The sequence below is a fragment of the Chiloscyllium plagiosum genome, unplaced genomic scaffold (genome assembly GCF_037043375.1).
Source record: "Chiloscyllium plagiosum isolate Xiang-an unplaced genomic scaffold, Cpla_swu_hap1 HiC_scaffold_11, whole genome shotgun sequence".
NCBI lineage: Eukaryota > Metazoa > Chordata > Chondrichthyes > Orectolobiformes > Hemiscylliidae > Chiloscyllium > Chiloscyllium plagiosum.
This window is the reverse complement of record NW_028270149.1, coordinates 69,922,220-69,994,308: the sequence shown is the minus strand read 5'-3', so window position 1 is coordinate 69,994,308 and position 72,089 is coordinate 69,922,220.

Genomic DNA, 72,089 nt, shown 5'->3' with positions numbered 1-72,089 from the left:
ATATTCACTGACATGAGCATTCACTGAACTTCTTGGGACTATTGTACTCCAGTCCTCAGGCTGTGAAGTTTAGCATTCAGCTTGACAATTATCAGCTTCCACCACAAAGAGTATCCTCAAGAGACTCCTTACTCTCTTGAATCTCAAGTCACCCTTTCTCCCATCTCCTCCACCAAAATATTCAAGTGCGGCATCCAAAAAGATTTTGTACCAATGCTCACTTCTTCCTGGATGAGATGCTCTTCAACCATGACTCCTCCCACTCGCATCACCACAATTAATATATTTCCTCCAAGTTACAAATCATCCTGCCTTGAAATTGTATTGTTGTTCTTTCTCTGTTGCTGACTTGGAACTTCTTTTTTCTTCAATTAATTCTTGGTATGTGGGTGGTGCTGACTATTGATTGCACATCCCTAACTGTACTTAAAAAGGCAGTCATGAAATGTTTTCTGGAATCACTACAGGTAAGCTGGCAATACTATGAGGAAGGGAATTCTTGGATATTGCCCCAGTGAAAGCAAAAGAATGGTAATGCGTTTCCAAGTTATGATGGCATGTGATTTAGAACGGAACTTGCAGCTGGTAGTATTCCCATGGGTCCTTGCCTTTTAGGTGCTGGAGGCCACACGGTTGGAAGTTGCTGTTGAAGGTAGTTTGACAGATTGCTGCAGATGGTGCACAATGTTACCATATGAATCACAGTAGGAAAGAAGTTAATTTGATGGATGTGGTGCCAAAAAGAGGGTTACTTGACTGTGGGTGGTGTGGAATCTCTCTGAGTATTGTTAAAACTGCACTTGAATACAGAGCCGTAGAGTGTGGAGACTGTCCTATCACTCACACAAAAAACAGAAATCGCTGGAGAAACCTAACAGGTCTGGCAGCGTCTGTGGAGAAAAAGCAGAGTTCATGTTTGTTGTCCATTGACCCTTTTCAGAATGAGTTGTGAAGAAAGGTCACTGGACTCAAGATGTTACCTCAGTTTACATCTGTCCATGACCACACCTGTTAGACTGACCACTGCACAGTCCTTGTGGAGACTAAATCATATGTTTACATTGAGAATACCCCTCATCATGTTGTGTGGCACAGTCACCATTCTAAATGGGACAGACTTTGAACAGATCTAGCAACTCAAGGCTGGGCATTCAAGAAGTGCTGTGGACCATCAACAGCAGAAATATACTTCAGCACAATCTGTAACCTCATAGTTGGCATATCATTCACTCAATTATTACCAACAAGTCAGGTGATCATACCTGGTTCAGGTACAATAGTACAGTAAGTCATACCAGGAGCAGCACCAAGCATACCTAAAAGTGAGTTGTCACTCTGATGAAGCTACCTAACAGGATTACTTGCATGCCAACAGCATAAGCAGCAAGTGCTAGACAGAGCTGGGCGAGCCTATGACCAATGGATCAGATCGAAACTCTACAGTTCTGCCACTGCCGGTCGTGAATGGTGATGGACAATGAAACAACTCAGCGGAGGGGGAGAAGGCTCCACAAATATTCCCATATTCAATGATGGACGAACCCAGCACATCAGTGCAAAAGATAAGGCTGAAGCATTCACAAGAATCTTCAAAAATCAGGAGTGTGATGGAATACTCCCAACTTGCCTGAATCGTTCCAGCTGAAAATGTGTTGCTGGAAAAGCGCAGCAGGTCAGGCAGCATCCAGGGAACAGGAGAATCGACGTTTCAGGCATAAGCCCTTCTTCAGGATTCCTGAAGAAGGGCTTATGCCCGAAACGTCGATTCTCCTGTTCCCTGGATGCTGCCTGATCTGCTGCGCTTTTCCAGCAACACATTTTCAGCTCTGATCTCCAGCATCTGCAGACCTCACTTTCTCCTGAATGGTTCCAGCTCCAACAATATCAAGTAGATTCACACCATCCAGGACAAAGCAGTCCGCTTGCTTGGAACCACATTCATAAGCACACACATCCACCATGTCTGATGCTCAGTACCAGTAACAATATCCACAAGATGCAATGCAGAAAAACACCAAAGATCCTTAGATAGAACCTCCTAAACCCATAGCCATTTCCATCTGGAAAGACAAGAGCAGCAGATAAATGGGAATGCTATCACCAGCAAGATTCCCTTCAAGCCATTCACCATCCTGACTTGGAAATACATTGCCGTTCTTTGATTGTTGCTGGGTCTAAATCCTGGATTTCCTTCCAAAGGTTTGTACCTACAACACATGGACTACAGCAATTCAAGAATTCACCATCCTCTCAAGGGCAACTAGGGACATGCAATAAATGCAAACCAGATAGCCATGCCCATGTCCCAGTAGCGAATAAAAAAGAAAATAAGCCAACTGGCCTATAGTTATATGTCTTTATTTCATTCACTTTTTCTTAAATTAGAAGTTACATTAGCAGTCATCAGTGGACACTTTTGATAGCGGGATATGGATAAAGAACCTGCAAATAATTGGGCCTTGGACATTGTTATGACATGGGGTAACGACCCCTCCCCCTCCCCCTAGCTAATTTAAATCAGCAACACAGAAAAGACTCACCCCATGCTGTAAGCTGAAAATTCGAGAGGCAAAGAACTATCCCAAAGTCACTATTTAAAGAAAACATTAAGAGCTTTATTTTTTAAAATCAGAGAATAATTAACTACCAACTATTTACAACTCATTTACTGAAACCTATCTTTTATCTTCCCCTCTACATTACTAGTCTGATAAAAAAAAGTCCCAATTACGATTTACCAAAACGTTTCAAAACCAGTCAACTTGCCGAGTGTCCTCTGTATTTGCCTCTGTCTTCTTTTCTTCTTCTTGTGGATTCTGTTTCCCAGGTCATTGATGGATAAAGATACTTGTAAGAGAGCAGATATTTCCACAAGTAGTCTTTCTCTAGTTGTTAGTGCTTGGCGGTTTCTCTTTGCCGCTCTTTGCTGCTCTGGTTTACTGTTCCAAAATGTCTGATATTTATACCCCAAAGCATCCAATTGTTTCATTGGTTTTAGTATTGTCAAAATACTAAATTCAAACTTGATTGGAATTTGGTATCTTAGGGCATAATTTAAACTGATTGGCCAAATTTGAATTTGTTTTTGTATCCAGGCAACCCAGCTAATCTGGCTGTTTCACCAAATGTTACATTTTAAATTTTACAGTACTCTGTGTGCTTTTCTAAGTCCTTGATAGCTTTTCCACTCTCTTAAAGGTATAGTACACCTACATTTTCGTAACAGACATTATCCTAAGGAAATCCTTTAGCGAATTTCTAGGGCTGAGATGACTTCAACAATCACAGCCATCCTTTTGTGCTAGATATAAGTCTAAATACTGAAGTCTTTCTTTCTCTTTTTGAATTAACATCCTCTTTGTTTGGACATATTGGTGTTGTTCTCAATCAAATGAGGCCTTGATGTAAAGAACAGTCATTCTCACATCACTCTTGGAGTTCAGCTCGTTCGTCCATGTTTATCCCAAGGCAATTATGAGGTCTGAAGCAAAATAGTCCTGTTGGAACTCCAACAGAGCATTATTGATCAGGTTATAGTTGGCAAAGTGTTACTTTGTAGCACTGCCGCTGACCTCTTCCTTTTCATTGCTGATACTTCAGAAATCTCATTTTCATATTCTACATCCTGCACATCTCACAATCTCTTCAAATTTATTAGCAGCAGTTAGTGTAAGCATGTGCCTCTGACTTTCCAACCTTACCCAGACAATGTCCTAACCCTGGAGACTTCCTCCTTTCAGATATCCCAGAGATACAACCCACCAGGCATTACAGAAATATGGGAATGGGATAAACAATAACTTGGAAGTACAGAACACAAACACAACAAAATTATTCTTTCTGTCTTGCACCTCATCAAGAGTTGGATACAAAAGACGTAGTCTCTGGTTTCTTGCGTCCTAGTACTAATGAATGTAATACAAACAACTTTGAATTTGAAGTTTCTTTTTGCGACGAGAGTGATGAAGATGGCAGATAATTTTCACTTAAATGCACCATCATCTACTGATGAACTGACCTTGACTGAAACATTAGAAGTGCGATGTGTATGTTTTATGACATTAGACTCCAGCTAGAGTGGATTGAATAGTTGCCAGTTTGCTGGAGACACAGGTTGCTTATAGTTTCTACTCCAGAGGAGTCAGCTGCGTATCCTGCTGGGCCAGACTGGACAACAGGTCTGATGAGTCTTCACATCGAAATGCTTGTTGCACTGAAGAACCTGCCAGAAACCTCACATTCAAAATCAAAAAGCACTTGTGCTCATCCTTTCCAGCAAGTTAGTGGTGGCCAACTACATTAACACACTTGTAGATCCTAACTCTAAAGTAGCGTCTGATGGTCAGTGGTATCTGTTACATTGCGGACTTAGTTAGCCAACATCTGAGTGCTGAATTGTGGTAGTCCACAATGACATCTGCATTTGAGTTACCACAACAAACACAATGATAGCTATCAAACCACATGATTGTGTACTGATGACATAGCTGAAGACTCTGGTACACAATCCACAGTCACATGTCCACCAACATACAATGCAATTGTGACAGCAGACTACTGACATGTTAAAGCAATGCTTGCTGGACCTCCTTGGGAGAGCCCTGAAGTATTCAGCAGAGCACCAGTCAGGAGTTGTGTTAATCTGCTAATTGCTGCTGTTCCTCAGCATCATGCGGAGGCACTCATTGCTAGCAGCTGAGAAGCAGAAGGAAGAGGGTGAGGAGAAAGAGAAATGGATGTGAGAGGGATGAAGGAGGCAAATTAATAAGCTCCATGCTTGCTTGAGCTCTCTGTGAACAACTCAGCCAACTGCAACGCCACTTCCCATTTCTCCATTCACTACCCAACCCACAGATGCCCTTCCCTCTGGTACTGTCCATCACAATGTCCCATTGACTGCAACATAGAGATGAAAGCTGGCGCAAGATAAATATTCCAAATTAAATTCATAAATTGAATCAAACCATAATGAGTAGAAAAGTCAAATATTAACCCTTGCACTTTACCTCTGTGCCTTTTTTCCCTTTCCTTTGGCCAGCCCTGTGCTCCTACACAGTGCTGCATCAGTGCACTGAAGCATGACGTTTGGTGGGAGAGATTACAGAACATCTTGGATGATGATATCAAGTAGCTCTAAGCCTCAAACATGCTACTATGGACTGCACCATATTAGCAAGGGCTTTAGAAGTTTAGGTTACTTGACTGACAGGCAAAAGCAACAACACAGGTGGAGTAGTAGACTTGGGACGATGATTGCTATATTCTGAGAACAGAGAGCAGGATCACACTCCTTGCAGTCACTGCCACTCTCCAGTCAACGCTTCAATCCAGAATCCCCCGGAAACAAAATGGCAAGTTTTTCTGTGACCTAGAAAGCTCTTTCTTACATTGTAGCTAGCAGTCATGAAGGCAGCATTCTGATCTTCCAAATCAGCACTCAGATGTTGGCTAACTAATGTCCGCAATGTAACAGATACCACTGACCATCAGATGCTACTTTAGAGTTAGGATCTACAAGTGTGTTAATGTAGTTGGCCACCAATAACTTGCTGGAAAGGATGAGCACAAGTGCTTTTTGATTTTGAATGTGATGTTTCTGGCAGGTTCTTCAGTGCAACAAGCATTTCGATGTGAAGACTCATCAGACCTGTTGTCCAGTCTGGCCCAGCAGGATACGCAGCTGACTCCTCTGGAGTAGAAATTATAAGCAACCTGTGTCTCCAGCAAACTGGCAACTATTCCATCCACTCTAGCTGGAGCTCATTCGAGTCTAATGTCATAAAACATACACATCGCACTTCTAATGTTTCAGTCAAGGTCAGTTCATCAGTAGATGATGGTGCGTTTAAGTGAAAATTATCTGCCATCTTCATCACTCTTGTCGCAAAAAGAAACTTCAAATTCAAAGTTGTTTGTATTACATTCATTAGAACTAGGACACAAGACATCATGATTTTGCTGTGATACCAGGCATTTGCTGACTATATGATTTGAAGCCTATGGTCACAAACCAATTGGACATTAAGGAAGCTGACTATCTTTTGATTCTGTTACATGGGAGAAATGGCTTGCAGCAACTCTTGTGAAGCCACATATTGATTCTGCCGTTTTGTCTCTTGCAAGAGAGTTTGAACCATAATTAACTCTTCCATTGTGGAGATTCATTGGCCTCTCTTCTGCAATTGTTCATGGGAAGCTTTGCAATCTTGAAAATATCTCCACCTCCAGTCTGGAAGAATTTGGACACACAAATATTCATTGCCTTGGTCACATTTCTAGTTAGTGGCAACATACTATTTGCCAATTCTGGTTGCAGTTGGTGGCAGATTTTGGGAGGACCTCCTCATGTGCCATCTCACTGAGCATCACGAAGGGGAGTTGTTTTCCAACTACACTGGGTGCATATGGCCTCCTGCTGAAAGTCTTTCCCTCTCCCTCCTCCATCTTTGAAGAGATTGTCGTACCCTGTGTGACCTCGACTCCCATTATTGCTCTATTCCATGAAAAATGCTTACTTTTATACCCTTGTCTAGGAGTAAGTGGTGCTATAGAAAAGTGTAGAAACACTGACAGAATCACAACAACAATCTGATTAAATCAACCAGCAACTAACTTTAAAGTAGTTGATGATCTCACGAAATAGTGTGGTGATGGGGAGTGCAGATAAAGGATGAAGGTGACACAATTATACAGCACCAAAATGGTGACTCGTTAGACTCACGTATCTGTATTGTGGATCAATATTGGAGCTTCATAAAGGACACTTACTCCACTCACAAAAATGTCTAATGAGTTTAATTGCTTACCCATGTCTCTCTGTCTACCTTATTAACACTCAGAGACCCCTATCAGGTCAGCTATTAGCTTTCATTTTTCTAATAAGAAGAGGCACAGTCTGTTCACTTTTTCCTGATAGACATGACCTCCTAGTTCTGCAATCATCCTTGTGAATTATATTTGCACCTTCTACAGTACCAACTGTTAAGTTGTTATTCACGAAATTCACCCAGACGGATTTTACATTGTTCAGCATTCCTACTGCTTTGGCACAAGTTATTTGCTGAATTAGTTCACCACTTCTAAAAACACAGAGTTTGCCAATATTTTGTTAATAAATTCTGAATCATGTCCTCTATCTCTTCTATGGAATGACTGTTCAATCTATATCATTCTTTCCTTGTGAAAACATGACATTAATTCAGGCCACTTTCCTTTTAGACATAATTGTCTGTTGGAAGCTGCATTCATTAGCAAAAAGAAAAAGGATCACTGATAGTTTTAAAGGTGAGTGACAAAGATGACAGCAACACCATAATAGAGCCCTCAATGCAAAAAGTGCCCAAAAGTGTTTCATAACTAGGCTTAATTAAAACATGGATACTGAGACAAAGAAAGCATCATTAGAAGTGTAACCAGACAGGTGGATTTTATGAACAGTCTAATAAAGAGACACAGCTGGAGACACTTCTAAGGTTTAGTGGAGAAATTTCAGAGTATGATACCTTAGTGACTAAAGACGTGCAATGGAGAGCAGTGGAGGGGATATGCAAGAGGCCTGAAGAATTGATCATTTAAAAAAGATTATCATCCTAGAGAAGGTTTAAAGAACTATGGGGTGAAATCATAAAGGCATATGCAAGCATGAAAATCTTACGTTTGTGGAATTGGGAAGACAGGACAAGGCTAAATAGGGAAACAGGACTTGTTGTAAATTGTCAGATTCCCAAGAAATTACCCCTTCCCCATTTAGCCACTATGTTTTAGTTCCCAGCTGTTAGACACAGACGCTATTAAACAGTTGTTAGACTTGATACACATTATATATTTCTAACAGAAGGAGAACTATAATCAGTTATTATTTTGTCAAAGACGAATATTCACAGTGTTGTGTTTATTTGTTTTTTGAAGTTGAATAGTTTGTGTGTTCGTAAATGGTTAATTACATGGCTGAGTGTGAAGGTGTCAGTAAACATGTGATCATCTGGCCACCTTGGAATCCTCTTTCCCAGTCCTTTTCAGTATGTAGAAGATTTTGGTGAACAAGATGGATTTGAAGTTCAATACACAATTTGTAATAAACAGTATGAGAGCGTACAAGGGATAAAATGACATAGGTTACAGTGAGCTAGCTGCCTGAACAGCAAGGGTCAATGCTGGGCTATGTGATCCCTGAACTTCAAACTGTCTCCTCAGTGGATGGGATGTTGTATGATTCTGGAAAAGCACAGCAGGTCAGGCAGCATCCGAGGAACAGAATGCTACCTGACCTGCTGTGCTTTTCCGGCACCACACTTTTTGAGTCTGATCTCCAGCATCTGCAGTCCTCACTTTCTCTGTCAATTGTAGGATTCTGTTGTCCGTCAATTCAACTATTGACTTTGAAGAAGGCATCTACTACTACACTCACCCTTTACAGGGCAGTTTCCCTGAAATTGAACAACCAATAACATTTTGGATGGATTGACTTTAGGGAGGAGAATTGCGCTGAGAGATGACAGACATCGATGAAAATATCAAACATCAATGTCTAGTAATGAAAGATGCAGTCATTTTTTCTTGTAGTTGTTGTGACATTGTAAACTCTTCACTGTGCTCCTGTACTTCTGTCCATGTGACAATAAAGGATATTTGATTCTACTCTTTGGGTTGTGGACATCACTGACCAGGCCTACCCTTATTACTATTTTGCTATTACTTCCATTACCTAAGTAATGGATACAGGCAGTATTTGTAATGCTCAGAATTTAAGCTTCATCAGGTAAAGTGTTGAAGTTGCTTGCAAACCTTTTGTGGCAATAGTTGGAGTGAGGAGTAGAGTCCATAGAGGATGGAACAAAAGTCTAAAGCTTTGGCCTTTCTAATAACTAACTGGAAGAAATTACCGTTCATCAAGAACTTACATATCATCATAGATTCATGGAATTCCTACAGTGTAGATTTCAGCCATTCGGTCAATCAGGTCCACCCGACCCTGCGAAGAGCAACCTATCCATGCACATAACCCTCCACCCTATCCCTGTAAACAAACATTTCCCACGGCTAATCTACCTAACCTATATGTCCCGGGACAATATAGGCAATTTAGCATGGCCGATCCATCTAACCTGCACGTCTTTGGACCATGGGAGGAAACCAGAGCACATAAAGGAAATCCACACAGACATGGGGGGAATGTGCAAACTCCACAGAGTGAGTGCAATAAAACCTGGGTCCCTGGTGCTGTGAGGCATATACTGCGAAGTATTATAAACTATTGACACCACAGAAACAGGCGTCCAGGCCCAACATACTAGTGACTGTGACAAAAACAGAAATGACTGAACTGGGATGCAGAGTCCTTAAAAGTGGAGTGCTAGTGAAGAAGGCATTTGATATGCTTGCCTTTATTGGTCAATGCATTGATTGTAGGAGTTGGGAAGTCATGTTGCGATGCTTAGGACATTGATTAGACCACGTCTGGAATACTGCATTTAATTCCCCTTGCTATTGGAAGGATGTTGTTAAACTTGTAAGAATGCAGAAAAGATTTACAAATATGTTGCTGGGATTGGAGGGTCTGAGCCAAAGGGAGAGGCTGAAAAGGCTGGGGCTATTTTCCTTAGAACAAGATCATGAGGGAATGGATAACATGAATAGTCAAGATCTATTCCCCAGGGTAGGGAAGTCCAAACTGGACGGCATTTGTTTAAGGTGAGAGGGGAAAAATTGGAAGGGAGCTTACGGAGCAACGTTTTCATGCTGAGGGCGGTGCGTATATGGAATGAGCTGCCACAGGAAGTGGTAGATGCTGGTAAATTACAACATTTAAAGGTATCTGGATGGGTATATGATAGGAAGGATTTGGAGGGATATGGGCCAAGTGCTGGCGAATGGGACAAAGCTAATTTAGGATATCAGGTTGGCATGGATGAGTTGGACCAAAGAGTCTGTTTCCGTGCAGTACATCTTTATGACTTTATGACTGTATAACTGGAGAATCTCTGCAGGTCCAGCAGAGAATTGCAGTTAGACATACAAAGGAATGGATGATAATCTGTCAGGGATAAAGGAAAGCTGATGATGGGGACCAGGAGGAGGTGAAAATGGATTGGCTGTGCTGAAAGCAGCAAATGTCATGACAGGATCTGGAGCATGGCAGTTGACAAAGGGCGTGGAAGAAAGTATTCAGATTCTACAATTATTGAACTTGATATTGAGTCCTAAAGGCTGCAGGGCTCCCCAGCAGAAAATGAGGTGCTGTTCTTCCAGCTTGAGGTGAGCCTCACTGGAGCACCGTAGCAAGCCTGACACAGAAACATCATGATGGTGTGTTGAAGTGGGAACGGGAAGCGCATATCAGTTTCTCTGATCATGGTCTGTACAAAACTTAAGACTTCTACCAGGTCACCTTTCAGTCTTGCTTTGGTTGGGAAAAAAGCTGTATCAGTCTTTCCTGATTAGATATAACCTCTCAGTCATGGTGTAATTCTATTGAACTATATTTTTGTGACATTTCCACTGTCTCCCTCATACCAGAACAATATTGAACTCTAAAAGTGTACATGTTTGCTATAACTTTACCACTTTTCAGTTCTTTCTCTCAATAAATAAATCTGAGTGCTTATTTTTGTTTCTTTCTTTTATAACTTTAACTTCCTTATTACTGTTTTAGTATTTTTGAATCTGCACACCAGACCTCTCTCTGTTTTTGTTTACCATTTAGATATTATTTTCCATGGATCATGTGGCCCATTCTACTACCTCTCACTTCTGTTTATTGAAATTCATTTGTTAAGTGTGTCCATTCTGAAAAAGTTCATGAAAATCTTCCCAGTTTCATTGCAAATCCCCTATGTATTAAGTGCAACCCTAATTCAGTGTCATCTGCAGGGGTTGAAATTGAATGTATTTGCCAACTCATACATTTTTTTTGTGAATACTGAAAAACAGTGGTTCTTCTGAGGAGCCCTCTGAAACACCATTTGTACCGGTTACTAATCTGAGGAACTACCTTAAACTCCTATTCTGTTCCTGCCTAATGTTACTTGCAAATAGTCAGATTGGCATCATTTCACATATTTTACCAGCGAATGATTTAGTTTAGCACTCATAATAAATCATTACTTGGCACCTTGAATGAGATGTTGCTAAAAGTTGGCCATAACATTCAGTGGAAAAAGTGAGGACTGCAGATGCTGGAGATCAGAGCTGAAAATATGTTGCTGGAAAAGCGCAGCAGGTCAGGCAGCATCCAGTAAGCAGGAGAATCGACATTTCAGGCATGAGCTCTTCTTCAGGAATGAGGAAAGTGTGCCAAGCAGGCTAAGATAAAAGGTAGGAAGGAGGGACTTGGGGGAGGGGCGTTGGAAATGCGATAGCTGGATGGAGGTTAAGGTGAGGGTGATAAGGTGGGGGTGATAGGCCGGAGTGGGGTTGGGGGCGGAGAGGTCAGGAAGAAGATTGCAGGTTAGGAAGGTGTGCTGAGTTCCAGGGTTGGGACTGAGACAAGGTGGGGGGAGGGGAAATGAGGAAACTGGAGAAATCTGAGTTCATCCCTTGTGGTTGCAGGGTTCCTAGGCGGAAGATGAGGCGCTCTTCCTCCAGCTGTCGTGTTGCTATGGTCTGGCGATGGAGGAGTCCAAGGACCTGCATGTCCTTGGTAGAGTGGGAGGGGGAGTTGAAGTGTTGAGCCACGGGGTGGTTGGGTTGGTTGGTCCGGGTGTCCCAGAGGTGTTCTCTGAAATGTTCTGCAAGTAGGTGGCCTGTCTCCCCAATATAGAGGATGCCACATCGGGTGCAGCGGATGCAGTAAATGATGTGTGTGGAGGTGCAGGTGAATTTGTGGCGGATATGGAAGGATCCCTTGGGGCCTTGGAGGGAAGTAAGGGGGGAGGTGTGGGCGCAAGTTTTGCATTTCTTGCGGTTGCAGGGGAAGGTGCCGGGAGTGGAGGTTGGGTTGGTGGGGGGTGTGGACCTGACGAGGGAGTCACAGAAGGAGTGGTCTTTTCGGAACGCTGATAGGGGAGGGGAGGGAAATATATCCCTGGTGGTGGGGTCCGTTTGGAGGTGGCGGAAATGACGACGGATGATACGATGTATATGGAGGTTGGTGGGGTGGTAGGTGAGGACCAGTGGGGTTCTGTCCTGGTGGCGATTGGAGGGGCGGGGCTCAAGAGTGGAGGAGATGCGGTGGAGAGCATCATCGATCACGTCTGGGGGGAAATTGCGGTCTTTGAAGAAGGAGGCCATCTGGGTTGTTCGGTATTCAGTGTCCATGCACATGTTTTGCTCATGGTTCTTTAAGTGAATCAGGAGAAAGTGAAGACTGCAGATGCTGGAGATCAGAGTCGAAAAATGTAGTGCTGGAAAAGCAGGTCAGGCAGCATCCAAGGAGCAGGAGAGTCAACGTTTCGAGCATAAGGTCTTCATCTCAAAATGTCAACTCTCCCGCTCCTTGGATTTTGTTGACCGGCTGTGCTTTTCCAGCAACACACTTTTTGACCCTTAACTGAATCACATTAGAGTAATTCTCCCATATTTAACAGTAATCTCTTACAACAAAATATCAGAAGATAATATATCAGTTGGTTACAATGGTCATCAGCACAACAATTGACTTTGTTACTTTGAATACGTTCTACAAATTGAGAAAAAAAAACTTTTCACAATAGTTAACATTTTCCCTGAATGAAGCTAATACACATATAGTTTACCAAAGTATTTGCTCATTAATTAGTATTATAACTGTTGAAACTTTATTGCTGGAACAGCACAGCAGGTCAGGCAGCATCCAGGGAACAGGAGATTCGACGTTTCAGGCACAGGCCCTTCCTCAGGAGTGAGCAGAGAGTGTTCAGCAGGAGAAGATAAAAGGTAGGGAGGAGGGACTTGGAGGAGGGGCGTTGGAAATGTGATAGGTGGAAAGAGGTCAAGGTGAGGGTGATAGGTCGGAGTAGGATGGAGGCGGAGAGGTCAAGAAGAAGACTGCAGGTCAGGAAGGCGGTGCCGGGCTGGAGGGATCCGGCTGAGACAAGGTGGGGGGAGGGGGGATGAAGAAACTGGTGAAGTCCAAGTTCATCCCCTGCGGTTGGAGGGTTCCCAGTCGGAAGATAAGACGCTCCTCCTCCGACCGTCGCGTTGTTGTGGTTTGGCGGTGGATGAGTCCAATGACCTGCATATCCTCGGTGGAGTGGGAGGGGGAGTTGAAATGCTGTGCTACAGGTGGTTGGGTTGGTTCGTCCGGGTGGCCCAGAGGTGCTCTCTGAATCGCTCCGCAAGTAGGCGGCCTGTCTCCCCAATATAGAGGAGGCCACACCGGCTGCAGCGGATGCAGTAGATGATGTGGGTGGAGGTGCAGGTGAATCTGTGGCGGATATGGAAGTTTCCTTTGGGGCCTTGGAGAGAAGTGAGGGGGGAGGTGTGGGCGCAAGTGTTGCACCTCCTGCGGTTGCAAGGGAAGGTGCCGGGAGTGGAGGTTGGGTCGGTGGGGGGTGTGGATCTGACAAGGGAGTCGCGGAGGGAGTGGTCTCTACGGAAAGCTGATAGGGGAGGGGAGGGAAATATATCCTTGGTGCTGGGGTCTGTTTGGAGGTGGCGGAAGTGACGGCGGATGATGCGCTGTACATGGAGATTGGTGGGGTGGTAGGTGAGGACCAGTGGGGTTCTGTCCTGGTGGCGGTTGGAGGGGCGGGGCTCAAGGGCGGAGGAGCGGGAAGTGGAGGAGATGCGGTGGAGGGCACCGTCGACCACGTCGGGGGGGAAATTGCGGTCCTTGAAGAAGGAGGCCATCTGTGTTGTACGTATTTTGAACTGGTCCTCCTGGGAGCAGATGCGGCGGAGACGAAGGAATTGGGAGAATGGGATGGCGTTTTTACAGGGGGCAGGATGGGAGGAGGTGTAGTCCAGGTAGCTGTGGGAGTCGGTTGGTTTGTAGTATTATAACTGTACTCTCATGTTACCCAGTTCTTCCATCAAGTATTTCATTTAAGCCAGGAAATTAATGATAATATTAATGGTCAATGCTAATATTCCATAATATCTTTTATTATCTCATCAGTATTTAGAAAAAGTAAGCCTCGAGATCATTGTATTCATCAATAGATGTTTGCAAATTTGAGGATTTTAACCATTCAGGTGAGTGGGAGCAGCAACATAGGTCGTGGAAGTAAGTGGGTTTAAATTAGGAACAAAATGAGTCTATGCTTGCACCCACTGTAAACTTAAGTTCAGGATTGGTCTCATTGTTGGATTGAGTGGATTTTCTCCTTAAGCACTCCCTCAAGATTCAACATGGATGCTTTGTTTCCATCTAATTCAGAGTTCTGAGATGGCAGGTGAATTCAGTTTTATGATGTGAAGATCCTGTCATTTGGTACTTCAAGGGTTGGGTAGATATGTTGTTTAGAGCTTTCCCTCTGACAATTTCATTTTTACTGTGCACAGTCCCAAGAAAGTCTCTCATTGTGTTTGGTACCTTTCCTTCCATTGAAAATAGACCTTCTGATTTATGTCATGTCTGTCCTAGTGTGGCTATGTCATTTTCGAAGTGTGTTGTATTTCTGGGTTCTAATGGCAGTGCATTGCTGAGGTCTGTCACTCTGTTTGAGGTGGGGAGGGGTGGTGTTAAGCTCCTGACGTTCGCTTTGACAAGTGGAGATGCTTGTGCTTGATTTGTTGCTTCTTTCTGAGATGCTGTCACATGCCGCCAGCAAAATGGTACAATTTCAAGGTGATTGGAGGCAACACTAAGGTTGTAAGATATTAGCAAGTATTTGTTGTTACGAGTATTGTTTAGAAGTACCAAACATAGGGACTAATTGCTTTTTGGACTGCTTTGAAGTTTTAGAGCCCCTGAATGGAAGCCTTCTTGAAGCCAATGTTAAATTCAAAATAAAGACACATCATGGCTCTTCAGACTGTCCCATATATTCATATGGTATCAGCTGCAGTCTTCACATTGCACACAAAGGGACAAAAGTGAGTTTCCCAACTTTCATTATCAGAAATCAGTGGAATATCAGCTGTCAGAGTTGGGAGAAGTTGGAATTTCTCTTTCCGTCCATTGGAATTCAATTGAAGATAATTACTTGCACCACAAGATCAAAAATAAATTAGTTAACTCCAAACATATCTCCATTCCTGTAGACCCAATTACAAATAACACACTGTAGCACCATCAGTTGCCAGGGGTTGGATTTAAAGAAATTCCAGTCTCACTGTCTGCACCCCCCCCCCCCCCAAAACCCCCACTACAATGCTACAGTCTCAGGTGATCTTATCCCCATTTATTAGTTTAAGGTAGAATGTGCTGCCCAGATGGGAGAGAGAGCCTCATAGTGTGGCCTGATGCCAACCAAATGGCTGCCTGTGTTCTGATCCCAGCGGGGCCGCAGGGAGCAGTAGCCAATGCTATGACTGCTACTGCCCCAAACATGGAGAAGCAAAAGTGAAATGGGATGGGAGTGTGGTTTGCAACTGTCTTCCAGCCTGGCCTCAGAAAGTGAGGTCAGGGATTCGTGGGTCTGGTAAAAACAACAGTCAGAGCAGTGGTGTGAAGAGGATGACCTGGCAGGGAGCTTCTTTCGGGCTTAGAGAATCTATTAAGAAGACTCATCCAGTAACTCATAGGCTAAGGTCTGCCAGATTGAACAGATCGACCTGAATCTTTCCTCTCTGGTTGGGGCCTCAGAGTGAGGGCAATTCCTTGCTCGACAAACCCCACCCAGGAGAAAGCGCCTCATAAATATGGATCCTTGTTCCAGTCTCCAAATGTTGTGGGAGTTGGAGCAGCTGGTTCTGGCTGAGGGCTGAGGGATGCTGGATACTCACTGCTTCAGTACTTAGCTTAATTAAAACAAAATCTTTAACAAAAAACATCTATCCACCACTCAATTTTCTTATTCTTTCTTTCTTTCTTTCTCTTTCTTTCTCCCTTTCTCTCTTTCTTTCTACTCTCTTTTTCTTTCTTTTTTTCTTTCTCTATTTCTTTCTTTCATTATTTCACTCTTTCTTTCTCTCTTTATTTCTCCCTTTCCTTCTCACTTTATTTCTCTCTTTCTTTCTCTCTCACACACATTCGCGCTCACACACTCTCTCTTTCTCACACTCTCTTTTGATACTCTTTCTCTTATAATCGCTCTCACACTCTCTCCTTCTTACACTCTCTCTCTTTCTTCCACTCTCTCTTGTTTTCACCATCATTTTTCATCACAACTCATCCTTTATTTCAAACTATCCACTCCCAATGCCTCTTATAAACTCCAGGTCTACCAGTATTCACCTCTTTATCTTCTCATGCTATCTGTGCCAATCTCTTCTCTTCCCAACTTTCCGTTATTATCTCAACTGCCACCTCTGTTCTCAGCTTTGGCTCTATGTACAGAACAATCGAGATTATCTGAATGAGACGGGCAGGGAGTATTTTGTTCTGATAACTGATTGTTTGGATAACTGATCCTATGGGTGACAAAGTAAGCCATACTGATCTTACACTGTGCTGTACTGGAGAGTTTGCTTAAATCTATAATTTTGATGAGTCTGCTATTTAAGAGAACTAATCTTTGCATTCTGCAAATTGCGGGTTAAGTTAAGAAGGACTGAACCCTTACCATCACATAAATATGGAAATCCCGGCATTAAACAAGATCCTGAACAGCTTCTACAAATCACAAGAGCATTTGTCAGTTTCTGGGAACTCAGTGTCGCGACAGAAAGACAGAAGCACTGCCTCACGCATACGTTTACTTTCTCGGCCATTTTTTTCATGAACAGCCTGGTAAAGTGACGGGAATAAAGCACTTATGTTTGCAAATGGTTGTGCAACTAACCCTTATGTCAAAAAAAAATCTAGTCGCTGTTGCTTGAAGTGCTTGTGTTTCTTTGTTTATGTCAGCATTTTCACATGTTCCTCAGAACAGGTAATCTGAATTCACTTACCTCTTTGATGTAACATTTTTACAGGACCTTGAGATCTTGTTCAGTTAATTCAAAACTTGGATAATTGAGGTTCAGGTAACTGAGATTGATCTGTACTCCAATAACTGACCTGATATCGAGGTCGGATCAGTTTTCTCTTGTATGCCTTCTGTCCTGGCCGAAAATATTCTTCCAGTCCTCCCCCTCACTTGTCATGCTATTATACTCCACACTGAGAAATGGACTCATAATATAACTTGAAAGTTCCTGGAAGTTCCAGGTTTCCTGTCACATTATGCCCATCTCATTTGCAGAGAACATTCCTATTGTTTTAGACTATTATATTTTTTGACTCACTGTGAGCCCAGAAAGACCTAGTGCTCATTTCTGACTGTCTTGTTATTAATTCCGGATATGAAGACACTGAAAATGTCAGCCTAAAAATTACTTTTGTGAATATGAGTACATGAAAGGTTATGGCATTCTATTTTACTTCCTCTCACCAAAGGCCAATTCCAGTCGAAGTAAGGGGGTGTCTGTAATAGCTAAAATAGCACACACATGAGCATTAATGATAGTGAGAAGTATTTGCTGATATCACCAGTGGTAACCAATATTCTTAGGGAAGGACCGTGTATAACATTGTATTTAAAAATCCTGCCACACAAATAGAGCCAGATTCAGAAATCAGAATTGACTCTCTCCACCTCTGAGCTGAATTTATTTTAAAACATTAATTTGTTTTTATATGGCCTCTAGACTGTAATTGCTCCTCAACAAGTGCTGCAATAGCAATTCAGTCAGTTGCAATGCAAAGTGTACGAAAATCAAGCATTTAGCCATTCTAGTAAATTGTCTATGCAGAGGCAGTAATGCAGAGAGAGAGGGCAAGCTCCAGGCTAGCAATATCTCCTTTACATGAGGAACTATTAACATAAATCAACAGTGGAATCAAAAGGACCATTTTCCACACATACTGAGCAAGTCTTCCAGAATGAGTGAGAGATCAGATGGTTATGTGATTTATTTATTCAAAAAGAGCTTTCGTGGAAACGGGTTAGAATGGTGATCAGCAAGTAATTGTGATCCACTTGTAGTTTCAAAAGCTGCTCAGCAGCAGCATGTGTCTGGATATATTTTCCCTGGGAAAACATTGTTGCAGTTATGATATACATGTAAATTTAACCTCTTTGAATTATTCCTGCAGTATGAGATTCACCAGCAAGATTGGCATTAATTTCTAGTTTTTTTTCCAACCATTATTATTAACAATGCCAAATTAAAACAAGTTCCCATTGAGAAATTGGAGGTGGACTGTATTCTTGAACTGTTGATCACAGTTTGATACAGCAAAGCAGCTTGCGAGGCCGCTTCAGAAGGCAAATAAAAATCAGTGAGGTACTGAGGCGATAAAAGGCAAGATATAAATGCAGGCTTGTTTCAGACCAAATCTGGGCAAAAGAAGAATTGTGATAGAACTCAGGAAAATAATTTATAAGGTTAAAACAACAAATCTTAATGTATTTTCTACACCTGTGCAAACTGGAGCAGACGTTCATTGTTGTCACGGTTGCCTCTGGCTGTTTGAACTGTGTGTCGTGCAGTTGCTTAACAGCCTCATCTGGCAGGTAACCTGCTCACTGATTTCATTATACACACGTTAAAGTAGATTGCAAGGACTGGCTCTATATGTGCAAGGGGATAATGGCATCTGTGCTGTTGTCCTTTGGTTTAAAAGGACATTGCTGTCCCATTGGGAAGGTTGAAGCTCAGCAATAATTATGGAAATGATTTAAAGCAAGTTCAAGCTGTTGCTGTGGCAACAGGGACAGCTTAATGTATTCAAGATGTGAGGAGAATTCGTCTGTGTTGCGATCTGCAAAGGTCTGGTCAGAGAACATGCTTCTGCAGTGCCAATTGTTTTAATGTAGTGGGTGATATTTTACTTCAAAGCTGCAGTTGTTTAGCTGTTGCTCACTCCTGGTGTGGCCTGCACAGACTGTCATTATGTTGAGGATTTTTTGAGCCTGTAGCAGTTGTAGGCAAAGTAGTCAGACCATGAAGTCTGCCATTTTTGAATTTCCCCTGATTTGACTGCTGTTTTCTGTTGTGTGTGAGGCTTCCTTCAAGTTCAAAGTGATAGACTCTGGAAGGGTGCAGCCACCTTTCTGGTCTAACTTGAAGACTGTTATTCAGGGAACAATATGAAACTTATTACATCACTGCAACAATGTACAGATTAATGGTTATGACCTACATTGCTGCAGACATTGTTAGGAGATAAACCTCAGGCTTATGTGGTCCAAAAGCTCAAACTTTACACTGACTAGGTCCTCATCCAACATTGCAGCGGTGATGCTTTCTGTACTCAATCAAGTGTTATCACTTTCAGCCTTGTATAACATCTTCCCCAAATTCACTTTCCCTTAATCATTATTGTTCTGTATTTGTTTAGATATTTGCTTTTACCCTATCCATCTCCATCAAGTCTCTGATTTTACAAACACAAATGATCAGGAGATTTCACTATTGGGTTTGATGGGTAGAGAGTAGTGGAATATTTTCTTGACAAGTTGGGGTGTGTAATTCTTTCTTGAACTGGAGGATCATTAACCTCTTGTAGTTCTTTCACAGATGATTGCAGTGATGCGCATTGTTATAACACTGCACCGCATGTGGGCGGCACGGTGGCACAGTGGTTAGCACTGCTGCCTCACAGCGCCAGAGACCCGGGTTCAATTCCCAACTCAGGCGAGTGACTGTGTGGAGTTTGCACATTCTCCCTGTGTCTGCGTGGGTTTCCTCCGGGTGCTCTGGTTTCCTCCCACAGTCCAAAGATGTGCAGGTTAGGTGAATTGGCCATGCTAAATTTCCCGTAGTGCTAGGTAAAAAAGGGTACATGTAGGGGTATGGGAGGGTTGCGCTTCGGCGGTTCGGTGTGGACTTGTTGGGATGGAGGGCCAGTTTCCACACTGTAAGTAATCTAATCTCAGAAAGCCACTCTCCCTTTAAAACAGCAAGATGACGTCCCTACATCTGATGTGGTAGTATAAGGGGTCTCAATCTCACTCTCTGACTGTTTGCTTGCTACCTGTACAATTAACAGTCTGTTGGACAGTTATTTAGTCGGTCAGCCGGTTAACAATCTACGTAATGATAGTAATTTAAGCAGTCAAGTTAGGTTTCAATTATTTTACTATGGCTAATAACAGTTATGATGTTAGACTAGATGTTTTTATTTGATGGCACAAATCTAGTATGCATTTTTTTAACTCGATTCAGTTAATAAATTGGGCACTTTGGTAGTTTAATAACATTTTCACAAGTCATGAGAAACAGTGCATTTGAGTAATCTCCCAAGTGAGTAATGTAAATTCACAATCTGAATCCATTAGTGTGCAAGGTTAGTTAATAAACTTCATGATATCTGTCTCAATAAGAAGCCCCTTATTCCCTGTATTATATGGGTTACTTATAACTATTGGCATGGTCCCTGTTAGAGCAGTTTCCCTTTGGATTTCTTCTTTAATGATGTTTTCCATGGATTTGACTACTCTACCTCTTCAACTTGTGTCAGTGGAATTTGATTCTTATTCTGCAAATAAATCTGTGCTGAATTAAACAGATTCATTACTACTTGAACTTTTGACCTTTCTCTCCTTCTGTCTTAGTAAATGGATTATCGTTGAACTAGTTTGTTCCCCTTCCTCAACTGTAGATTCATTTTTGCTCGATATGATATCTTTTAAAGTTATTGGAGATTCTTCTTTGGAAGGTGGGGAGGTTAGACATTTTGCTTGACATTGGCTCTTTTAATCATTTCATCCCCTAATAACAGATTTGAATGTGCGATAGATAGTAGTTCACTGTGGTGTTGTGGAAACCTGACTTAATTCCATTACAAACGTTTCCATTGCTTGTCTGTCCCCTTATACCTACTCGAGTAGTGTAGACTGCTTAGCTGCTATCTCTTTGGTTCTAAATTATGTCAAACATTACTCCTTAGCATCTGAATCTCTTCACTTTTGATAGCAACAGAAAATCTTTCAGTCAAACCATGACAGCCACAGATCTCCCGCTCATTAATGAAATAAACTTTCTATTTTGTTTAGGTTGCTTTCTTTAGGAAAACACTTAACTAACTTTTTCTTGGCCTTTTGTTATTTAACCTTTTTCAGCTTTTGATTGGAATTGAAATCACTATGTGCCCTTCTGCTCAGGAACAAAAATTCTTGTGAAGTGCCTACAAGTTTTCATGTCCCTGATGTTGAGACTTGCTTGCAGCGTAACTTTAATATTAAGTTCAATCCCCCCTGGAACTGTAGGTGAAATTCTGTTGGCTTTAAGCAATGCTTTCTCAACTAAGGGTTATTGTCTGATCAACGTGGTGACACTTGTTCCTGTAAAAAACTTGAAATTCATGAATTGTCCATCAACATAAAGGCCTGCATGCCAAAACATTTGCTCTGGGTCACAGAATTCCCCTCGGAAAACCTCAGATTGATCTTCTACTGAAGACTGATCTTCAACATTGACATATTGTAAACAATGAGAGAGGAGGCAGCAAGTTCAAAAAAATGGCAAATAGCAGGAAGAGGCTTTACTATAAAGGCAGCACCAAGACAGGAGAAGGGGCAAAAAGCAATAAAAAAAAGTGGAGGGGTGACTCTGTTAATTAATGACCATCATAGCAGAGTAGAAAGGGATTATCAAGTTCAGGAAATAAGGACATAGAAATGGTTTAGGTAGAGATGAGAAATTATAAGGTGAAATAGTAACTTGGGAGAAGGAAGCATGCGATCTTTCACAGTACGAACATGGCACAATGGATTATTAAGTTAAAAACAACGGGATGAAATAAAACAGAAATCTGAAATAAACAGAGAATGCTGGAGAAACTCATCAAGTCTAGAAGTGAGTGAGAAACAGAGTTGATGTTCAAATCAAAAATGATTCTTCTCCCTAACTCAGAGCAAAAAGAAAATGATGGGAGCTTGTCAGAAATGTACAGCAATGATAATGGGGGAGTTTAATCTCCAGAAACATTGGAAATCTCCAATGGGCATAAGGATCCTCGATGCAAATTTCACAGAATGCTTTCAGGGTAGTTTCTTAGAACAGCAAGTTCTGGAGCTGACTACTGAACAGGTTGTACCATATCTAATATTGTGCAACAAAATAGGATCATTTGTGACCTCACAGTGAAGGTATACCTAGAGAACCAAAATCATAACAGTGAATGTAAAATGCAGTTTCAGAGAAAAAACCGTGTGGTCCAACATTTTAATGTTAAATAAAAGCAAATATGAAATCAGAGCTAGTGAATGTGAACTGGGAAATTAATATTTATGTCATAGAGATGTTTCAAGGGGAGTACACACCATTTGTGATTAACTAAAAATACAATAACAACTGTATCAACCTTCAAGAAATAAATGTATTGCATCATGCAAAGATAGGTGGTTGGACAGGATATAAAAGAAACAGCAAAACATGAAAGCTAGCTAGAAATGGAGAAACACATAGCAAGATTGAAAAAAAAACATGTTATCAATGTGAGCATTGGTCTTATAGAAAGTGAGTCTGAGCAAATAATAATAGAAAATGAGATGGCAGATGTATGGGATGGGTACTTTGCATCAGTTTTCATTATTGAGAATGCAAGCAACAGTCCAGAATTTTGAATACATCAGTAAATGGGAGGAATTCATTTTCAGAAAAAAAGAATCAATTATCAGGGAAATGATATTGAAACAATTTTGTGGAGCTGTGAGCTGACAAGTTCTTAGGTCCTGATGGGCTTCATCTCGGCTCTTAAAGGACATAGCTAGTAAGTTGATAGTGGATAGTTGATGTGTTAATTTCCGTTTTCCAAAACGTCCTCACTTCATGGAAGATTAGGCATAAGTAGGTCATTTTCCAGTTCACAAGATGAAACAAGTGGTGTGTCGCGGTGATCAATGGTGGGACCACTTGGATCCAAATGTCTTGGATGATGGGACCAAAGGGAAAGTTGCCAGATTTGCTGGTAACATAAGGAGAGATCAGAATGTATATTGTGAAGAGAAGGTAAACAGTCTATAATGGGATTTAGTTAACTTAGGCAAGTGGACAAAAATCTAGCCAATGGAGTGTCATTAGCAAATAGTAGTTTCTCCATTTTGGGAGAAGAGATGGTTGAAAAAAGGCATAATGTCTAAAAGGAGAGTTTGCAGAGATTTGAGATGTTGGGATCAGATACATGAATCGTGAAAGGTTAGTCTTCAGGTACAGCTAATAATTCGGAATGCTAATAGAATATTTTAAGTTATCTTGAGAGAAATCAAAAGGAGGGAGGTTATGCTTCAGTTATACAAGGCATCAGTAAGAGCAATTTTCCCAGCTTCCTACTTCTGGAATGTATGTGTGTGAATAAATGTGTATTCTCTTGTGGCCCCATTAGTTTCATTTTACCAGCCCTGCCTCATGTATTCACATATTATGGGGCAATACCATATTGAAGCTACACTTGTCTATGGAGAAGGTTCTCAGTACATCGTAACTTACATGATCTATATCCAAACTAGTCAGACGGGTTAATAGATGAGCCAAAATGCCTGTATTGACCATAGAATCCCTACAGTGAGTAAGCAGGCCATTCATCTCATCGAGTCTGCACTGACCCTCTGAAGAGCATCCATACAGATACATACCCCTGCCCTATCCCCATAACCCTGCATTTCCCATGGCTAATCCACCTAGCCTAATCATCTCTAGACTGTGTGCAACTTAGCATGGCCAATCCACCTGACCTGCACATCTTTGGAGCTTGGGAGGAAACCAGAGCACCTGAAGGAAACCCACGCAGACATGGGGAGAATGGGCAAACTCCACACGGACAGTCACCCAAGACTGGAATTGAACCCAGGTTCCTGGTGCTGTGAGGCAGTTGTGCTGACCACTGAGCCACCGTGCTACCCCAAAACCTGACATCATTGGGTGAGTAGTACAGATCAGATTCCCCAGTGAGTTGTTTTTTGCCCCACATCAGTATTCAGGACTGTTTGTTTTGGAAGTGGCTAGAGGGTGCAAGAGTTCAACGTGAGGTAAAGTAAAGCACCCATAATGCTTACCCCCCATCCCATGAGATCCAGTTTAATCTTGATGGCATGTACAACCCTGCTCTGGGCCGCTCTGACCCAATATCCCAACCTCTTTAAGTGGTCATCCTTGCTTCTTGATAACACCGAGTCATAAATGATGGATCCTTCATCTTTCCACAGCCTCTCATCCCCATCACCAGGCCTTACCTGTCTACTCAACATCTCTCTCCTGCCTTGACAGCCTCCCTTTCTGTGGTGCCCCACAGTGATGGCTGCTTCTTTACTCTGCTCCTGAGTTTTACTTCTTATTCCAGCATAACAATGGTATATCACTATGGTTGATGGCTCTTTCATTCACCTGCTCCCACCATCCCCACTTTCAGAGAGGCTTAGACACCTCCTTAACTACCCTTCCCCTTTGCTGTCTTCTCAATGTTGGTTTGTAGGGGAGGTTTATGGTAACTTATCCCTCCAATAAGGCCTGCATCCCAGTGTGAAATTTCCCCACATCAGTATGTTGAGTGACAAAAGGAGTTTTATTTATTCAGTCACAGCAAGTGGGTATCTATTGTGAGACCAGTGTTGTTTCCCATCTCTAACTACTCTTGAGAAAGTTAAAAATCACACAACACCAGTTTATAGCCCAACAGGTTTATATGGAAGCATAGCTTGTGGAGCGCAGCTCCTTCATCAGGTGGTTGTGGAGAATAAGATTGTAAGACACAGAATTTATAACAAAAGTTTGCAGTGTGATGTAACTGAAACTTGGTGATGTGTGATTTTTTACTTGGTACACCCCAGTCCAACACCAGTGTCTCCAAATCATGCACTTGAGAGTGTGGAGGTGAGCTGCCTTCTTGAACAGTTTCAGTCTTGAGGTATTGGTGCACCCAGTGTGCTGTTAGGAAGGGAGCTTGACGATTTTGACTCAGTGACAGTGAAGGAATGGTGATATATTTCCAAGTCAGGATGGTGAGTGACTTGGAGGGACCATGCAGATTCTGTGGTCCCCATGCATCTGCAGCTCTCCTCTTTCTAGGTGCTAGAAGTTGCTGGTTTGGAGAGTCCTGACTGAGGCCACTTGCAGAGTTATTGCAGTGTATCTTTTACATGATCCAGATGCTGCCACTAGGATGCTATCCTGAGGAACTCTTGCAGTGATGTCCCAGAACTGAGATGAATGACATCCAAAAAAAAACACTCAATTTTCTTTGTGTGCTAAATATGATTTCAATCAGTGGAGAGGTTTCCCTCTGATTCTCTTTGACTCCAGTTTTGCAAAGAGTCCTTGATTCCATCTTTGACCAACTGCTGCCTTGACATCAAAAAGCAATCACCTCCACCTCCAGTTGAGTTCAATTCTTTTATCCGTATTTGGACCAAGGCTGAGGGCCAGACACACTCAAACTAATCCTCACCGAGCAAGTTATAGTTGAGTAAATGGCTCTTGATAGCACTGTCAATGACACCTTTCATCACTTTGCTGCTGACTGAGAGCAGACCGATCAGCCAGTAACTTTTGAATTGGATTTGCCCTGCACTTCGACAATTTTACTTTGGAATCCATCTGGTAATTGTTCAAATTGTTACTGGAACAGATTGACTATGAGCATGGCTAGTTTTGGAGAACAGTCTTTAGTGGTATTGCTGGAATGTTGTTAGGGGCTTTTTCAATGCACAGAGCCCTCAGCAATTAAGTTGAAGATTGAAATCTGTGATGCTGGGCACCTCAGGATGAGGTTGAGATGACTGGCACTTGGCACTTCCAACTGAAGGTGGAGGCAAATGCTTCACTCTTGTTTTTGCACTGATATGCTGGGCTCCTTCATCATTGAGGATGGTGATATTTGTTGATCTGCCTCCTCCAGTGAGTTGCTTAATTGTCCATCACCATTCATGCATGAATGGATGTAGTAGGACTACAGAACTTTAACGTGATCTGTTGGTGTGAGATCACATAGCCTTGTTTTTCATATAATGCTTGACATGCACGTAGCTTCGAGTTATGGTTTCACCAAGTTAGCATCTTATATTGATGTATGCCCTGGTGTTGCTCATGACACCCTCCTAGCACCTTTCAATGAAATAGGATTGGTCTCCTAAATTTGGTAATGGTAGAGTGGGAGTTATGCCAGGCCATAAGGTAACAGATTGTGGTTGAATACCATTCTATTGCTGTTGTTGACTCCACATGGATATCCAGTGTTGAGTTACTAGATTTGCTTGCAATCTATCCTATTGAGCACATAGCAAACAACATTGAGCAAACAACAAGTAAGGCCTCCTCATTGTGAAAATAGGGCGTAGTCTCCAGAAGGACTGTGTGGTGTTCACTTCTACTGATGTCGTCATGGATGGACGCATCTATCACAGATAGATTGGTGAGGATGAAATCAAGTACGTTTTTCCCTCTTGTTGGTTTCCTCACAACCTGCAGACAAGTCATTTAAGTCTTCATCCTTTGGGCCCTTCTTCCTGCTTCATTCAGACACAGCGGAGTAGGCAGCATCCAGTCTCTAAGGCCTGGGCTCATTCAGTCCGTCCATTTTTTTTCTTTCTCTTTTTTTCAGTTTTCATATTTTTTTAAGTAGCTTCTGGAGAGAGGTCAGTCATGGAAGTGATGGCATTGGGGTCTGGAGTGGGACCGGCAATCGGCAGTGAGGTGTCTGTTGAGACTGGGCAGGACTTTGGCCTGTTGGTGGTGAGACACAGCATGAAGGAGTTCTGGATCAGTGGTGCTGGAAGAGCACAGCAATTCAGGCAGCATCCGACGAGCAGCAAAATCGACGTTTCGGGATGGTCAGATACGACAGATTAGCTTGCTTGACTATTTCAGTGGGCAGTTAAATGTTAACCATGTTGTTTAGGATCTGGAGTCGACTATATGCCAGACCAAGTGAGGATGGTCCATTTTCGTTCTGAAAGGGCATTAGTGAATCAGAGGCTGAAGTGTGGAGAGATAAGCTAGAGGAGGGTGGGGGTGGGGAGAAAGTAGCATAGAGTCACGACATGGTTGAAGAGCTTCAGGGCAGAGGAAATTACCTGGGAGTTGCAGTGGGAGAGGGACTCCCTGAGATTCTTGTAGAGAGAGGAGGAAAACTTCTTCAAGAGGAGACTGATCCCAGTGTGGGAACGAGGTTGAGCCCTTGTGGCCTTCATGGGGAAAGCCCCGCACGTAGTGTCTTAAGTCCCATGGCTAAAGAAGGACTGGAATGCTGAACTTTTAACTTCTTTATTTTTCTACTTTGTATTTAAGATGTTGCGGGGAATGGTGAGATTGTACACCTCTCACTCTACTCCTGTATCCCTGTACTTGAGTACACATGACAATAAATCTAATTCTAATCGAATTCTAATTCTAGTTGTGGTGCTATCGAGTCACCCTTAGTAATGGGTCTTGAAGTATCTTAATTAGAGTACATTCACTTGACACCTTCAGTGTATCCATTGAATAGTGTCAAACTGCAGGGGAACACATGAATTAGCCAGTGGCCAAAGGTAGGAGGGACGAGTGACTGGTAATCAGCAGGAGGTTTCCTTGTCCACGTTTGACCTGATAGCATGAGACATGGTGTGGCCTAAAGCCAACATTGAAGCATCTATCCTGATATTGGGTTAGGACGTCATTGTAGTGGTGGTGAGAATGGCTAGGACAGGTTGCCGCTCAATTCATCTGTGGGACAGTTCTCCTGAATTTGGCACCAGCCCCCACATGTTAGTAAATAGGACTTTGCAAGGTTGTTAGAGTTTTGTTGTCTCTCGTACCTTAGTTGATGCTGAGCGGTCCATCTGGTTTCATTCCTTCTATCAATCTTTGGGATGGTCAGATACGACAGATTAGCTTGCTTGACTATTTCAGTGGGCAGTGAAGTGTTAACCATGTTGTTTAGGATCTGGAGTCATCTATATGCCAGACCAAGTGAGGATGGTCCATTTTCGTTCTGAAAGGGCATTAGTGAATCAGATTGGATTTTACAACACTTGACAGTGATTTTATGGTGACTATTAGACTACCTTGTAATTCCAAATGTATGAATTGAATTCAAATTTCACTGTTTGAGAGAGTGACACATCCCACTGCCAGAAGCTACTTTCAAATAAATTCCACAGAGCCAGCTTAGAATGTCCACCATCAGAGATGAACGCAATTTAAACCCAAATCCTCCACAGTCTGAGCTTCCATTGCAGCACTCAGTTAATAGGTGGCTTTGGTATCCATTGTGTATCTACTGTCAGATGTTTAGAGGGGGATCTCCAAAACTTCAGATGGAGCTGACAACCCTCTTGTGTTCTACCCAAATCTCTATGACCAATTTGTGTAGGTCTCCTTTGTGTACCACAATATGAACAACAACCATTCCCATTGACATAACAATGACAATCAGTCTTTTATCTTACAAAGCTCCATTGAGTTCCTCATCTGAGTCTGAGTCCTCTGCATTTATGAGTATCTTTATCCTCTCAGGGAGCAAATACTGATATTATCCTTTCCTACTAGTCTGAGAATAGCTCATTATTATGTCCTGTGATATAGACCACCTCTCTGTTACCTTGTAAAGTTCATCAGTGCCAATTCTGAGTTTATGATTCAAAGTCCAAGATCAAAGGAGGCTTTTCTTTGCTCTCCCTCTGTTGCTTCTTGTGGACTTCAACCTCCAACAAACTTGTTGCTAATCTTAGGTAATGAAAAAACTTAAAGGCATAAAGGTAGGTTTGTGGTGAGTGAATGAGTATCATGATGCCACCTGTAGGATACAAATCAGAAAAGACCTTTGATTGAGCATATAATAGGTATGAAAAGGAACATATTGTCATCCCAGACGGGATTGATTAATTGAGGGCACATGGTTAACATCTTGATCAGATGGGGTAATGGGCTGAGGAGTGGCAGTTAGAGTTTAATTTAGATAAATACAAGGTGCTGCATTTTGGGAAAGCAAATCAGAGCAGGACTTATAGACTTAATGGTAAGGTCCCGGGGAGTGTTGCTGAACAAAGAGACCTTGGAGTGCAGGTTCATAGTTCTTTGAAAGTAGAGTCACAGGTAGATAGGATAGTGAAGAAGGCTTTGGCTATGCATTGCTTTATTGGTCAGGGCATTGAGTATAGGAGTTGGGAGGTCATGTTGCTGCTGTACAGGACATTGGTGAGGCCACTTTTGGAATATTGAGTGCAATTCTGGTCTCCTTCCGATCGGAAGATTGTTGTGAAACTTGAGATAGTTCAGAAAAGATTTACAAAGGTATTGCCAGGGTTGGAGGATTTGAGTTATAGGGAGAGGCTGAACAGGCTGGGGCAGTTTTTCCTGGACTGTCGGAGGCTGAGGGGTGATTTTATAGAGGTTTACAAAATCATGAGGGGAATGGATAGGATAAATAAACAAGGTCTTATCCTTGAAGTGGGGCAGTGCAGAACTAGAGGGCTAGGTTTTGGGTGAGAGAGGAAAGATATAAAAGGGACCTTTTTACACAGAGGGTGGTGCATGAATGAATGAATGCCAGAGGAACTGGTGGAGACTGGTGCAACTACAGCATTTAAAAGGCATCTAGATGGGTATATAAATAGGAAGGGTTTAGAGGGATATGGGCCAAGTGCTGGTAAATGGGACTAGATTATGTTAAGATACCTGGTCGGCATGGACAAGTTGGACTGAAAGGTCTGTTTCCGTGCTATGACCGTTTGACTCTATGTAAGCTTACAAGTGTGTGGCTGGTGGGATATGGTACATAAAGATGCATTCACTAATCTGCGACTATTCATATTTAGACATTAAACATACTTCAGCATAGCATCCAGAATTTCAGGGCCACTGTGCACTGCAAGGAGAAAAAACAGGGATTTAACCAGGAATTCCTGCATAATTTCATAGCAAGATACTTAATACCCTATTGTGAACTCTGTACTTCTTGTGGCTATAGAATCCTGCAATGTGCAGACAATCAGGAGCTGAATTGTTTATAAATGGAGCTGATTGGTTCTCATGTGAGTACATTGGAGCTCTGACCAAGTTTCAGAAAAAAAGAGAGAAGGAAAAGAAATGTATTCTACCCAGGAGAAACTGTCTGTTCTCTGCAGTAAAAACATTCTCAGATTAAGCATGAAGAAAATTAGTTAACTTTCCTGCAGCAGTTGCTGTGAACCATTACTTTTGAACTAATGAATAAAACATACAGTTACTCTGTACTTCTTACAAATCAGTGAAAGCTTCCAAAGAGAGATACCTGAACACTAAGTATCTTGCGAGCTAAACATGGATATTGAGAAACATAGACCATGGAACTGATTTTGCAGTTGTTTTTCTACCTTCTCCAATAATCTACTTTTCCGATTTGTTTGTATGTGTGTATCTAAGGGAGAAGGGATTACAGTTTTAATTAGTAGTGTTATCTACCAATTGTTTATATCTATATACTTGCAGCTATAATTTAATTATTAATAATAAAAAAAAATTCTATTGAACCCTGGTCTGAAAGTAGGTAAATTGGAATACTGTGTAGCTTTTTTTAGAAAGTGGTTTGACATTTGCTCCAACTCTGAGAATGACAGGACTCGATTGTATGGCACACAATCCAATGGGTTGGAACAATGTATCAGCATGACTTTACCTGATTGTTATTTATCATATTCTTTTGTTAGATGTTCTTCTGTTGTTTTGGATTCTCTGAATCAGTCTTTCTACTTCTAAGTTGGAACTTGCAGCTTAGCAAATGCTTCTTGAATTGAGAAATTCCAACTTACGTCTGTGAGATCCAACATTTTCATGCAGTTTCCATTGTAGTGTAATCAAACATACAATGACAGCTTCGAAAAGCTTTCTGTAATATATATCCCAAGAAGGAAATAATAAATAGATTTTGATTAGCAATCCTCTTACAATAATAGCTTGCATAAAACGCCACCTCCACAATGAACACGTAAAGTCAAGAACTGCTTTCAGGTCTTTCAAATTCCACTTCTATTCAAGTAGAAGGACTGCCATTTGTTTTAAAGCATCACAGAGATGCTGAAGCAGACTGCCTGCCCTCGAGCAACTAACAGCTATATAGAATTTGAAGGAAATTGGAGAGACTGCTGCCTGAAGCTACCGTGAATCACTCATATGTTTGCAAGTTTACATTATCATTGTGCAGTAGTTCAGGCAGAGATTTATAAAGTTTACTTGATCCCATGTTTTCATTACAGAACTGTCTCTGATAGAAACAGTGACTCGATATGCTGATAAAACTTCAATGCTCTGAGTCTACTTAATTTAAGTTGTGGGAGAAGCTCAGAAAGCCTAGTGCACATGTATGCATGCATTTAAAGTTGACAAAAGGGCAGCACGGTGGCACAGTGGTTAGCACTGCTGCCTCACAGCGCCTGAGACCCGGGTTCAATTCCCGACTCAGGCGACTGACTGTGTGGAGTTTGCACGTTCTCCCCGTGTCTGCGTGAGTTTCCTCCGGGTGCTCCGGTTTCCTCCCACAGTCCAAAGATGTGCAGGGTCAGGTGAATTGGCCATGCTAAATTGCCCGTAGTGTTAGGTAAGGGGTGAATGTAGGGGTATGGGTGGGTTTCGCTTCGGCGGGTCGGTGTGGACTTGTTGGGCCGAAGGGCCTGTTTCCACACTGTAATGTAATCTAATCTAAAAAACTGACAGGAGACCATTTATTGCATTGTGCCGGTATAAGCTCTCTCATCGAGTTATCCCAATTAGTCCTACTCCCCTGCTCTTGATCCCCAGTGGTCTGCAATTGTTTCCTTTTCAAGACTTTTTTCCCAATTCCTTTTGAAGGATACTATTCAATCTGTTTTATTATACTCTCAGACAGTTAAAGGTCACCATTGTTCCAGAAGGCTGCTCTCTCATTAGAGAGATCATTGATGGCTGTTTAACTTAAGGGTCACCATGCCAAGGCAAGAGGAAAGGTTGAGAGGGACAGTCTTTTATGGTAACCTCAGCCTGTGTGGGCACTGAACCCACACTGTTGTTATCACTTTGTCACAAACCAACTGTCCAGCCAACTGAGCCAACCGACACTTTTTTCAGGCAGTACCATAGGACCATAGGACATAGGAGCAGAAATTAAGTCATTTTGCCCATCAAGTCTGCTCTGCCATTCAATCATGGATGATAAGTTTCTGAACTTATTCTCCCTCTTTCTCCCTGTAACCCTTGACCCCCTTAATACTGAAGGACCCATCTATCAGTGTTAAATATACTGAATGTCCTGGCCTCCACAGCCTTCTGTGGCAATGAATTCCATAGATTCACCATAGATTCAATGAAAAGAAAGTTTAATTAAATCTGTGGCAACACAGATAAATGAGAAGACCACTATATTCCAGGCCCAGATGCAAGTGCCTAATATCAGTTAGTTTCATTATTCCAGCAGCTGCCCAGGGTTCAGCCATTCCTGCAATTAAATGGAGAATTGACAGGCCAGGAATTTCTACTTGTGGATGCAAGAGTTGATGAAAGGGATTAGCAAATGTCAGTGCTGAGGCAGATGTGATGATATTCAGCTTGCTGATGATCCTCAGTTGCTCTTTTCGAAAACAAAAGTTGCAATCCTGGCAAGTTTAAGTAGGTGCCTGCATGAGTTAATTTTTTTTCAACTTTTGAAATTGAAAAGATACAGTGGCGGTCTCGGTTGCAATTATTTGCTCCAGTTGGAATTGTTAGGTAGAGCAAGTTTTATCATTTTGAGATGTAAAACCCTTTCACCGGTTCTATCTGTCAGTGGTTCATTGGATATAGCTCTCTGCTGGATTTATTTCACTTCATTATTTGTGGAGGCTTGACCTCCCAGTTTCAGAGATCAGACAAACACATTTAATTAGTGCATTGGCTACATCAGCTTGAGCTTACTGAGACCCTGTGAGGAAGGCTTCTTTGAGCCTATTTTGTGAATGTGTGCATATGTACTGACCAGTTTGTGCCCACAAAACGGTGTAACATTGGTCAAGAGTGTGCAATATTTTTACAGATGAATGGATATTGGAAGCTAGCCAACTTAACCAAAGCTTGTTGCAAGCCTGCTTCTTGTATTTTGTTTTTCTTGTAAGATTATCTTTTCTTGATATCTGTGTGCTTTTCATCATTTTGCCTATGGAAGGCCCTGAACAGTGCACAAGGGAACCATCCATTAGCTGCCAGAGTTCGCCTGCTGTCTTTTTTTTATCTTTATCTGTCCCTGTCAATTTTGGTCATTGAAGTTTTCTTTGCCTGCTGTTTACTGCTCAATGACAGTTTGTAATTTTGTATTGGACTGCAATGGAGGGCTTTCCATGTGCACTTGACCAGGGAGAAGTTTTTTTCTCTGAAAGTGTGGTCACAGTCAATGTTTTATCTTTCGTCCAGATCTATCCTTGGGAAATCAATCTTTTTTTCCCCTTATTATTTGCAGAACCTCATTGTGTTGTAAGAATCAGGTTGGTGGTGAAGTATGCTTTGTAGTGCGTGACCAGGATCTCTTAATTTGAGGGAATTAAAGGGTGAGATGGAACAGGCATTGACAAATGAGCAAAGACAGACAGAGGCAAACATGCAAGAGAAGCAAAACACACACGCAAGATCATTAATTGATTGGTCGTCTATTTTGTTTTTCCTATAAAGCTTCTCTCACCTCTAAGCCCAAACACTATAATTAAAGATAGTAATAGGCTGTTTATTTGTTTAATAGCAGAGACACCATGAGCTATGCATTAAACTTGTGATTAAATTCTACAGGGATGTAAAATACTGTAGTACAGGAGACAAAATCTTTAGAAAAAGAGCAAACCTCTTGGTACAAAATTGCTAACTCTCCTCAGGCAGACTCAACATTTATCTTGGTGCAGAGCATGTTGGCAAATGGATTAACATTAGTCATTTATTGAAATTCTGCTTCAATTCTGCAGTAGTTCTGACACTTTAACATTTTGATCTTTACTGTATTGGATTGTGGATTTCAGGAAATAAAACATCGAGAATCGTATTTACTGTACAAGTTTTCTTTTGATGTGATGTTAACTGCAGTTCACAGTTTGCAAGTGGCATAATATGCAAGGCCTGTTCAGTAATTGAGACTTGATCATTGGAAATTACAAACATTAACTAAGCTTTCCCATTTTGAGGATTAGTTTCAAAACCAACAGTTGTCGATTTTGCCAATGCACCTACGTAGCTTTTAAGAGAACTGTGCCATTCAGCTCAACGGGTTCATTTTTCTAACATGTTAGTTGAAATCATTTCAATATTGTGATCCAGCAGGGGGAAGAGAGGAGCAAAGTAACAGAGTTCAGCTAAAATGGCTGGCTGCCTGTCACAAAGAAATGATGTAGGTGAATTTTGACACTCGTCGAATGTCTTTATTGAGAACCGATTACTATCTTCTTAATATAGTTCTCAGATTACTGCCATACTGCAGTTCTGGTCTGGGAGCAATGATTCTGCCAATGCATTTAAAAAAAAGCTGTAGAAATACTAATTCCAAAATCTCAAGTTTCATTACATAAGCATTCCACTCAGCATGATCTCCTCTATTAAATCACAGATGCAAAGTCATTCACCACTATAATTTTATTAAGGTTTTGATGAAAAAGTAGGATAATCTAAGCTCATTTTTATTCAGCCAGATATTCTACATTGCCTGCATATTGTTGAAGAGTTGGTCGAGCTGAACAGAATGATATATGACCTGCCGTACTTAGTGTGAAGTCAAGCCTGGATAGTTCTGTTACATTGAAGGAGACATTAACAATTGTATTTAAATTCTGTTTATAAATTAGTCAGGATTCATGTGCAAACATTGTGGAATATTTACCAGAATCTTTAGATAGTGTATTCTCTTGGCAGTAAAGTCAATGGAGGGGAAACAACAACCATTCAAGAATGGTGTATACAAAAAAACACTAATGACATCTCCTGGCCTTTCTGCCTGAGTTAAAAAAATTGTATCTAAAAAGCCATTCAACCTGTAAAGCAATAATGAACAGTGAAACAATATAAAAAGGGAACAAAGACATAATCATAGTAATCAGGACCTGATTTGTTGCACATGGCAACCAACGACAACAGAATGTCCAACCATTTAAAAATGGTGGTAGATGTAGTTTTCAGTGATTGTTCCAATTTGGAACAACATTCTCTTGATTTGATCTTCTCAATGATTTTCCTATGAGCAGTGAATTCAGTGACATTCTCAAATAAACCAAGGACTAAGAACTTGCTGAAAAAATAACCAGGAGTTTAATGTGCACTACATTACTGGTTTGTGAAAAAAAACAGCAATTTGCGATAATGAGAAGGTATGTGTGAACTATACATCATAAACTGCAACAGCTTTTTACACTGTTACCTTCATAAAATCAGGGGTTTGCCTTCAAACTCTGTTCATTAAGATATAGTTGGAACTGCAGCGTAATTATGTCTTAAATGCATTGCAGGGAATTAGGGCTGCTATTTCGTGGCATAAGGATCCTGGAACTCCTAACATAGCTGATATCTACACGATCTTGGAAGCCCAGAAAATGACCACTTTGAGCTGTAGCGTAACACTTTGAGAGAGACCTAGAGATTCTTGTTTTAATTTAACACTTATATTCTTTTCATACTTTTGTCCTCTCTCATTGGCTCTATTTATTTCTTATTATGTCTCTAACTGTAGGTTGCATAAGTTGCTAGTTTACGATTTGCCGTTTATTCTCAGCTGTTCATAAATATAAAATACAGGTTGTTCACCAGTGTTAAAGGGACTGTAAATAGTCAATGTCCTCATCCATTTGCATTCCATTTGTGTTGAGCCCAGGGCAATAAATGACCCTCTTCCACTACCTTGTCCCTTCTTAGTCTTATGAATTTACTCTTACCCATGTTTCACATTTCAGCAGAAGGCCTTCCCATCTACATTGGACGGAAGTGAACAAGTGTCAAGTGAAGATAGAAGAGCAGTTATGTAAGTTGCGCAATGCCCTGTCAGTGCAAACACAGTTAATATTGTTATGGACCAGACCAAAACGCTTCAAAATATAATAAGAAGGTAACCTATACCTAATGTTTTTCTTATTTTAAGGGTAAATGTGAGGTGTTGTGTTCCAGATGCAATTCAATTGGTCAAATTACTTGATATTAAGCAAAACAAATTTATTCAAATACTCCAGTTAAAGTACAGCAAAAGAAAGAAGAACTTGGAATAACTTAATTCTATGGGAAAACTTAACAGAATAATAGTAACTCCTACTAGTTAACTGTTCCAATATGGTAACATCCCATAAACATGGCTGTGGCAAAAAGGCAAATTCAGAAATTTGATTTATCTGACATGAAGTTTTCCAATCCAGGAAGAAAGAACATCAAAAGTCAACTTAAAGAGAAAACTCAGACAGAGACTATGTAGTAGCAGCAAGAGATCCACTGCCTTGCAACCCTGCTGAGTGCCCAATCACAACTACTGAAAGCTAACTAAAATTTCTGTGAGAGCTTAACCACATCCACTCAGGCTACATCTATTGTTCCAAATTCTTTTAAAAAAATACTTCACAAGTTGTTTATGTTCTCACAGACTGCTCTGTAACTGCCCCTAAATCTCTCTCTAAAAGAAATCTGGACAAAACACACCTCTTAAAGCCACAGTATCATCACACCTTCCCTCTTTTAAAAGAAATGAACCCATCTATATACAAAGATGGCTTCATTTCTAAAATCGTGTAGTCTTACGTGATTAGTACAGAATATATATACGTTAATTTAACTCTAAGGATGTAAGCATTCACTTGAATGTCAATGGAGTCTATTTCATTTAGTTTCATTTTCTGCCACCAAACGCTTCTGTCTTCATTCATCCCAGTTGAGACAAGGCATCAGCAATTACATTCTCCCATCCTGCCACATGTATAATTTTCTCATTGAATGGCTACAATAATTAGCTCCAACTAAACAGTCTAGAACTTTTCTCCTTAAATTTCTCCAGAAACCTTATGGGGTTAAGATCAATGTTTCCAATTGTCTCAGACACATTACTGGCAATATAAATATTGTAATGTCAATACCAAGCTCAAGGTTTCCTTCTCAATTTGGAAGGTTTCTGTTGATTATGCAATTTTCTGGAAAAATGCCCAATAGCTTTCTATTTCTCACCACGTTGTAAGAGTATAGCACCAGCAAGCACGATACTTGCATTGATAGCCAGTTTGAATGGCTTTGCGTAATTAGGTGTGACTGACACCGTGGTAGCTTTCGGCTTGTCAAATGCCTTCTGACATTCCTCCATCTACTGAAGTCTTCTGCATGTCTTCAATAAGTCAGTCAGTCAGTGGAGCAACCACATTGCTAAACTTTGGTATGAACTTCTGATAAAACCCACTCAATCCCAGGAATAGTAATACTGCCCTCCTCATCAAGGGTATGGGAAACTCCCCAATAACCTTTGTTCTCACATCTCATGGGGCCATCTGTTCATGTCCAATGACATGGCTCAAGAATGTGACTTAGGATTTTGTGAACTCACACTTAGCCAACTTTATCACCAAGACTGCCTTCAAAACTTGATTGAACGATTCTGATAGATGCTTCAAATGTTCCTTCCATGTGTGACTAAAAATCACCAGGTCATCAATGTAATCCATGATGTCTTTATTGCTTAGTCTCTGAAATGTGGCTGGTGCACTGCATACCAAATTGCATGACTTTAAACTGGTACAGTTCATTCATTGTCATAAAATTTGAAATTGTCTTCACTCATTTAGATAAAGGTCTGAAGACACACAACACTAGGTTATAGTCCAGCAGGTTTATTTGAAATCACAAGCTTTCAGAGTGCCGACTCCACCTGATGAAGGAACAGTGCACTGAAAGCTTATGGTTTCAAATAAACCTGCTGGACTATAACCTGGTGTTGTGTGACTTCTGACCTTGTCCACCCCAGTCCAACACCAGCACCTCCACATCATTTGGATAAAAGTATCTGCCAGTACCTTCTGAGTAAATCAAACTTAGAAATATAAGTTACTTGTCCCACCTTCACAATACAGTCTTCCAAATGCGGAATATGATAGGAATCAGACTTTGCAATTACATTAACTTTGTGATAGTCCACACATAATCATTGGGTTCAATGTGGTTTTGGTGACATTACTATGGGTGAGCTCAAATTTTTGTAACTAATTTTGAGAATGTTGTCTTTGACTGTGTTCAATCTCTTTTTGAACCTGCACCAGCTTTAGAGGATTAAGTCTAGAAGGTTATTACTCAATTGGAAGAGGATTTCTGATCTTTGCATCATGCTCAATTAGATTAGTACTTCACAACTTATTCTCACATATCTCTCCATGCGCTTGTAGTAATCTTTCATTTTTTTTTAGTTTCCTCTGGAAAGTAACTCAATAATTTATCCAAATTTTTGAGAATGTCCCCATTGTCTAATTTGAGGAATGTTCAGTTCAGAATCACCTGAACTTGGCTCTTCACTTTTGTATTGTAATAAGTAACACATTCTCCGTTTGGCTTTCCTTCCCTATCATAATACCTTTTGCACATCCTCACATGACACACTCTGAGATTTCTTTCCATCTGGTGTTCCTATCAAGTAATTCACCTCATTCAAATTTCCTTTCGATTTGATGAGTAAAGCTGAACTATTCAAAAGTTTACCTATAATTGGAAGTAACGCTAACACTTTACCTCCACTAGCAAAATTGCATTTTTTAAATTACTTGTCTGTTTCATCACATGCTGTGCTACTTTTAAATGCTGTCTAGCTAACTTGCCTGCTCTGTTTAATCTTTCCTTAAAATTTGACAAGTAGTCTAAATATATGGTTTCTGAACTCTGACGCACCAAATTTTCCTCAATTAATTCAGTGGTTCCCTCACTTCATGCCAAAAAACTAATTCAAATGGACTAAATTTGATGGATTCATTTGGTGCATTCCTCATTGCAAAAAATACAAGTGGAATTTGTTTATCCCAATCCTCTGGACAGTCTTGACTATAAGCCGCCAATTTGGTCTTTAAAGTTTGATGCTCCCTAATTCTGGATAGTACACAGTGGATTTAAATTGTTTTATCCCTAAGCTATCCACAACTTCCTTGAATAATTTTGATGTAAGATTTGACCCATGATGCCATCATGGATGGTACTGTGGCTCAGTGGTCAGCACTGCTGCCCCACAGCACCAGGGACCCGGGTTCAATTCCAACCTCTGGCAACTGTATGTGTGGAGTTTTCACATTCTCCATGTGTCTGTGTAGATTGCCTCTGGGTGCTCCGGTTTCCTCCCACAATCTAATGATGTGCAGGTTAGGTGAATTGGCCATGCTGAATTGCCCATAGTGTTCAGGGATGTGTAGGTTAGAGGTAAATATAGGGTAGAGGAATAGGTCCACTCTTTGGATGGTTGGGTTGGGCCGAAGGGCCTGTTTCCATCCTATAGGAATTCTACCTCTGTGGGTAGTTCATATCTAGTAAAAAACATTGAGTAACCCTTCTACAATCCTTTTAGCCATAATACTGTGTAATGGCTCTGAAATCTAGTGGACATATCCATTTTAGCTAAAAGATGTGTTGCTGGAAAAGCGCAGTAGGTCAGGCAGCATCAAAGGAGCAGGAGAATCAACATTTCGGGTATAAGCCCTTCTTCAGGATTCCTGAAGAAGGGCTTATGCCCGAAACGTCGATTCTCCTGCTCCTTTGATGCTGCCTGACCTGCTGCGCTTTTCCAGCAACACATTTTTAAGCTCTGATCTCCAGAATCTGCAGTCCTCACTTTTTCCGACATATCCATTTTAGTCTGTACTATTTCCCACTGTTTGTTTTAGGGTAGGTATCCTATGCAATCAATTACAACTCATGCAAAAGGTTCCCCAAATGCGGGAAAGGATATTAAACATATCATCACTGCCTGAGGTTTCCTAATTACCTGACACATCCAACAAAATTCAATCACATCTTTATGCAGTCCAGGCCAATAAAAAATGTTTCTGGATTTTGGTTTGAGTTTTCCATGCTCCCAAATAACCTCCTAACAGTAATTTATTTGCGACCTGCAACACCTTCTTTCTATAACCCATCGGTAAAACAACTTGATAAACTTCTGGCATTTCTCATCCACCTGAATATGTGGTGGTCTCCATTTCCTCATCAAGGCTTCCTTTTTTGAGAATAATAACATTCTGGGATACACTCAGATTCTGTTCCTGTGCACACCTTTTGTTATGACTGCTTTAGTTTATCACCTTTGTTTTAAGTCAGTTAATTTCTCTGAACTAAAAATATCCACTTTGTTCTCCACCTTTTTGTGTTTTTTTTCTCTTCAGTCATTTGACCAAACAATCATTTGATTGGGAGTTGTACTTCTACTTCCTTATCTTTATTCTTTGATTTCTCCTCCTACTTAAACCCATGGCTTTAGGACCTTGCTACCATACAGTCAGAAAAAAGTACAGGATATACTTCCTGTAATACAACAGATACCTGATTTTCCAGTTTTTTTCAACCACAATAGGCATTGCTCCCAAATGTGAACCAGGTATATCAATATCAAGGATACATTGTATACTTGGAACTGAGAATTTCTCTGTTACTCCTATAACCGCTTCTCCATTTTTCACTGAAATTCTAACCTTACTAATGGAACACTGCTCTTCTCATCATGAATTCCACATAGGACCACTTTTTCTGGCGATACTCCTTCTGAATTGCATATCTGCTCATGTCTCCCCATCAAAGATTGACCTGTATCTCTTAAAATTGTAATTTCTTGACCTGCTCCTCCTGGCATACATGAGTAAACCTTACCCTCACAAGTAAATTATTTAAAGAAATCGGTCACTTTTTCTTCAACCAACTTCTGACCAGGTTGTACATTTTGGTGCCGCTTTTTAGCTTCCACTATATTTTCCTTTACCACTTCAACAAAACTCATTGACTTGTCCTTTTTTTTCTACACCCATTTTCCCAGTGCTTTTGCTAAACCACCAACACTGTGACTTCATGCGGCCTACGTTACCTGAGCTTATTTACTTCTCTTTCCTCTTCATGAGTTTCCTTTTCATCCTATGTTAAATTATCTTTACTACCTTCAATTAACTCTTCATTTTCCTTACCACCAGAGGACTTTTCTTTTCCCCAATTTCTATCCCTCGCAGACGGAAATTGATGTCAGAAGCCAAACTTTGATTTATGCACCATCTCATAACCATCAGTCATTTCAGCTGGGAATCTTGTCATTTTAACTCTCTGCTGCTCCATGAGTTCTCACTACTTCAGGAAGTGAATTTTTGAACACCTCCAAAGTAATTGTCTCTCTAAGAATGTCATATGTTTGATCTACTTTCAATGCCTTTATCTATTTGTCAAAATTACTTTGTTTAATCCTTTCAAACTCAATGGATGTTTGACCAGTGTGCCTCCTTAGATTCCTAAAACATTGTCTGTAGGCTTCTGGAACGAGTTCATATACACTTTAGATGGCTTTCTTTATCTTCTCATACCGTCTAAGATACCCCATCGGATAGGGATGCAAATACCTCACTAGCTCTACCTACCACCTTTGTTTGTATCACTAATACCCACATGGTTACTGGCCATTTCATTTGTTTAGTCACTTTCTCAAATGAAATGAAAAATGCATCAACATCCTGCTCATTGAATTTAGGCAATGCTAGACATATTTACACAAATCTACACTAGGCCTTTGCCTATGATGGGTTTGCTCATTATCACTATCGTCATCACTAAGCCTACCTTCTACCTTCAACTCTACCCTTTTAAGTCAATTTTACTCTTTAATTGCCAACTTCTGAAGTTCAAACTCTCTCTCTCGTGCTAGATCTTGCCTCTTTTTTCTTTTTTATTCTGCTTTTAATCAAAATACAAATGTTTTCATTTCCTCTTTCTTACTTTTGTCGCTAATTCAAGCAGCTTCATTTGCAATTGAATTTTAGCCATTTCTAAAGATTTCAGTGGTAATTCTGACAAGTTTAAACGCTGTGGAATTGCCACTAATATTTCCCCTTTTCTCACAGATACAGGCAACCCCAACTCCAATTGTTTTGCCAAGTCCAAAAGCTTTGCTTTGTTCTCACTTTGTAAAACTCTTGAAGTGACTTCTTCCATGCCTAGAATACCCTTAGAGATTGAAGGAGCCATTATTACGCAAGGCACACCCTGTATAAATGATCTGAATTTGACACCTGTAATAAAAGACACTAACACTGCCTTTGAGTCCAATAATCCTAAACCAATAATCTTAAAGCCTCAATTTGTTATGGATCAGACCAAATTCTTGCAAAATATAAAAAGGTAGCCTAGACCGAACCATTTCTTATTTTAAAGGTAAATATGATGGGTTGTGTTCCAGATCCAATTTAATTGAGCAAATCACTCGACATTAAGCAAAACACACTTTATTCAAACACTATAATTAAAATACAATGAAAGAAAGGAGAACTTGGAAAAACTCAATTCTATCAGAAAACTTAACAGAATAATAGATACAGTAACTATTACTAATTAACTGTTCCAATATAGTAACATCCTGTAAACCCAGCTCTGGCAAAAAGGTAAATTCAGAAAATGGATTTGTTTCGCATGCAGTTTTCCAATCCAGGAGGAAAGACCATCAAGAGATAATTTGGAGAGAAAATTCAGAGAGAGAATGTAGCAGCAGTGAGAGATTCACTGCCTTCCCACGTTGCTGAGACCCCAATCACAACTACTGAAAGCTAACAAAACATCCTGGCTGTGTGACAGCTTGACCACACCTACTCAGGCTGCTTCTATTGTTCCAACATCTTACAAAAAAAGACCCAAGGCTTCACAAGTTGTTTATCATCTTACAGACTACTCAGTACTGTCCCACAGTCTCTCTGTAAAGGAAACCAGGGCAAAGCATACCTCTTAAAGCCACAGCATTATCACAGTATTCTAGGACAAAATGTTAGCTTTTAGTTTAGTTGGAGCTGCTGACAGCGTACCTTTTCAGTTAGGTTAATTGGAAGAAATTGTAGATCTTACTTTTACTGATTTGAGCATATTAGCAGGAAAAATACTTGAACACGAAAATATATATCTTTGTGTTCATTTTATGCAGTGATGATCATTTAGGAGAAGTGTGGAAACTTCACAACACCTTTCTTATTTATTTATGGGATGTGGGTCTCATTGGCTAGGTCAGCATTAGCTGCCCTTGTGAAGGTGGTGATCAGTTGCCTTTTTAACGTTTGCATTCCATGTGCCATTGGTATCCTCCTAATTGGTTAGGAAGTGAGATTCCGGACTATAATCATGTGGCAGTGAAAGAACAACAATATGGTTCCAGGTCAGGATAGTATGTGACTTGAAGTGAAGCTTGTGGCTGGAGGTAATTCCCATGCATCAGCTGTCCTTGTTTGTGCAGGTAGTAGAGTCATGCATGTGGAAGATGCTGTGCAAGATACATCTGTCGTGTATCCAATAGCTGGTACACTCTGCCACTCTATGCAAGATAGAAAGTTGAATGTTGAAGTGGTGGATTGGGTGCTAATTAAATGAGCTGCTTTATCCTGGATGATGTTGAACTTCTTCAACACTGCTGGATCTCCAGTCATTGAGATACGTAGGAGCATTGAATCACATTCCGCACTTGAGTGTGTAAATGGTGGAAACATTTTAGGGAGTCAGGAGATGTGTTATTCATCACAGAGCACCCAGTCACTGAGATGCTTTTGTAGATTCACTATTTGTGAGGTCAATGGTAACGTCCAGGATGTTGACAGTGAGGGATTCAGTGATGACAATTCCTTTGAAATGGAGATGGGTTCTACTCTATTTTTGGAAGTTCTTGCTTAAGATTTTACACTGCTCGTCAATGTTTAAGTCTCTCTAATGGAAACACTAATGCCCTAGGGAACAGGATTACAGATCACATCAAAGGCTAAGAGATCTAACTCAACAACTAATGAATACACTCATCAGTTGGGAACTAAAACAAGAAACCGTTCTGGTCAGATTAGCAAAAACATCACTTGACATGTTGTTCCCATCACCATTCTATTTATTTAACTCTTACCCATATTCTACAACTTGAGAACATTAATATATTAAAGTATAATTACATAATATTAAGGATATCTAATTTATATTTTTCTCTCCCATCCCTTACAGACCATTAACAGTACTTATAGCAAGTCTTCTTTGACTATCTACTAAGTTCCACTACCAAGGTCCCTTGAAATCATAAATGACAATACTCTACATAAATCTAACCTTTCTCACCTGTTTTAAAGATTTGTGGGATCTCCAATGTCAGAACAATAGTCAGATGAAAGATGTCTCAGCTTGGGTCTCAAGAAGCTTTGTGAGGTTGTTATTTTTCTCAAACCACTTCCCCCTCTCCCCCATAGTGAATCTAAAGTGAGTGGGTCCTGTGAGTTCCTTGATCTCATAATGTTTCCAGTGAATTGTTATCATCATCAAATCAACTATCACAACCAGTTGGTTCTGCTTAGAGATTAGATCTGACTTCCAAGGGTCACTCTCCTTATCTTTAAGTCATGGGACACAAATTGTATCGTAATCATTGTTTGTGACATGTTGACTTAATATTATATGATGATTGCATCCAGATGCCTGCACTCAAATTGTTATTAAAATACTTCATCCTGGCTCCTTGACTTTTCACATCAATCCATTTAGCCATCTCTCAGTCTATCCACTTCTTATAATTAATAATAGAAATTATCTTGGTGGGTGAGTGTGATCTAGACACACCATCTCTTCTGAAGGACTGATGTTCTGTTTACAAGTTAACACCTCAATCTCCTTTAGGATCTTCAATTCTCTTAATCTCTTTACATTAGCTAAACTGTTCTTCACTGAGAACAGAAAGGACGCATTAATCACAGGACCATTAAGACTCCAGTACTTCCCTTTTCCTAATAATAGCAGCAGGGACTTGCACTTTGTGTTTGGGTAAACCTAGTCTTCATCTTTATTTCTCACATAAAAAATGCCATAAGTTGTATGAGGTGGGAGTGGAGAAATTGCTTGGCAGCCTTCTTAATAACTAAATCAAGATTATGTAGAATGTTGTGAGAAATCTCTGTAAGTATAAGCTTTTAATGCATTCTACAGATGACATGTGTCCTGAGGAACTAGTTTTTAATATTTTGTTGAAGACTCCAAATTGGTGACCCAAATTGGTACCTCCACAATCTGCATCAAGGCATCAATCCAAGCAATGAGGTATTTCTCCTACTCGCCCGAGAGGTTAGATTTGATCACCTCCCCTCTCAATTTCCAGCATTCTTCAAAGCTGTATGAAAAATGCCTTATAATTATATCTAAAACGAAAACCTTTGGTTTATGAGATGTCAACGCTAAGTCTGGTGTTCTCAGAGAGGGTCTAGATAATCTCGAACCTCTTCCTCATCCAAGGATATGAATTGCTCAACAGGACAATATTATCTGCAAAAGCCATGGCAGAGCAATTTATTTTTTCCTCATCAAATAATATTACTCCTGACCTAGCTTCTGCTGGTCTGCATTAAAGTTGATCCACTATTTGTGCGGTCAATGGTAATGTCCAAGATGTTGATGGTGAAGGATTCAGTTATGACAATCCTTTTAAAATAGAGCTGGTTTTACACTATATTGTTGGAGATAGCTATCATTATGCACTTGAATATTACTTTCCACTTATTAAATCAAGACTAAATGTTGTCTAATTCCTGCAGATGTTGGCTGTGAATTGCTTCATGGAGGAGTTGCAAATAGTGATGAACACTTCATGATCATAAATGAACAACCCCACTTCTGGCCTGACGATAGAGGCAAATTCATTGATGAAACAGTTAAGATAAGTCTAGGACACCATTCTGAGGAATTCCTGTAGTAATGATCTATCCAATTACCACAACCATGAGACATGACTTGTTATTATTGATACATAAATGTACAATGTTTATTCAGTTAGCACACGATAAAACTTCCTTATCCACTATGTTTTCAATTTGTTGGAATTCTGAATAATTGTGAGCAATTGCCAACAAAATGTCATGTATTTCAAAACATTCTATGAAAATAGACCATTCACTTAAAGTTGATTCTTTCAGAAGGAATGATATCCTCAAAGTGTTTAGTTATTTCAATATTAAGGGAAGATAACAAAAACATTCAGTTACACAGAAGGGTTATCCCTGGATAATATCCCCTCAGGCATGGAAATGCTTGTTCTGAACGAATACTGAGGAAACACTGGCAATTAGTTTGTTAAAGATGAAGGCATGTAACAATTTAAATGTTTTGCACTGAAGTAAAATACTGTCCTTAATCAGTTGAACTGTATTAAGCTTCTGGCAATTTTAATCTCCAAATGTGACTATTGTGAGGTTGATAGGCTGTCGGTAATAGCAATGGACAAGAAATTGCTCAGGCTGCCTCAGCCATGCTGCCTGTAACCCAAAGACACACCTAAAAGATAAGAGGTATGTGATGGAAGGCAAAAATTAGATCTTCCAAGTACGTGCTGACTATCGTAAACACACAAAGTTTTTGAAGCCATAAAGGGCATCTGTAGACCAAGATCAAATGGACAAAGTCTCCTTTTCCTCAAGGATGGAATTTCTCTTTCTGAGGATGACATTGTCATTCCCCCACGCTGGAAAAGCATTTTTGATAAGTCCTCAACTGTGGATCCGCAATGGCAGCTGATACTCTCCAGGCTGTGCTCTAGTATCCTGTGGTGGAATCCATGGATGAACTAACATCATTCAGTGAACTGTAGAAAGCAATCATATTGATGAAAAATAACTAAGTCTATGGTCCCAATAGAATCCGAGCCAAGTTCTTTAAAGCTCATGGGCTTGCACTCACATGGAGGTGCTGCGCTTTCATCCGACAAAATCAGAAGGATAAAGAACTCCCATCCCGACTTCAGGAATGTAACAATGGTATCCATCTTCAAAATGGTGGTAAATCATGCAGTAGAAATGGAAACCATCAACATTCTTTCCTCTGTTCCATAATTGGGAAAGATTCTGCGATGTGAATCACCTTCCTTTCGTGGTTAAAGAAATTGTCCTTTCAGAGACACCAATTTGGCTTTAGGGCTTTGAAATAAACATCGAACATGATCTTTGCTGTCAGACAAATTAAAGAAAAATATTGTAAACAGCATCAGGCACTTCTCACTCCATTAATTGAATGGACCACAGCATTTAAAAAAAAATTATCTTGTGTAATGTGGGTATTGCTGGCTCAGTCAACATTTATTACCTCATTTATTTGACTCATTAAATCATGAGGCCCTGTAGATAACATTCTGAAGATTTAGATGTCCAAGCATTGTAATTCTGCAGAAATGAAAACCAAACAAACCAAAATAAATACTAAAGATCTGGAAATCTGAAATATACACAGAAAATGCTGGAGAAACTCAGGAGGTTTGGCAGCATCTGTGGAGACAGGAATAGGATGAAAGTGTCGAGTCCAGTATGAAACTTCCACAACACCGAATAGAAAAATTGTTTTATTTAATGGAGGTGGTGGTTTTTACAGAGAAAGGGCTGGACCCTCACCATTGCCTCTGACCTTCTGCTTTCTGCTGATGAATAATCTGTGCTTAATAACTGACTCACTTTTATCCTTTTATATGTCCACATCAGTGAACTTACTATTCAAATCTTCTTCTGTTGATGTCATTTTCTATGAACAGGAGTCCAATACTTCCCTCGTTCTGGCCTTTTTAGCTGCAAGTGATCTCTAAATCAAGAACTGTTATTACTGTGGTAGTAATTTCCCTGCTGTCCTCATTTACTCTGAGCTATCTCCTTCTGAACCTCCTGTACTCCATTTGGTCATCTCTGATTTTATTATAACGGAGCTGCTGTTGTCATATGACATGCTGACAACTACCTTGCAGAGGCTGAGCACCAACTTTCTTATCTCCCCCAGGATCATGACCACATCATTGGGCATCAATCTAATGTTTCCGGGAGAAGATTGATGAGGGCAGAATGGTGGATGTGATCTATATGACTTCTGTAAGGCGTTCAACACGGTTCATCATGGTATATTGGTTAGCAAAGTTAGATCAGGGAGAATTAGCCACTTGGAGGGTTGGTTTTCAGACTGGAGGACTGTGACCAGTGGTGTGCTACAAGGATTGGTGCTGGGTCCACTGTTTTTTGTCATTTATTTAAATGATTTGGATGTGAACATTGCAGGTATAGTTAGTAAGTTTGCAGATGGCACCAAAATTCGAGATGTAGTGGACAGTGAAGAAGGTTACCTCAGAATATAATGGGCTGAGGGAAGGCAGACAGAGTTTAATTTAGATAAATGTGTGGTGCTGCATTGTGGAAAAGCAAATTGGAGTAAGACTTATGCACTTAATGGTAAGCTCCTGGGGAGCATTGCTGAAAAAAGAAATCTTGGAGTGCAGGTTCGTAGTTTCTTGAAAGTGGAGTTGCAAGTAGATAGGATTGTGAAGAAGGCTTTGGTATGCTTTCCTTTATTAGTCAGAGCATTGAATATAAGAGGAGAAAGTGAGGTCTGCAGATGCTGGAGATGTGTTGCTGGAAGAAGGGCTTATGCCCGAAACGTTGATTCTCCTGTTCCCTGGATGCTGCCTGACCTGCTGCGCTTTTCCAGCAACACATCTCCAGCATTGAATATAAGAGTTGGGAGGTTATGTTGCAGCTGTACAGGACATTGGTTAATTCACTTTTAAAAATGTTGCATGCAATTTTATCATCAAGATGTTGCGAAACTTGAAAGGGTTCAAAAGGATTTACAAGAATTTTGCTAGGGTTGGAGGATTTGAGCTACAGGGAGAGGCTGAATAGGCTGGGGCTGTTTCTCCTGGAGCATCAGAGGCTGAGAGGTGACCTTATTGAGGTTTATAAAATCACGAGGCGCATGAATAGGATAAATAGACAAAGTCTTTTCCCTGGTTTGGGGGAGACCAGAACTAGGTGGGCATTAGTTTATGTTGAGAAGGGAAAGATTTAAAAGGGACCTAAGGGGCAACTTCATCATGCAAAGGGTGGTGGGTGTATGGAATGAGCTATCAGAGGAAGTGGTGGAGGCTGGTACAATTGTAACATTTAAAAGACATCTGAATGGGTATATTAATAGGAAGAGTTTAGAGGGATATGGACCAAGTGCTGGCAAATTAGACTAGATTAGGTTAGGATATTTGGTCGGCATGGATGAATTGGGCCAAAGGGTCTGTTTCGATGCTGACATTTCGATGACTCTATGATTCTATGACTGTCACAGACTTCGTCTCTCTGGAGATCTCCCCTTCACAGCTTCTTACTTCATAGTGCCTCACCCTACCGAGCCTGCTTCTATTTCCTTCCCAAATTCCACAAACAGGGATTTCTGGCAGACACCTCATTTCAGTCTGTACCTACATCACAGAATTTATTTATTCCTGTCCCAATTCCTCTTCATCTCCCACCTCCCATCTTGTTTACTCTCTTCTCACTTAGATTTGTGGCACTTAAATCTCATACTTTATGTCGGTTCTATAATTTCCAGTTTTCTGCTCCTTGCCACCTCCTCTTCACCTTTTAATGTGGAATTCTTAAACACTCATCCTCCATTATGTTGGCTGAAGGAAAGAGACCTGCAGAATATCTGTCCACCACCACTTCTCTTCACATGCCTGAACTCATTCTTACTTTGAGCAATTTCTCCATAAATTTATATCACTTTTGCCAAGAGAAAGATGTGGCTATGTGTAACCACATGAGTCCCAGCTATTTCTCTCTCTTTGTAGGTTATATGGAATATGCCCTTTTTTAGTCCTACTTGGGGGTCCCAACCACAAATCTTACTCCAGTATAATGCTGAGGTCATTGGTGCTTCCTGTTCCCTTCCAGAATTGAAAAAATTCAACAACTTTGCTTTCATTTTCCATCATTCTCTTGATATTAGCTGATATATCTCAGCTTCTTTCTTTCCCTTCCTTGGCTTTGCTATTTCCATTTCTGGGAATAGGCTTCTGTCAATGTCCGATACACTTGACTGCACTTCATCACGTGTTGCTTTCTGCATGGATTCGATTCCATTCTCCCAGTGTCTCCATCATATCTGTTCCAGAATGCCACATTCCTCCTTTTATCTCAGCAAAGAATTCCTTCCCTGTTGTGGTTGACAGATCCTTAACTGTGTATGATTCCATTTCTCTCATCCTTTCCCCGCCTTCCAGAACAATGCTAGAATTACCTTGTCCTCCCTCTCCAGTCTCCATATTCAAAGAATTGACTTCTGCATTTTCCACTCCCTCCAACAGGATACCACCACCAAACACATTTTCTCCACCCCTCAACTCTCAGCATTCCACAAGGATTATTCCCTGTGGGACACCCTGGTCCACCCTTCCATCATTCCTAACACTTTCGCACTCCCTCATGCCACCTTCCCGTGAAAACACAGAAGGTGTAATATGTAACTATTTACCTCCATACTGTCCAAGGTCTCAAACATAACTTCCAGGTGAAGCATGTTTGACATCTGCTTCTTTCAATCATGTTTGCTGTCTTCGTTGTTCGCAATGCAATTTCTTTTATGTTGGTGAGACCAAATGCAGACTAGAACATTGGACATAGGACAGAGAACATAGAATAGTACAGCACAATTCAGGCCCTTCGGCCTTCGATGTTGTGCTAGCTTTCTATCTACTCTAAGATCAGACTAACCTGCATACCCTTCATTGTATTAACTTCCACGTGCCTATCCAAGAGTTGCTCAAATGCCTCTAATGTATCTGCAAAGCTTAGAATCTCAAAGGAGTGAATTCGAACAAAGAGCAAAGAACAATACAGCACAGGAACAAGCCCTTAACTCACTCTTTTAAGATTCTATGATGATCATATGTATGAGGTGACACCGATAAACCACCGTGCCTCCAAATTAACATTTCCAACCTTGGCCTTCTACAGTGTTCTAATGATGTTCAACACAAGCTGGATGAATAATACCTCATTTGTCACTTGGGTCCTTTAAATTAGATTAGATTTCCTACAGTATGGAAACAGGCCCTTCAGCCCAACAAGTCCACACTGACCCTCCAAAGAGTAACCCACCCAGACCCAGTCCCCACATTTATCCCAGAATAATGCACCTAACACTATGGACAATTTAGTATGGCCAATTTACCTGACCTGCACAACTTTGGATTGTGGGAGGAAAGTGGAGCACCTGGAGGAAACCCACGCAGGCACGGGGAGAATGTGCAAACTCCACACAGACAGTCGCCCAAGGCTGGAATTGAACCCAGGTCCCTGGTGCTGTGAGGCAGCAGTGCTAGCCACTGAGCCACTGTGCCACTCGACATTGTATTCCATAACTTTGGAGTTTGAGCTCTGTATTCTAATTTTCTTACATTACACACCTTACCTTGCCCCCATCATGTCTCATGTGTGTCTTGTTGGCTTAGCTCTCAGCAGAGCGAACTCAATTTCTCCTTTTCACTCTCAACATTTACCCTCTATTCAAGAAGCATCTGGATGAATACATGAATAGGAAGGGGAGAAATGGATACGGATCCTGTAAGTGATGACAGTTTTAGTATGGAAGGGCAAAATGTGGCGGCACAGGCTTAGAGGGCCGAAGGGCCTGTTCTTGTGCTGTATTGTTCTTTGCTCCTTGGTCTACCTCACTCCTTTGAGATTCTAAGCTGCTCAGGTTCCAAGTCCAGGCAATATCATCACAGTCAGTGGTATTTATTACACTCTTCAATATTAACCACTTCAGACTCATATACCATGACAACAGATCTGGCAGGTGTAGCTACAAACAGCAGCAGGAGCAGCATGACTTACAGACTAAATTGGGTGTGCTGTTCTAAAAGGGAATTTCAGCTTTGATAAGGTCCAAAAGCACACAGGATTGAAGAGTGTTTTCACACACCACACTTTATTAAACTTGTCTCTGTAATCATAGGATCATGATACTTTGCAAAAGCAAATAATCAGTCATCACATTCATAACAAAACACTGGTCCTCAACCTCTAGTTAGGTAAAACACCTTGTCTGAGTCCTATCTTCTGTTTTCTTGATATTGGCACACACTTAGTGTTTTATCAATCCTCATTATATGTATTTTTAATCAGCCTGTTCAGACACGTTGTGACACACTTCTGTGGCAGGTGCGATTTGAACTCTGACCTCCTGGCCCAGAGGTAGGGACACTGTCACTCCCAGCTTGTCACTGTACCCTGTTAGCTAAAATCCTGTTTTTGTCTATCTGATAGGTCAATAATTGCTTAATTGTGTTTCCATGATGATACAGTGAATGTGGTTTTGGCCATGGTCATTCAGGGTATTGGGAGGGCTCAAGATTTGTGCTTCCTTGATGTTTATTTAACAACAGTGATTCATTCAGAGGATTAATATGTACTTGTCTTGTTTTACAACTGTTTGGTTATACATGTTTACAGTCTTTAATGGTTAAAAGGCTGAGGTCATCCAGACTCCAACAGCTTGTAGACAAAGGATCTTTCCCTGGTCTGAAATGATCATTCCCATTGCTTCTGTACATGTTATGACTTGTATACAAGTATAGCTAATATTCAGCTGAGCTTATCAACCATAACTTTGTTACATTCAAAATACAGTTTTTAATAGTGTCCATAAGGATATGACAACTAAGTTCTAATTGTACAAAGAAAATCTGCACACCCCAATTTCAGTTTTGATCTTCCACGGGTGTCATTTGGCCCAGCTTGCCATTGATGGGCTTTGGACATTGTAAAACTGGTTTGATTGCTACAAATTCTGGTGAGGAAGTAAAGAAACAGGCAAATTTTAAGCTGCAATATGAATGCATAATGCTATCCACTGGTTTTGTTCATCTCCTTCTGAAAATTGAAATATTAATTATAAAATGTTGTAAAGGAAGAAATTTGAACCTAGACCTCGGGGCGACCATGTTTGAGCCGGTACAAACAGAATGTTAATGGACTGTGTTCAAACAGCAAATCTGAAGACCATGGAGAGTTAACTGTCTCAACCTTTTGTGCAGAAAGCATGGTGGTAGGAGCTCACACAAGTTATGCATCATGTTCAAATGCAGTAATGCGTAAGATCATGGGGAGGAATGGTTGCATCATGGAATGCGACTGGCGTGTAGGAGCAAGGATTTTTTTGTGGAGGAATGAGGAAGAGTGGCAGATGGACAGTGGTAGTGGTGAGAATTCACTGCCAGGTCTTCAGTAATGTTGTTTGTACCTAAGAGTGTGAGTGGGTTTGGTCCTGGTGGGGGAAATGAATCCATGAGTGCTGCAGGTCAGAGTCAATGGTGTGATTGAAGAGCTCAGGACCAGGAGTGTTGGACATTAAAGAAGGTACTAACCATTTTTATTTTGTCTGTATACTTTTCTTGGAGGCAATCAATACTTGTGCTACTGCCTCAGGCATAAGGAAAAAAAGCTGCAAAAGCGTCTGTTAGGGCCTTCATGTGCATATATTACAAGCTGAATGCCCATCCCTTCTGTAGGTAAAGGATGCTGTTTGTTTGGTCCTTACTAAAATAGCATCTGTTTGTGGGTTCATGGCAACAAACCATTTTGTATACAAAAAGAGGAACGATAAGTTTGAAAGTCTGGGCACTAGAGAATCAGGTTTGTAATCCTTGTTTTTAATGCATGAACTGGAGCTGCAGAAACAAGGATACAATGAATGTAAATATAATCATTAGTAAACTATACATGGACTTCAATTTATGGTTGTACGCATCAATTTGGAGATGATTGTAATGTTCTGAAAATGAAGTTTCTCACTATCTGTAAGAGGAAGGGATTCTAATGCATTTAATTAAATTGGGAGTATCCTGATTTGCAAAACCTTGACCTTGTGAGATTAATCCTTTTGTTTTATGTATTTTTAAATTAGCATTTGCACATGTCATCACCATCAATGGATGTTTTGAGTGTGCATTGGCATTGATGAAGTTTGCACTTTGAAAATATTTCAGGAAAGAAATGAATGGAAAAGAAAAAGCTCATGAATACTGTGCTATCATAAACTTTCTGTAATTTCACTCCTGCACATTTTAAAGCAATTGATTTTAGCACATTGCTACTGCACATGCAAACTTTTATTCTGAACTATTCCAGTTTTTAATATCTTAAGCACAACAACATCAATCTCTATTCAGAAGGCGAGGTAAGTGAAGCTTAAGTCTTACGATTTTGATCGGTAAATATACACCTTTATATTCTGCTTCTATTCACAAAGGTAGTGAGCAACAGCACAAAGGTAGTGTGTAAGGCATAACATCTTGCTTAAACTTGAGGTAAAACGTTTAAGGAAAATTTGAGTTTCTTTCATTTTCTTCATCTTGGTGTTACAACTTGATTATATTTTGCAATGTGATTGTGCCCTGCTATCTTCTACTGAGGCATAATCATGTGTCTAGGCTGATTAGCAACACATGACCTGTCATTCAAGAAATCCTCTTGAAGGTTAAATGAAACAATCAGCCACAGAATAGAAAAATGGTTGCGTCTCCAAGTTAACAACAAAGCAACCCTAAGGGCTGAATCGTGAATGAGGTGAAGTTGTAAAAGTCCTTTTTTATATTAGATTATTGGAAGGTGTTGTGTGTTCAAGATTAATATTTGATGAATTTGCTCGACTTTTACTTTTCAAGTAGCCATTTGCACATGACAGATCTCAGATAGTGCGGAATTCCTCACAATGATGGACGGAGTAAACTGTACAGGCAAATTCTAGTACTGTGAAGGAATGATCTATTAGTTGTCAAAGTGAAAACTGTAATAGCAGAAGAGGAAATAACAGTATTTAGAAGGGAACAAATTAGCATTGATGAAGAAGACAAAGTAATTATTAGTACCAGCTATCATCAACAATTTGCATCCATATAATGTCTTTAATGTAATTGAATGTCTCAAGGCACTTCATTATATAAGAAAATGGGCTGCGTGGTAATAGGAGAATTAGTAGATTAGAACCAGATGCATGGTTGAAACGAATAAGTTTGAAAAGTTTTTATGAGTTGGAGAAGTTGAAGTTTTCTTTTATCTTTTGTTATAAAGAGTAGCGCAGAACAGTTACAGGAAGGCAAACCAGACCTCTTTTTCAGAACAGTTACTGTATTCTGCAACTTGAAGATCTAGATAGCCACTTAGGCAGCTGCTGTCAAATGGTAAGTACACAGAGAAAGTTTGAGGTTAGGGTGTTGGGAGGGTATGGCGGTGGGGTGAAGGTAAAGTTCGCTGCTTGGATGAAAGATGTAGACTGCCCAATAAGTAGGCTACCAGGGAGATAGGGAGCAGGGTGGATATGGAATCTGGTGTCACGGAGGAGATGGGATGTTGAGTGTTCTGAGGGTGGTGTTGGGCATGGAAAAATCAAGCCCAGAGCTAAAAAGGATGGGAAAGCAGAGGCATATCAGGTTTGGAGTGGGGAAGGGAGTGGGAGGTGGGCTACAGGGCAAGGAGCTCAGAGCTGGAGTGGCCTTATATAGGGGCTTAGATCCGGAATGTGGGTTCGGGGAGGTTCAGGTCCAGGGAGGGTGTTGGGGTGTGGTGTGGGGAGGTGGTGGGATGGTGTTGTTGGTGAAGGGGGTAGAGGGAAAGAGGACAATTTCAGAACCAGAGCAGGGGAAGGGATGGTGATGGGTTGGGTTTTGGGATCTGTATGTGGTTTGGGAGAAGATTTGGCTGGGAGTGTGTGAAATAAGTATGGGGTCAGTTGAATAGCGACTCAGAAGTTAGGTCTATGTATTCAATGGTCTGTAATTTGGGAAATTCTTTGGGGAGTCAGAAGGTGAGTCACATACCGCAGAAGGTCTAATATCTGACCAATTCGTTATAGCTACAGTAAACAAGTGTGCACTCTAGTAAGTGTTAAATTTTACTAAACTCTGGGTTATTGTCTGAGCCACATACAAATTGAGATCAGGCAAATGAGAGTAGAGAAATGAATACATGGCTTAAAGTCTGTTGTGCTAAGTTTCGTTTGTAAGTCACAGGTAACAATATTGGGGAATGTGGAGGTTGTACCTGTGAACATCTGAACAGCCCTTGGAAGCAGTGATCTTAATACAATTAAATTTAACATTCTGTTTGAGATAGAGCTGTCAGCCTAGGAATAATAGTTTAATCTTAATATTTTAAATAATTAATTTATGGGAGGATCAAGGCTTGATAAAATGAATGGCAAATTGTGATTAAGCAATAGGCCAATAGTGATGAAGTGGCAGACAATAAAAGGATATTGCAGAATATTGAACAGAATGCAGCATTTCACATTTATCTAAATTAAACACCATCTGCCACTCCTTAGCTTATTGGCTCATCTGATCAAGGTCCTGTTGCACTCTGAGATAACCTTCACTGTCCACTACACCACTAATTTTTGTGTCATTTGCAAACTTACTAATTGTATCTCCTATATTTCCATCAAAATCATGTACATGAATGACAATAGGCATTGGATTAGGCACTGATCCTTCTGGCACATCACTGGTCACAGGCATCCAGATCGAAAAAACAACCTTCTACCACTGCAGTCTGTCTCCTACCTTCAATCCAATATTTCATCCAATTATCTAGCTCCCCCCTGGATTTCATGCGATCTAACCTGTTAACCATGTGGAATCTTGTCGAACACCTTGCTGAAGTTTATACAGATAGTATCAACTGCTTTGCCTTCAAATCTACTTGTTTACTATCTATCGCACCATTCACAACTGGCTGTGGCAGGACAGCAGAAGTTTGATTGAATTCATTGGTTATGTGATTACTTACCCCTCATTGAAGTGGGGATGGTTTTTTTGGTCTGGTGGTAACTGGAGAGGAAGAGATATTTTGAAACATAAGTTTGCAATATTTGCCTAGTAAAATGAAATGTTTAATCTCTTCCTATGATGATATTGACTTCATTGGAACTACCTCCTTTAAAATGGGGCAAACTGAGCCCTTTCTGTTCTTCAGAAAATTCATATCAGATTCGAAGCATTCAGTCTGGTTCTCTCTTCACAGATGTTGCCAGACCAGCTGAGTTTCTCCAGTGATTACTGTTTTTATTTCAGATTTCTAGTGTTCACAGCATTTTGCCATTCTCATGAAAAAAAAGTCTGGCTTTATTAAACCAGAAGGGCTCTCTATGGCCCTGATCCATGGTTATCCTTCGAATATCACCACAAAACAGATTAATTGGTGATTATCACATTGCAGTAAGCTCCTACAAACTCAAAACATATTGGCTACCTTCTTTGCACCTTGCAAAATTGACAGCACTTCAGAAGTATTAATTGGCTAAAACGCACTTGTGGATGTCCTGCTATCATGACAGATTAATATAAATGTACCCAGAAACAGAAATTGTTTGAGAAACCAAATTCTTCTGAAGAAGAGTCACTGGACTCTACATTAACTCTGGTTTCTCTTCACAGATGCTGCCAGAGCTGCTGAGTTTCTTCAGCAATTTCTGTTTTTGTTTCAGACTTTCAGCATCCGCAGTTTTTTGTTTTATTTACAATATGAATGTATGTTTTTCTTTCTGTACCAAACTGAACCTGTGCGACTGGCAAGGAAATAGTTCCTGAGGAGATCATCATGAAATCGGCTCTTATGGCTCTCCATAAAAATGCAAGGTTGTTCATGCTGAATGATATTTTTGATATAGATTTGATTTAATATTTTGGTTTAGAAAGAAAAATCACCTTGGACAAGTCTGAAAAATGCATTGATCCAGATCTTACAGTCTTATAATTACCAGAGACTAGATGCCAGAGCAAAGACACATAATAGAATCATACAAAAGTCCCCCAGAAGATTGTGGAAATTTTAAGCTTCCAGTCCTCCAAACCCTGGGAGACTCTGAAAAATTCTATGCTCTGAGTTAAGAGTCAAAATTTTGGACAGTTCAAATTTACTTAGTGAGAAATTTACATAGCTGAAAATGTGTTGCTGGAAAAGTGCAGCAGGTCAGACAGCATCCAAGGAGCAGGAGAATCGACGTTTCGGGCATGAGCCCTTCTTCAGGAATCCTGATTCGCTTTTCCAGCAACACATTTTCAGCTCTGATCTCCAGCATCTGCAGTCCTCACTTTCTCCTAGAAATTTACGTAGGAAACATTAGTCAGAAATTCCTAATCCACTTTTTTATAACAATATAATTGACCTTTCCTGATTTCCCCTACTGATCTCACCTGACTCAAATCCGTCACCTCATATTCTCACTGATTGTCCTATTCTGTAACTTCCCTTCAGTTGACGTGACTGGACTTTGACACCTGATTTCATGCACCACACTTCCATATGACCCTCTGTCTCTGAGTTCCTCAGTGACCCCTAGTGTCTCCCTGACCTAAATTTCCAGAACTAAACAATGAACAATGCTGTGGTTCAAATTTATGTTTTTTGTTTCAATACGAGCTCTCCAACACTTCACCCATCCACTCATGTACTATCATAAAGTTAAGCTTTACTTCAGGTTCTTGTGAAGATTTGTTTCTCAGGTTGTGGATTTGGTTATAGGTTAGCTCACTGAGCTGATGGGTTGTCATGCAAATGTTTTGTCACCATGCTAGGTAACATCATCAGTGTGACCCTGTGAAGCTTTGTTGTTCTACTCCACTTGATATTTATGTGCCCTAGTTTGCTAAGTGGGCGGTATCACTTCCGGTTTTCCTTTGGAGCGGTTTGTATCTGGGACCTATGTCAACATGATTGTTGATGGTACTGAGGGTTGAAAACCAGGCCTCTAAAAATTCCCATGCATGTCTCTATTTAGCTTGTCCTACTATGGATATTTTGGTTAGGAATTCTCTATTGGTCCTTTGTTCTACCAGGTAGAAACACTTGCAGCACTACGAGAAGAACCCGAAATGCTGACCCCCCCAATAATACCATCAACTCGGACAGTATACTCAAACTACTGGATTTAAGCATCACCACTCACTTCATCTTCAACGGCCAACTGTATCAACAAATCAATGGCATATCCATGGAATCATCTATCTGAGGACTCATAGAAGAAGCAGAGAGTGTGGTGCTGGAAAAGCACAGCAGGTCAGGCAGCATCCAAGGAGCAAGTGAATGACGTTCTGGGCAAACGCCCTTCATCAGGAATGCCCGAAATCTCGATTCTCCTGCTTCTTGGGTACTGCCTGACCTGCTGTGCTTTTCCAGCACCACATTCTTGACTCTAATCTCCAACATCTGCAGTCCTCACTTTCGCCACATAGAAGAAGCCGTCATACAAAGACTGGAACCCACAGCCCTCCCCATAAACCAATCCAAAGAACGGATCCGATACGTGCGTTTGACGATGACATTTGCACAAAATTAGAGGAAACACACCATCTAATCAATAACATTTTAACCTGTATCAAATTCACCAGAGAGGAGGAAAGCAAGAACCAACTCACCCTCCTAGACGTCATGATAGAATAAAGGATCAGTCGAGAATACCTAACCAAAGTATACAGGAAGGCCACCTACAACTACAACAACAACCACCCCAATGTCCACAAACAGAGCTGTGTCAGGACATTAGTTAAATGTGCTACTACATACCGCGACACGCCAGAACTATACAGGAATGAGGAGGAATGCGTATACAAGGTCTTCACAAACAATAGGTACCGTATCAGCTTCATCCACCAATGTCTATCAGACAGACAACACAAGAAGGATCCTGTAAGCCTCAATACGCTGGTCACCCTAACCTCTATCAAGAATATGCCAGAAATGGCAACCAGACCACTATGACCACTAGAAATCATAACAGCACACCAACCCACAGCAAAACAATGCCAACTACTCATGAGAATGAAAGACCCCATACCCATAACATACAGGGCCAACATAATACACAAAATTTCAAATAATGACTGCCACAAACATTACATCAGCCAGACTGGAAGAAAATTAGCAGTCCGGATACACAAACTCCAACTAGCAGTAAAACAGCATGACCAATTCTTCTTCATCTCAGTGCAAGCAGACAAATAGAACCAGCAATTTGACTGAGATAACATAACCATCTCAGGACAAGCTAAACAGAGACATGCATGGGAATTCTTAGAGGCCTCGTTTTTAACCCACTATACCAAAAACAAGCATGTTGACATAGGTCCCATACACAAACCATGACAAAGGAAAACCAGAAGTGATGCCACCCATCTTAACAAACCAGGGCGCGTAAATATCAAGCAGAGTAGAACAACACTCCTATCGAAAGGATGTTATGAAACTTAGAGTCAAAGAGCCATTGAGATGTACAGCATGGAAACAGACCCTTCAGTCCAACTCATCCATGCCGACCAGATATCCCAACCCAATCTAGTCCCATCTGTCAGTACGCGGTCCATATCCCTCCAAACCCTTCTTATTCATGTACCCATCCAGATGTCTTTTAAATGTTGCAATTGCACGAACCTCCACCACTTCCTCTGGCAACTCATTCCATACACGCACTATCCTCTGTGTGAAAAAGTTCCCCCTTAGGTCTCTTTTGTATCTTTCTCCTCTCACCCTTAACCTATGTCCTCTAATTCTGGACTCCCCAACCCCAGGGAAAATACTTTGTCTATTTATCCTATCTATGCCCCTCATGATTTTATAAACCTCTATAAGGTCACCCCTCAGCCTCCGACGATCCAGGGAAAAACAGCCTATTCAACCTCTCCCTATAATTCAAATCCTCCAACCCTGGCAACATCCTTGTAAATCTTTTCTAAACCCTTTCAAGTTTCACAACATCTTTCCGTTAGGAAGGAGATCAGAATTGTATGCAATATTCCAAAAGTGACTTAACCAATGGCCTGTACTGCTGCAACATGACCTCCCAACTCCTGTACTCAATACTTTGACCAATAAAGGAAAGCATACCAAACACCTTCTTCACTATCCTATCTACCTGCGACTCCACTTTCAAGGAGCTATGAACCTGCACTCCAAGGTCTCTTTGTTCTGCAACATTCCCTAGGAACTTACCGTTAAGTGTATAACTTGAAAGGGTTCAGAAAAGATTTACATGGATCTTGCCAAGATTGGAGGATTTGAGCTACAGGGAGAGACTGAAAAGGCTGGCTGTTTTCTTTGGAGTGTCAGAGGCTGAGGCAGAGGCAGAATCTTATCAATGTTTATAAAAAAAATGAGGGGCATGGACAGGGTAAATTGACAAGGTCTTTTCCCTGGGGTGGAGGAGTCCAAAGCTAGACACATAGGTTTACGGTGAGAGGGGAAGGAGAGAAAAGAGATATATGCAAGTGCTGGCAAGTGGGACTAGATTGATTTAGGTTATATGGTTGGTGTGGACAAGTTGGATTGAATGGTCTGTTTCTATGCTGTAGATCTCTATGACTCTAGGACAACACTTCATGGAGTTCATACTGATAATGTTTCCCAGCATGAAGATGAAACATTTGCATGACAACCCATCAGCTCGGTGAGCTAATCTACAACCTTAAGCTTTACTTACTAGAATACAACAGCTTTTTTTTTTAAATAGAATCCCTACAATATGGAGACAGGCCATTCAGCCCAACATGTCCACATTGACCCTCTGAAGAATAACCCACCAAGACCCATTCCCCTACATTTACTCCTGACGAATGCACCTAACCTACACATCCCTGAACACTATGAGCAATTTAGCATGACCAATTCACCTAACCTGCATATCTTTGGATTGTGGGTGGAAGCTGGAACACCCAGAGGAAACTCACGCAGACATGTAGAGATGTGCAAACTCCACACAGACAGTCACTAGAGCCTGGATTCGAACCTAGGTCCCTGGCACTGTGAGGCAGCAGTGCTAACCACTGAGCCACCATGCCACCCCCACGGGTCTAATATTGCTAATGTTGTGAAAAAGAGGTTGAGACCTCAGAGCAGATTCTCCCTCCTGCTTCCTCCTGCACTGAAGGAGTTTTGCAGGACCATTGATTTGAAAATTGTCCAGAAAAGTTGGGGAAAGGAAATGAGTACATTTTTTGGCTAATGAGTAACAATAGAGGAATTTTAGCTCTTGCATTTGTCAAAGGCCAAAAATTAAGTTTTATTCCTAAAGGTAGTAGTGACTGAGCCAGCTCCTACAAATACATACACAGCCCCTTAGTCTATATGCAGCTAGTTTTAGTTATTAATAAGGAGTTAATTTTACAGGCTACCCATGGGCAGGAAACTAGTGGATAGATCCTTAAATGAAGGCACATTGCCATTTGAAGTGTGCCTGATGCCAGTTTGCTGTTCCTTGCCCCATTACAATTTTAACATTGGCATACAGAATCTTCAAATATACCAATCACCATTGACCCAACTGTGGGCTTTACCCAGTCTATTAAAAGCCAGATAAAGGCTACACAACCAACGCTCTGATTTAATGACAGTGACAGAGAAATGGATGCTCAACATGGAGCCTGACAGATATAGTTTTGTGGATTGCATTCCAGACAAAAAGATTCAAATTTGGCCTCAACTGGAGTACTGCGTATGGTTCTGGGTGCTGTGCTTTAGGAAGAATGTGAAGGTATTGGAAAGGAGGAAATATTCACAAACATAGTTCTCAGGAAGAGACTTCAGTTAAAAATGGTTGATTGTTTGAAGAAATTGGAACTATTTAATCTTTGAAGATCAGGTTGAGAGCAGACTTGATGATAGTATTCAAAATCATGAGGGGACAGGACAGAGTTGATGGGCAATACTTTTTCCACTCTTGAAAGGATGGAGAAATGAAAGAGCACAAGTCTAAATAGTTGGTAAAAGATGCAGAAGCAACGTGAAGAGAAACCTTTTCATCCAGTGGGTGGTTTAAACTTTGGAATCCACTGCCTGAGACTGAGGTGGAGGCAGATTCAGTCAAGGTGTTGAAAAGGGTGTTAGAATATCTTTTGTAAATGATGTATGTGTGGGATTGGGGGAGCAGGTTTATAGATTGGCGCTGTGTGAATTGTTCATTTCAAGAGCCGCTGCTGACAAGATGAGATGAATGGCCTTCTCCTGCATGATATTATTTCTGTGAAATGAAGGTTCCCCTCCTCAGAATTTTGCCTCTAGATTTCCAGTTTCCCCTTGCCTTGTCTAACATCTCTCATGGTCATTCACTGGGCTCTGATTGACAGGAGTTCGCAGACTTGCCCAAATGCCAAGGCCCATCACTGAATGCCTTGACTAGTAATCCTGCTGACACTGCCAGTGTGCAGAGCTGTTTGTCTCCAACTCATTGGCAGCTTTATGGGCAGCACTTGCTCAGGGATACAGACAGAATCCTCACTCATAATAATTGAAAGATTATCACCATAAAAATTAAAAGGGTGAGTCAGCTAAGCAGAGAACTGCTCATCCATCATTTATGGCTAGGGTGTGGACATAATCCAACTGTGTAATGTTCTGCAATTCAATGTTATTATTCATGTTCTTACATTTCCTGCCATAGAGATGCAACATTTTATCCGAACCTGTTCTCCTGACCAGGGGCTGCCAGACCTTGTAAATGTGAACCTATCCATATTTGTTTGCTCATTCTAGGAGTATTACAATTAATGTTCTTTAACCCTCCATTTCTTTCTTTCTCTCTCTGTCTCTCGTCTCTCTATCTCTCTCTATTACATCCGAAGGTAAATTAATAGATTTAAAAAAGGTTAATTTTTACAGCGGGAAATGGGTGTTGGTGCATCCAAAATCGATGTAAATCTCTCTCGATTTTTATTTTCACTGGAACTTAAGTGGGTAGAGTGGCTTGCGGCTTTGCTGTCATCTGCTTTATATGATCACACAAAGACAAAAGTTAGGCCACTCTGACACCAGATTTGTTTCTCCATCTAATCATTTCATGACAATTTTCAGTGAATAGCAATTAAACTTCCAATCAAATAGATTAATTTCCACTTTTAAACCATGTTGATTTGACAAACACAGACAGAAAATGGCTTGAGAATTACTAATGGATTCTGCAGCAGTATTCTAAGCAGTATTCTTAGCACTGCAGAAGCATGTTCTTTTGTGAAAGCTGTCAGATAACAAGAATAATGGCACACTTCAACTGACAGCAATTTAAAATTTAAATGACCTTTACCTCATGTAATAAAGCTGAAAATGTGTTGCTGGAAAAGCGCAGCAGGTCAGGCAGTATCCAAGGAGCAGGAGAATCGACGTTTCGGGCATGAGCCCGTCTTCAGGAATGAGGAAAGTGTGCCCAGCCGGCTAAGATAAAAGGTAGGGAGGAGGGACTTGGGGGAGGGGCGTTGGAAATGTGATAGGTGGAAGGAGGTCAAGGTGAGGGTGATAGGCCGGAGTGGGGTGGGAGCGGAGAGGTCAGGAAGAAGATTGCAGGTTAGGAAGGCGGTGCTGAGTTCAAGGGATTTGACCGAGACAAGGTGGGGGGAGGGGAAATGAGGAAACTGGAGAAATCTGAGTTCATCCCTTGTGGTTGGAGGGTTCCTAGGCGGAAGATGAGGCGCTCTTCCTCCAACCGTCGTGTTGCTATGGTCTGGCGATGGAGGAGTCCAAGGACCTGCATGTCCTTGGTGGAGTGGGAGGGGGAGTTGAAGTGTTGAGCCACGGGGTGGTTGAGTTGGTTGGTCCGGGAGTCCCAGAGGTGTTCTCTGAACCGTTCCGCAAGTAGGCGGCCTGTCTCCCCAATATAGACAAGGCCACATCGGGTGCAGCGGATGCAATAGATGATGTGTGTGGAGGTGCAAGTGAATTTGTGGCAGATATGGAAGGATCTCTTGGGGCCTTGGAGGGAAGTAAGGGAGGAGCTGTGGGCGCAAGTTTTGCATTTCTTGCGGTTGCAGGGGAAGGTGCCGGGAGTGGAGGTTGGTTTGGTGGGGGGTGTGGACCTGACGAGGGAGTCACGGAGGGAGTGGTCTTTTCAGAACACTGACAGGGGAGGGGAGGGAAATATATACCTGGTGGTGGGGTCCGTTTGGAGGTGGCGGAAATGACGGCGGATGATCCGCTGTACATGGAGGTTGGTGGGGTGGTAGGTGAGGACCAGTGGGGTTCTGTCCTGGTGGCGGTTGGAGGGACGGGGCTCAAGGGCGGAGGAGCGGGAAGTGGAAGAGATGCGGTGGAGGGCATCGTCGACCACCTCTGAGGGGAAATTGCGGTCCTTGAAGAAAGAGGCCATCTGGGTTGTACGGATTTGGAACTGGTCCTCCTGGGAGCAGATGCAGCGGAGACGAAGGAATTGGGAATATGGGATGGCGTTTTTACGGGGGGCAGGGTGGGAGGACGTGTAGTCTAGGGAGCTGTGGGAGTCAGTCGATTTATAATAAATGTCCGTGTTGATTCGGTCGCCCGAGATAGAAATGGAAAGGTCTAGGAAGGGGAGGGAGGAATCTGAGACGGTCCAGGTAAATTTGAGGGCGGAGTGGAAGGTGTTGGTAAAGTGGATGAACTGTTCAACTTCCTCGTGGGAGCACGAGGCAGCGCCGATACAGTCATCGATGTAGCGGAGGAAAAGGTGGGGGATAGTGCCAGTGTCGCTGCGGAAGATGGACTGTTCCACATATCCTACGAAGAGGCTGGCATAGCTGGGGCCCATGCGGATGCCCATGGCTACTCCTTTGGTTTGGAGGAAGTGGGAGGATTGGAAAGAGAAGTTGTTCAGGGTGAGGACCAGTTCAGTCAGTCGAAGGAGGGTGTCAGTGGAAGGGTACTGGTTGGTATGGCGGGAAAGGAAGAAGCGGAGGGCTTTGAGTCCTTCGTGATGGGGGATGGAGGTGTACAGGGACTAGATGTTCATGGTGAAGATAAGGCGTTGGAGACCGGGGAAGTGAAAATCATGGAGGAGGTGGAGGGCGTGGGTGGTGTCCCGAACGTAGGTGGGGAGTTCTTGGACTAAGGGGGACAGGACTGTGTCGAGGTAACACCTGGACACCCGGACCAACCAACACAACCACCCCGTGGCTCAACACTTCAACTCCCCCTCCCACTCCACCAAGGACATGCAGGTCCTTGGACTCCTCCATCGCCAGACCATAGCAACACGACGGTTGGAGGAAGAGTGCCTCATCTTCTGCCTAGGAACCCTCCAACCACAAGGGATGAACTCAGATTTCTCCAGTTTCCACATTTCCCCTCCCCCCACTTTGTCTCAGTCAAATCCCTTGAACTCAGCACCGCCTTCCTAACCTGCAATCTTCTTCCTGACCTCTCCACCCCCATCCCACTCCGGCCTATCCCCCTCACCTTGACCTCCTTCCACCTATCGCATTTCCAACGCCCCTCCCCCAAGTCCCTCCTCCCTACCTTTTATCTTAGCCGGCTGGGCACACTTTCCTCATTCCTGAAGAAGGGCTTATGCCTGAAACGTCGATTCTCCTGTTCCTTGGACGCTGCCTGACCTGCTGCGCTTTTCCAGCAACACATTTTCAGCTCTGATCTCCAGCATCTGCAGTCCTCACTTTCTCCTCATGTAATAAAGGGCTTCCTTTCTTTTAGAGGAGAGTGGGGAAGTTTTCTCCTTTCAAATCAAAATATTTTGAAAAAGGGAACTATCTCATGGTAATTGAAGAACACTTTACTGGTTTGTTCTGTGTTTGGTTATAAAGACTACCAAATATTGATATTTATTTGGTTCAATTGGTTAAGTCTAAGCCTAAACTCAGAGATACAAATCTGCAGAAAGAACTTGAAGCTTGAGCTGAATCATGGAATAGACAAACAGTGCATAAAACATCTGTAAATAAATTTCTTGCATGCAAACACACAACATAGTGTTGTTTCCGCATACGTTCAAGATGGAAGATTTTCAACAGTCATAAACATGTCCTTGTTGATGGACATATTGTTGTTCAGCATAAATTCTGAAGTCAGATGACACCAGGTTATAGTGCAATAGGTATATTTGAAATTACAAGCTTTCAGAGCGTTGCTGCTTTACCTTCACCCGATGAAGGGGCAGCCTCCGAAAGCTTATGATTGCAAATACAGTTGTTTGACTATAACCTGGTGTCATCTGACTTGTGATCTTGTCCAATCCAGTCCAACACCAGCACTTCCAGATTATGAGTACAAGTTCTGCAAGCTGTTTTGTAAGCTGAATCTGAGCTCTAAATTTGGAGACCTTTGCCAAGGTTGTACTGCCATTCTGCAACCGAATCATTCCTACTGCCCCCAACTGTGATGGTTCAGAGCCTTGATGGTAGGTTCTATTTAGAATGATACTCGAAATGTTATTCACCCTTTCTTTTTGCAGCTGTTCACCAAGTTTTTAGTGATTTCTCTCAGGGGTCAACAGGAATGGCCCAGATCTCTGGTCTCTAGAATGTCAGATACTGGATATGCACCTCACTCCACACTGCATCCCTCCCCACCACCACCACATCACCCCTGCCAGAACACCATCCTAAAAAACGTCAAAATCCCACAGAAATCTGCAGGAATTTTCTGGAAGGTTTGAACTTCAAATCACTCTGGATTAGACTTTGCACAATTCTGATTTTCTTGTCTCACCCAGGAAGTATGGTTGAGAAAATTCTACTCCAATTCCTGGCCAGCTATACAACCTTCCTCCATTGTTAACAAATTGCTTGCACACATTCTGACCCTTGAACCTTTCAGTAACCGTCCTGATGCTCTGGCTGTCAGATCTTCCAACTTTTGTCTGACCTACTGCCATGCCCTGAGCTGTCTGAGCTCCCCCCCACCAATCGTTGCATTCCACCCCCCCACCCCCCTACCCCCCCCCCCCCCCCCGATCACTGACTCCTTTGTAATCCGTGACTGCCACCTGACTCCGACTCTTCTATATCCACTTCCCCTGAATCTGACTCCACATACCAAACCCAAGGTCTTCTGACTCCCCACGTGAGCCCCTCAACTTCCCCTTCCCCCCAAAAAAAAGCTCCCTGACTCCCCTCAACCTGACTCGTCTAGGCTGAATAGGCTGGGGCTAGTTTATCTGGAAGCTGAAGGGTGAAATTATAATGGGATATAAGACCATGAGGGGCATGGATAAAAGTGAATAGTCCCAAGGTTTTTTTTTCTCTCCAGGATAGGGAAGTTGAAAATTAAAGGACATGGGTCTAAGGTGAGAAGGAAAAGATTTCACAGGGACACGAGGGGCAACTTTTTTTTTATAGATATTTTTATTGAAAATTTAACATGTTTTTACAAGTTTACAAAAGAAAACTAAAAAAACCCCAAGTATAAACATTGATATACAGTTAAATCTTAAATAAATGATAACCAAAATCTATCAAACAAGAAAAAAAATACCAAGAGAAAAAAAAGACAAAACTCAACTAACTACTCATCTAACTTACAACTAACCAGAGTGTATCATTAAAATTCTTACATTATTCAAGAGAAAAAAAACCCCAAAGGATAACACATAAATTGAGCAGTGATACACATGCTCGGAATGTGTTAACATCAGAACACAACAAAACCCATATTCATGTGGGATTCCTCTCCAGGGAGCCCCGGACCAGCCATGTTCACCCTCTCAATTAAACAAAGGCCCTTTTAGAATGACCGAGATATCTGTATTTATGTAAATCAAGAAGGGCTGCCATATTTTTATGGAATAATTTGGCTTTTTCTCCTGGTGCACCATATTTGTAAGGAAGTCCGGGGAGTATATTCCATAATTATTCTGTGCCAACTCGAAAATCCATGAGGGCCCTCAGCCACCCAGTTTACCAAAATGTATTTCCCTGCACAGAAAGAGAGAACAGAAAATAATCTCTTCCCTGTCGTAATTTCAGGTGTTTTTTATCCAATAAATGTGTCTCCTATAGGAGAGCTATATCGATCCTCTCTTTCTTGAGCTTTGATAATATTCTCCTCCTTTTGATTGGTGAATTACTCCCCATGACATTCCAGGTGCACAATTTAATCGACTGATCATCCATAATCACCGGGCAAGTCCGAGATCCCCCGAGAGAAGGAACCCTATCCGTAACATCCCGAGCATAGAGTATATAAAATTCACAAAAATAAAAGCTTTTTAATACATTCAGATCAATATAATAAAAACTATTTCTAAATAGTAAAAAAAGTATAAAATGTATCTAAACGGAGATCTTCCCCCTTATTCCCAGGGGGCATCACTTCCTTTCCAAAAGACCTATCATAACCTCTCCCAACCAGTGGGCACCCTTGACCCAGGCACCCCACGATAGGATAAAGAAAATTCAAATATACTACTGAGCTAGAACTAACAGTGAGTACCCTACCCCCACACCCCCACCCCCACCTGGATATATTTGGTAATGTTAATACCATATATGAACATATATGACTATAAAATTACTGTCTCAGCAAATAATAATTCAATATATTAATACATAATAACAGGGGAAAACAACCCCGCTCCCAAGGATAAAGATAAAATAAGATAAGGTAGCCATCTTGCCCCCATCTACATTAACTAGAGCCCCTGGCCTATATATATATATAAAAAAAAGGGAAAGAAAATCGCTAAGTAAAGGACGATTAAATAAACCCTTCTTCCCACCCCCCGGAGATAATGTTAAACAGTAAGGTAATGAAAGGAACAAAAGGTGGTAAACCGGGGTGGGGGTAGGGCAAAACAACATCAATTAACTCTTATAATTTGTCGAAGAGAGTCCAAACATTCCGTGGCCTTCTCCGGTGAACCGAAGTTATACACGGACCCTTCATGGCTGAAACGTAGTATAGCTGGGTAGCGCAAGGAGTGTTGAATGTTTAAATCCCTTAAACGCTTCTTCGCTTCATCAAACGCCTTCCTCTTTTGGACCAGAGCTGGGGAAAAGTCCTTAAATAACATAATCTTAGATCCTTTGTAAGTCATGGCTTGGGATCTTTCCCAAGGTTTCTGGAGGCTTCCAAGAGCATCTGCCTCATCTTATAGCTCTGCAGCCAGAACAGGACCAGGCCGGGCCCGTGTATTGCAACCCGGTAAGCCCATTCCACCCTAACCTGGCCTGAACCAGCCTCCAGACTTAAAAGCTGTGGAAGCCACTGTTCAAGGAACCTTGTAAGCCGGCCTTCTTCTTCCCTTTCGGGAAGGCCCAGCAAACGAATATTTTGTCGACGACCCTGAGAATCGAGGTCATCAATGTGAGTCTCTAAGGTCCGGACTTGCTGCTCGAGAGTCCGGACCCGATCCACGGCCGATTCTGCAATGGCCTCGGAGGTCGCGGCCTTTTGCTCTGTCCCTCTGACTCGGCATTCAATTTCTTCGATGTCTCGGCCGTGCTTTTGTAGCGCGGCAGAGAATGAATTCCATCGACTTCGGGACTCTTCAATGAAAGCATCGATCTTCGCGTCGAGTTTGGAGATTATTTCCGCAAGGCTCGCCACTGTAGGTAAGTCCCCCGGGGCGGCTGCGGATGCCTCTGCTGCAGCTGGGGAGGGTGGGGGAGGGGCTCCTGCGTGCTGAGAGCTGTGGGCTCTTTTCCCCCTAGTCATTTTTACAGGAGACTGAATTGTTTAAATTTAGTACTGAAGCACTAATTACATTAAGTAAAAACTATTTTAAATGATTGGGTGTGAGTGGTGGAGGAGGGTGGCCCACTTTGCCTAGGTCTTGGGAGGAGCACCATAGACTCAGACTTGCTGAGTCGCCGCCATCTTGGATCTCCCAGGGGCAACCTTTTCACACAGAGGGTGGTGCATGTATGGAATGAGCTGCAGGGGAAGTAATGGAGACTGGTACAATTATAACACTTAAAAGGTATCTGGATGGGTATACGAAGATGAAGGGTTTTGAAGGACGTGGACCAAATGTTGGCAAATGGGACAAGATTAATTTCAGCTATCTGGTCATCATGTACAAGTTGGACCGAAGGGTCTGTTTCTGTGCTGTACAATTCTGTGACATGAGGACTAAACCGCACCACCCTATTCCTCTGTCACCCACTTTACTACATGGGTAACCCATCATACATCCTTATCAACTTACACACCTACACATTATTCATTCTCACAAACACACACTTGCACTTGGAGAAGCTCTGGGACATTAAATTTTACTAGAAGAACCAGCAGCCAATGCCATAAACAGGGGGGCAATGGCTTCTCCATGGATGCAATGCACTGATCCATATAAAGATTCCTGTGCTTACTCTGTTGGGAAGCATGCACCATTCAAAGATTGGTCTGAAAAATCAGAGGAAGATAAGAAACCTTTTGAAAATCGGCTCAGCACAGCAATGGAGGGTCCCCATGCTGATTGAAAGATTTGAACCAATGTGATGGAAGTTCCTCATCTCGCCATATGCAGCAAGGTTGCATGTGTGTTTTTGATGTATTCTATGTATGATAGTTCAATAAATCATAAATATATTCTGAGTAACATGAGAGGTGGTGAGGATCTTTCCAAATGCAGTTAGAATTTTGGTTTTCATAATGATCAAGGAATCCTGCCTTACCATTCATCTCATGTGGGTTAGTTTCTTGATGGAATTGTTTTATATTCCCTTTGGTTAATGTAAGAAAAAATTCCAATTCTCCCACAGAGCTGGAAGCACAGAGAAGAACATGGTTTTAGGTTTTAATCAAACAAAATCTACCATTGTGACACATAATCACCACTGCCAAGGGCGATGACAAGATTGTGTTAAAAAAACAAAATTCCAGTTCAAAAATGTAAAGTGTAACCTTGACAACAGAATCCAAGTACTTGCATTCTTTCTCTGTCCTTAAAAGTGCCTTTGAAAAGATTTGAAAAGTACGCGGACAAAGAGAAGCACTTGGCTTGCTATGTGCCTAAGTCCCAATTCAATGGGTTGAAAATAGTGTAATAACATTTTCACCAATGTTGCCGTGTAGCTTTAATATTGAAGTGAATGAATAGAGAAGCATAAAGCAATGGGGGGTGGGGAGGAACCGTCTCCGTGGCTCAGTTTATGAATGCACTGCTCAGTGCACAACTGAACTGTAAAGATCAGCGCTGCTTCTGTGGCAAAGCAGCAGAAATAATAATTGGCTTCGCAAACTTGGGCTAGACAGCAGGAAAATTGATCAGAGACTCTTCTCTCAGGCAACTAGGGATGGGCAATAAATGCTGGTCACACCCCACGAGAGAATTAAGAAAACAAGTCCCTAATTTTTTTTAACTCAACAGTTTGAATTTTACAGACAACGAATATTTTTTGGGAGTCAGGACTACTTAAGGGTCCATGACTGAGCCACCCAATACAATATTGTCACCTTCTGAAAATGTGACTGGGAAGATAATCAGCA